We start from the raw sequence: 69,047 nt of genomic DNA on the forward strand, positions 1-69,047 counted from the left end.
CTCCTGAGGCAGCTGCCCCCCGCCAGGAACAAGAGGAAGAGGCAGGAGGAAGAGGCCCTGTGTGTCCAGCACCACCAGGCCCTGGCCCTGTTCTGTGAGGAGGACCTGGAGCTGCTGTGTGCCCAGTGCCGGGCCTCCTCCCCCCACCAGGGCCACTTCCTGGTACCCCTGGAGCAAGCTGCTGCTCAGTACAGGGAGAAGCTCAAGAGCTCCCTAGAGCCCCTCAGGAAGCAGGTGGAAGATGCTGAAAGGGGCTTAGCCACGCAGGTCTCCAAAACGCAGGAACTGAGAGAGAAGGTGGAAGCTCGAAGGAGTGAGTTGTACTTTGAATTCACACACTGTAAGAGTTACCTGGATAAGGAGAGGGATGCCACTGATACCCGGGTGCTGATGGAAATGTCTCATGTTTACATGAAAGTCACTGAAAGTGCAAACCAGATGTCAGACTATGGCGCCACACTCAAGAGTCTGCTCAGTGCAGTCACCGCCCAGTGTGTGCAGACAGACCTGGGGTTACTGACAGGGACTGCAAACATCCAGCATGAATGGAACAGGTGTTTTAAGCTAGAGGTCCCAGCAACCTATCATTATCAGTTCCTGGAGGAGACTTGCAATCTGTCCCTGCAATATGTTGGTCTGAAAACCATCCTGGACAAGTTTCAGGTGGATTTGACTCTAGACCCCGAGACCGCGCACCGCAACCTCATTATCTCGCCAGACAGGAAATCCGCCATCTTTACCCACGAAAGGGTGGCACCAAACAACACTCATCCCAGGGCGTTTACCTCCCACGAGGCTGTCCTGAGCGCTCAGGGGTTCGAGGCCGGCAGGCACTTTTGGCAGGTGGACATCCGAGGCGCGGGTGTGTGGTCCCTGGGTGTGTGCAAGGAATCTTTCCCCAGGGATGCCCTGGCACCTCCCTCCCCCTGCAATGGCTGCTGGCAGTTTCAGCGGTCCACTAGGACACACCTCAATCCCCGCATAGTGCGCATTCGAGTTGGCGTTTTCCTGGACTACGAGTTGGGAGAGATTTCCTTTTACAATTTGAGTACCAGATCCCATCTGTGTATCCTGAGGGACACGTTCACAGACAGGCTTGTGCCCTATTTCTCTGTTGAACCTTATTCTTTATCATTCTCCATGACTCTAGTCACTGAATGCTGAACCCCTAAAAACTTCTGTTTTTGTTCTATTTATTTAGGACCAATGTATTCCATAAATACGTTGTAGAAATACAATCTGAATACATTTTTTTTTTTTTTTTTTTTGTTTTTTTTTTTGTGGGACCCTCGCCAGCAGCCCGGGAACGAACTGGCGCTGCAGAGGCTGCGGGCAGCCTCGCAGCCCAGCGCTCAACCGCTGCACTACCAGGGGAGGCCCTGAATACATTTTTGATATCTGGTGTTTTTCCTTCACCCTGCCGGTCTCTATCTCCATCTGAGCAAATTGTTAGGCTCATCTGAACCTCCTTCACTGGGCTTAGGGGAAGGTCTCGCGGAAGGCCCTTTCTGTGGTTTTCGATCCCCTCCCCGGCACAGATATATAAGACCCTCTTCCTTGTAAGACCATTTTAGCCCAGGAGACCCCTGCCCTCCACAAAGCCTCAGAGTGAGGAATAAACCATTTCTCCTTCTGGTGTGTCCGTGATCAGTAGTCCCGACACAACTCAATGGTCAGGGGTGTGTTTTGCTTACCTGGGGTGACATCTCAAATGTCAAGTTCAAGCACTGAGCATTGTAGGGTAAGTAAAGTGTCAGGCTTTTCTGCCCTCCCGCCATTAGGAGTGGGGTGTGGGCATATGTAGATGGGATTCACCTGGGCTGTGAAGATTCGCCAGGGGCTAGGAGGCCTGCCAGCCTCCTGGCCTCCCCCCCCCGCCCCCCCAGCCTGTTGTGGACCTGGTTGTAGTGGTAGGAATGGCCACAGGGCAGGATCTCTATGACCAGAGCAGACAGGGTAAGGAGTCCTGGAGCCCTTGATGGCTTTTGCAGGCTTTTATTGGGATTTGCCAGGTACACAGCAGGCAGGGGTGCTGGGGAGGCGGGAGGCTGGCAGGCCTCCCAGCCCCCAGCAAGTCTTCACTCTGTCTGGGCTCTCCGGCCTTCTCTGGTGGTCTCTGCTTCTCCTGTGGTTCTTCTTTTGCTCTGCTCATGGTTCTCCTGGTATCCCTGTGACACCGCCCTTATAAGCCCAGCCTTAGCCCAGGTGTACCCACTTACGCATGCCCACAACCTACCCCAGGTGCCGCCATCAGGCATGCATTCAGGACCACAAGGATCCATCATCAATCCTAAAGGCGGGAGGGCAGAAAAGCCTGAAAATCAATTACCCTACACTGGTAAATCCCAATAAAAGACTGCAAAAGCCACTGAGGGCTCCAGGACTCCTTTGCCCCGCCCGCTCGGGTCACAGAGATCCTGCCCTGAGTCATCCAGCTGCTAGAGTTTGACGGAGACTAGGGCTCAGGAGCCAGGGAAAGAGCAGAGGAGAGAGATGGAAGCCAAAGACCAGGGACCCGCAGAACTGGAGAGTTGCATTCTTGCAAGGTCAGTGTGTGTTTTTTTTTAATTTATTTTTTCCCACAACACCTTCCCTTATCCTCCTCTGACCTTTGCCTTAGCATCCTCTGGTGTCTGTAAGTACCTTGTGGAATCGCCTGCTCCGCCCATCCTGAGCCTCCAGGCTGTGGCTGAGCACGAGATGCAGCAATGGCTGTTGAGGACTGGAGTTGAGGGAGGGCCGTGAGTCAGGAACTGTTGCTTGTACTCGGGCACTTGCTCCGGTTGACTAAGTTTCAGGCACGTAAGCACTGATAATTGAGCACATTCAGTTGCCTTGGTTTTGGCCCTGGGGTGAGGTAATGCAGGTGTTTGAAATATCACAGCTTCAGGTGATAGTTATCTCAGGTACTGCTGATTTTGTTGTGTTGTAGTTTAGCTGTGAAGATGTGGAGGAGGCAAGCTGGGCATTTTCACAGAGGCTACCCCACCCAACTTCGGTGATTGTTTCTTTTCAAAGAGCATGCTGTATTTTTTATAACCACAAAAACATAATTAACAAGAAAGTCAGCATTTAATTATATGAGAGTAGACAGTATTAATAAGTATTTTAATTGATCCATCACAAAAGCATTGAGCAAACAAAATAATGTTAATAAAAATTTTTAAATAAGATATTTAAAACAATGTTTAAGGAACAACAGTGCAGAAAATAGCATTAAAGTGTTTGCATAAACATATTTTAACACTTCCACACGTTCTTTTCAGAACTCAAGCCTTTAAATTTGGGAACAGTGTTAACCTACAGGCAAATAAAAGAACGCAGATGAACAGATTCTAGTTTCAGCCTGGAAAACTAATGAGTCTTAATGCCAGATATTAGTGAAATGGTTTACAATCACAACGTGCCTTTTAAAGTCGGCCTCCCTCCAAGAATCACACCAAACGAGAGCATGTATGTTGGTGTACTCACATGGCAATTTTTCTCTGGCTCACCAGCTTAGATGTATCTATTTACTAGTTTTGGTTCTGTTATTATACATTTTGACAGTACTTTTCCAGATGCCTCAGAATAAGACGTACTTTTAAATAGGGAGAAAAATTAAGCTATAATCAACTAGCCCTCATTTTGTTAATGACATCAATCACCAGCAATAAGTTCTCTATGTAGCACAATTAGCCTATCTAACACCAAAAATTAATGAGGGTAGTGCAATTAATTTTAATTAAATATGATGACAGGCAAAGCTTTTGATTAAAGTTTTTAGACAATTAAAACATGAAGTTATAGACTTCTGCTTCTACATAAAAGGATGTGGAAAGTTTACACATTCTTTACCATCTTTTCCTGTTATAAATTAGAATTTGAAAACACTTTCTAAAGATAATCAAATTAACTTGCTCAGCCAAGTACCTATGAGAATTTTGTGTTTAAAATTTAGGAATTATCTTTAAAATTTGGGCATAGAAATTTTGCCTGTCTGTTTCTCACTGCCTGTGCACGAGATAACCCTCACCCTAAAGTATACTTTACTAAAGAGGGGTGAGGCTGTTTCTGTGGAGAAGCACTTGGTTTATCATGTCTCAAGCAGGAGGCAAAGTCATTTTCCAGTCGTGGCTACAAAGCTTCACAATTAAGGTTTCAAAGTGCTAGTCAGTGTATATGATTCAAAGATTTTTCCTTTCTTCAAATGCCCAGTTAACAAACTTATCCCTGACTTTTCAATGCATAAGGAACAAAACCAGGCAGGTTTGTGTGTGGGTGTGTGTCCGCTTATCTTTTGTCTTTTATTTCATATGTGTTAGTTTGTATTATGTGCCACGGGGCTGTCAACTCCACACAGTAACTGTGTTAACAGTGAAATCGGCTTTAACTACTGAAATTGTACACAAGGAAATTAGGGGTGTTGCAGTACTTGGCTGCAAATAATTTGCCATCTGGTGTTGGGTCAGAAAATGCTATTTCATTCGTGCTGAGAAAACAGCCAAACATGAAGCAATTCCTAAAAAAAGAGGAAAAGATGGTTTAACAATGGAACCAAAATTCAGATTAAGCATTAGAATTTATTTTAAGATTTCAATCTCTTTAAATACACTTAAATCAACATTGTTTTAATTAAATGATAAAATGGCTCAATGCCTTAGATTTAGGGATGGAAGTCAAATGATGACATCATATATGAGAAAACCTAAGTCCAGAAAAAATCCTGCTGGAAGAAAAAAGGAACCGTACAGACCATCAGGCGACTCCCAGTGGTCCACAGTAAGAAGCAATGGATGTGAGCTCTAGTGTGGCTACTGAAGTCACTAATAACTGACACCAAGAATAACCATCAATTTTTTTCTTTCTTTTTCTTCTTTTTGTGGGGCCCTCGCCGGCGGACAGGGAACGAACTGGCGCTGCAGAGGCTGCGGGGTCCCACAGCCCAGTGCTCAACCGCTGTACCACCAGGGGAGGGCCACCATCAATTTTTTTCAATGGCAACACTTGTCTTAGCTTCACTTTGATTTAGAGAATTTATACAGAATTATCTTACCAACATTATTCCCTTTGGCTCATGAGCCAGGAGAGGGTCTGGAAATGCTATTCTGGGTGTAGATCCATTTTACTCTATTTTATATCTTACCTGAGGGTATCTACCAGTCGTCTTGCAATGCGCTTTCTTCTCTTCAGTCTGAACACCCAGATTCTACTTATCCCACAGACTGCAGGTTCTGGCACATTTGAACATTGCCAAGCCCTGTGACATTCTTTTGAGTTAGTGGATCGTGGGTCAGTTGGTTCAGACAGGACACGGAAGGCCTGCAATGATATACAAAAACTTAAGCATCTAAAAGTAATCGTACTGTATCTTCACAAAATTGTTAAAATTCTTTGATTTTTCTTGAATTTTTGCCCATTTATGGTCATAATATTTAAAAAAACAAAGGTGGTGCTGACATCCCCTTATTCCAGGGCCCTCCATATCATTATGAAGCTTCTTATATTGATTATAAAAAACTGGACAAATTAGACTGACTTTGAGTAAAGTACACAAACTTCCATTTTCTCCATCTAAAATGCACATGATAACCTACAAACTTGGTTATATTCAAGAAGATTTTTGCATATAAGCTATGAAATTTGGTTGGCATTTAAGTTCCTTTTTTAACTTTTGGCTGGAGGAAGTTGAAAACAGTACAGAGGACCATGTACCCTTCACTCCGCTTCCCCCAATGGTTAAACTTCCTCAGCAATAGTACATCACCCAAACCAAGTAATTCCTGGGCACCTGGGTGCAAGTTCCATGACGATTCATCACACATGTGCGTTCAACCCTGACCACAGCCAGAACAAAGCTACCAAGTCTCCTTCCTGTTGTTATCTCTTTATAACCATACCCACCTTTCCTTTCCCTCACCTCCAGGCAAACACAATTTGTTCCCTATCTCCATAATTCCCTTATTTTGAGGCTTTCTTGTATGATTAATTTATGAAGAAACTGCCAAATTTTTCCCTGGAGTGTCTTTAACATTTTACATTCCCCCAGGTCCCTGTGTCTTTGCCAGCATTTGCTGCGGTCACTGTTCTTCACTGTAGCTATTTTAACTATCATCAAGAAACCTTTGGTTCTGAGCTAAGAATAGAATAGGCATAAGTTGGTTTGGCTATATTTTGTTATTATTACTACATAAATGATCTACTTGAAGAACAAATAAAGGTAGGCCTCCTTGGTGGTGCAAGGAGTTAAGTCTCAGCATTGGAAGCTATCGCCACCCACCCAGGGAGCTGACCCACATGGCGCAGCAGACCTCTCCTGTATCCCCCACTGCTCCCCTCAGCAGTGGATTTCAGTAGATCTGCCTGTTCTGCTCCCCACTCTGTCTCTGGTGAATCCTTTCAGCACCCCCCTCATCTCTGGCATGCATAAATAAATCTTAAAAAAAAAAAAAGAACAAATAAAGGTCAAACTGGCCTCTTTTACTGACAATACAGTTTTTTTCCTCTCTGACATCTGATAACACAAGATAAAATATATGTATGTACATATATGATAAAAAAATCAGGAAAATAAAGAAATGGGGGGAGGCATTTTCAAAAAGGTATAAGATAAATTTATGCTATTAACATCATTTCCAGATGTATTAGGCAGATAAATACATATATTTTAAAGGAGACATAAACGTGGGATATTATAGGTTTGGTAAGAACATAATTGAACAGTAATTCTTTCTAGCTAAAGAAGCAATACTTAAAAGAGATTACCCTCTTAAGCATTTCAAAAGCAAAAAGTAGATTCTAATTAAGGGACAAGTAACAATTAATTTGCCAAATATATTAACCTGTGTTTAGCCATATGCTCAATAAAAGGGCTCTTAAATTTGCTTATTTAAAATCACCATACAGGGCCTCCCCGGTGGCGCAGCAGTTGAGCGCTGGGTTGTGAAACTGCGCGCGGCCTCTGCGGCGCCGGTTCGATCCCCGGCTGCTCCCCGGCCACCAGAGGAGGGTCCCACATGGCGTGCAGACCTCTCCTGCCGCCCGCTGCTCCCCTCAGCAGTGTACTTCGGTCCTTCTGCCTGCTCTGCTCCCCGCTCTGGCTCTGGTGAATTCTCTCACCCTCCCGCGCTTCTGACTGTACCCAGTGCATGTATAAACAAAACAAACAAACAAACCAGCAAACAAATAAATAAAGCATGCCTCTATAAAAAAAAAAAAAAAAAAATTAAAAAAAAAAAAATAAAATCACCATACAGTCTAGATATGGAGAATATGAATTAAACACTGACTTCTCCTGCATATACGATGCCAGGAAAACAAATATAAGAGAAATAAGTAATTTCACTTATCCAAAGTCAAGGATATTTTAATAGGAAAAAAAATTAACAGTAGTAATCTTAAATACTTACCGAGACTTTTCCCAACTACTTTTGCTTGTAAATATACCAATAACTAAAAAAAACATGGGCCATACCTGCTTGATGGGCTCTGCAATTAAACAGCCAACGACTTTCTTTTCATCAGATATAAAGAGAAAAGTCTTGGTTTTGTTTGGATATCTGGGAACAACTTGATGGAAACCCAATTCAGTATCAACAAGTTCTTGCACATCTTCTACCTAATGATGTTAAAAACCAAGAGGTGAACTTGTTATAAAAAGCATCATAAAAAAAAAATGAATCAATACACAAAAAATTTATTACTATCATTTAACTTCCTTTATCTCTTTCCTAAAATTATGCCCCTCCATTATTTCACCATGTTGCATATATCTGTCCTTTTGGAAAACAGGGTTTTAAGAACCCAATTTAAAGATCACTTTCAGCAGAAAGAAATTCAGGTTCTTGGGAGACATAAGGAGTAAGTGTCAAAACAGATTTTGTTTCTGCTTTCTTTATTGTTCACAGTGGCTACACATCCTGCCCAAGACACAAGTCACAACAGCATCAGAAACAGATTCTGATTCACCCACGTTAGCAATGGAAAGTCTAGTGATTTTTCCACAAGTGCGTGAAGGTAAAAGATAAGCAGAGCAGGCAGAAGGACCGAAATACACTGCTGAGGGGAGCAGCGGGCGGCAGGAGAGGTCTGCACGCCATGTGCGACCCTCCTCTAGTGGCTGGGGAGCAGCTGGGGATCAAACTGGTGCTGCAGAGGCTGCGGGCAGCTTCGCAACCCAGCGCTCAACCGCTGTGCCACCGGGGAGGCTCTAAAATGGGTTTTTCTATAGGCATTTTATACTTCCACACAAGTTGATTTCCTAGAGGGGATGAGTGGAGAGAGCAGGGGGAGAAAGACTAGAAAGCTACTGCTCCACACCTTCCTCAGGGTGTAACTTGGATCACGTGGGAGGACCAGCACGATTTTCCCATCCCAATACTCTGCTACGATACGTTCTTTTTTCCAGCCCTGCAAAGGAAATATAAATCACAAATTAATTTCTGAAGAGACAAAAAACAAGCCGTTAAATAATTTTTTCTGGAGAGGACAAAAGCTAAACAATGAATGGTATAAAAATGATGGGATGAAATCCAACTAAAGCAAAGATACCTAAAACCAGGTTGTCTGTCCCCATGGGGCTGACACCTCCCCAGGAGACCGGGCAAAGTCCAGCGCATTGTGAGGGATGGGGAGGTAGTGGGATAAGCAGGTCTGGGGGAGGCTTACTCAGAGCCTACTAGACTGGAAAGAGGGGTCCCGACGGCTATGTGCTTTCTTCCTTCAGCAGCTTAGCACAGTTTGACTTTAGCATCTCACCTTACTCAAAAGAGGGCACCAGTACTGAGCTCAAGAGACTTGTTTTACAGAGATTCCTCTGTCTATGCACCCCTATGACAATAGCTTATTCCCCAGTTCAGACAAGCGGAAAGGGAACATGTGGTCTATATCTGTAATGGAATACTATTCAGCCATCAAAAGATAAACGTGCCATTTGCAACAACATGGACGGAGCTGGAGAAGGTGCTAAGTGAAAGAGGTCAGAGGGGAAAGACACATACCAGATGGTGTCACTTATATGGAAACAGAAAAACAAAGGTCAGATAAAGCCAAACTAACAAGTTCTGGAGAGCTGACGAGAGAACAATGACAGCTACTAGAGGATTATGGCACGAGTGAAAACAAAGTGGGGAAGGAATGCGTGGCCTGTGGGAGCCTTGGTGGTGAGTGTGGTGGAGTAACAACACCTGGAGGGGGAGGTCCTATATCTCTAAACACAAACGATGATGTAAACCAATGTTACCTCAACTGAAAAAAGAGAGAGAGAAAAGGAAGCATCTGAGGAGCAGGTACATTCACAAAGGCCAATGACAAGATGTGCTTGAAGTGGAAAGGTGGAACCTCGCTGCTTGGAAACAAGAACATCTGGAGGAACAACAGGCTGGTGTTGGAAGGGCGTCTCTACAGGTGAGACCAAGTGAGAGGGGCATCTGCTCAAGCCGTGAGTTTTGTGTCTTGACTGCTCAGCTCAGAAAGCTAGAGGGGAGGATGCAAGGTGCCCCCTCAACCTAGGGCCGCCCTGCTTTTCTATCAGAAAGCTTGAAATAGCAGTAGCTTTTCAATACTGTCATTCTCAACTATTAAGGTCAAAGATATAACAGATGATGAAATATTTATGGATATATAGACTTTCAATATTTAAGCAAAAGAAATGACCTTGAAGGCAGTCTAACTCTGAGGACAGTGGAAAGACTCTGGACTTACTGTATACTTGATTCCTTCCAGAAACCTGTGGTGATGCTGGACATGCTGCAGCTCGTCCTCGGGGTTGGAAGCCGTATAGATCATGCCGCAGGACTTACACATAGTGGCACCAAAATACTTCTGACCGGCATCCTGTGATTTGGGGGAGGAAAAAAACCTTTCTAAACAGATCACAAATAGCTCTAGATTGAGTTCATGTACGCACTCGCTGAAATTTCTCATTTCTCTTTGATGCTGGCACAAGTGAGATACTAAGTGAAAGTCTGGTTACCACAACCTCCTTGGTATCCAAACAAAAGGGAGTGAGATTTAAAAAACGCAGTAATTGATAGATTGAATGGATGGTACTATCAAAATCAAGATTCCTTATCTAGACACATGGTTTTAAGCAGGAATAAAATTAAATCATAAAAATTATAGCTAAGACGAGCAGTTGAACTTCTTTACAAAGCTCTTGAATGTGTGATCTAAGTATTATTTCAAAAACACCCTTAAGAATTTTGTATTTCTTAATTGGTTAGGAATATTAAAATTCTGTCCCAAAAGTTGATCAAAATACAGAACAAAGATTCAATAAATCCACAGATGAATTCAGGAATCCATGGAACTCAGGAATATTCAATGTTATGGCTTGTAACTCTGCTCTCCCTTAGAGGCCATTGCTTAATGCCCCTGGAAAGACCAGGTTCTGAATTGTCCAACATACAGGTGGGCAAACATGTTCTGCAACGGACCAGACAGTAAATATTTTAGACTCTGCAGGTCACATTGTCTTTTGCAACTCTTTAAAAATGTAAAAACCATTTTCAGCTCAAGTTTGGTCTGTGGTTGTATTTTGGCAAATTCAGGTCTAATACAATATGGCTATTCTCATTAATCTTCAAATGATCATCAACAATTCATTTATGAGTATTCTACGAAGTTTTTACCATTGACCAGCACTGCTTGATTAGCTTTAAATGGTGCCACTACAACAAAGCTGGCTTCTGCAAAAGCCAGAATATAGCCACAACCCACTTTAACTATGCTCAGGTAAGGGGAATGACTTCACGGCCTACATGTGAGAACCGGGGAAGGGAGGCGGTTACTCACAATGACAAGCTGGTCTTTTGTTTCTTTACTTGTATCTCTGGCATTAGAACTTTTCTGGGTATTGATCTGTTTCAAGACGTTGGTGGGTACAATGGACCCCACAGAAGACTGTTCTTCGACTAGAGATCTTGAAATAGAAAGTTGTTTAACATCATTTAACAATTTTTAAATATTGGGGGAATCACAATACAAACAGAGATACATACAGAACATCCACAGAGCGCCTTGCAATTTTAGGGCTTTCTGTCCATAATGATTTGAAGTAACAGGTGGCAACAATGAAAAAGCTGAGGCTACTTCAAAGAGATCAGTATGTACTTAAGCAAAGTAAAGAGTACAGAACAGAGTGGTGAGGCTCAAATCCTGCCCTTCTGACTCCAAGTCTAAGGGACTGTCACTTCTATAACATACAAACACGCATGATTTCTCAAGTTGACTTCACCTTCACCCTTAAAAATTGAATTTTTTTCTTTATCAAACCTCAGGACAATAGTTACCATATGGTATGAAGAAATCCCTGCAGTGTCAGACAATGAGTAGATGCTAATAAAGAGTCCCAAAGGGCTCACATAATTAAGAAAACCTAGAACATTAAAGTAAGATCAACTCCTACCTTTTTGTATTGGTTGAAGACATGCTGAAGATGGGGTAGACAAGGGACTCAGCAGAAGCTGGTAGGGGAAATAATGATGATTTACATCATAAAATAAATTCCAGATTAAACTTAGATTTTAAAGGTCAGTAAGGCAAAAATACTAACATTATTTGATTTTAAGACTTACCAGTAATCAAGACAGTATGATATTGACAAAAGGATAGACAGGACAGAACAGGGCCCAGAAACAGATCCATGCAATACAGTCACCTGATTTTTCACAGAGGCAAAGGTGACTCAATGCAGAGAGGCAAAAGACACATAGTCAACATCTTACATAAAACTCTAAAACTTCCAGGAGAAAATTTAAGAGAAAAATCCACACAAGCTTGGGTTTGGTGATTAGCTTTTACACTTCACACCCAAAGCACAACACAGGAAAGAAAAATGTACTCAAATTAGACTTTATCAAGTTCAAACTTTCAGTTCTGCAAAAAGAGAAATAAAAGGACAAGCCATAGACTGGGAGCAAATATTTGCAATCACAGTTCAACAGTTTGCACCTAGATAATACAAAGAACCTTTAAGTCTAACAATTAAAGATGGGCAAAGAGCTGAACAGCACTTCACCAAAGACATACACATGGTAAATAAACACATGACAAGATGCTTGGCATTACCTGGCATTAGGGAAATGCCAAGTTGCAGGCATAGCTACCAGCTCACACCTAACAGAATGGCCAACACTAAAAAACTAACAGTAACAATGGTGCCGAGAATGTCGTGTGACAGGAACCCATTAGCCATAGGATTTCAGGATGAAGAGGAATCTAAAAGTTAAACTAACCCTTTCCTTTAGGGATCCCTTCCCCCAGATGACATGGCTAGTTAGTGGGAGACCTAGAGAAGAACCCCCAAGTTTCCTGATGCCCAAGTCAGTGTCCTTTCTATGGCTCAGCCAATTCTGCTCACTAGTAGGCTTTGATACAAAATAAATTGTGTCTACATCTTCCTATTATTTGGGGTAAAAGTACGGTAGGGATGATTTTATAGAACACCTAGTTCTAGGGAGCTTAAAGAACTCGGCCACTACCCAGGCCAGGAAGCGTCAGTATTTTGCTTCAATTCCAGCCTAAGGTCTCCCTTTCAAAATGCGCTGCAGTGCTTACCGCAGAAAAGTGCCACTGAGTGAAACACAGGTACAAACACAGGTACAAATACTGAATTTAAAAAAAAAAAAAGCCAAAATATCGTATATATAATTTCACATTGACACATGAATGAAGCCCTATAATAAATAAACTTGCTTTGAGAAATTTTCGATTACTTACCTGCCTTATTGCCACTGACGGAATCCTCTGAAGAAAAATGCTTACTTTCCTCAGGTTTGCATTCTTTTGAAGGAAGTACTCCAGCTAACGAGTTCTGAAAATAACAAGTAAAATGAAAGGAAATCACTTTCAAATTCAGTGAATGAGCCCCAACAGATCTTTTTTCTAAGGCAAAATACATTGTTCATTGTGGACTACATTTCATAATGTGATTGTAAATTCTCAAATTTCAGGCTATTTTTAGGAAATTTTCTCTATACCAAATACACATAACTGTTTGAGTGATGGTGTGCATATATTTAAGTCTGTAAAAGGTCACCCTTGTCAGGGCTTCCCTGGTGGCACAAGGGTTAAAATCAGTGCTACCAAGCTATTGCCAGCCACAGAGGCATGAGTTCGATCCTACTAGGGAGCTGACCCACATGGCACAGACCTCTCCTGTCTCCCAACTACTCCCCTCTCTGGCTCTGGTGAATTCTCTCATCGCCCACAACTCTGGCTCCAGTCCTTATATGAGTAAATAAAGCAAATTAAAAAAAAAAAAAAAAAAAAAGGTCACCCTGACCAAAAAAAAGCATATTTCCCAGTAAGGAAGAAGATCCCACAATATCCCTTTTATCATAATGAACTGAACTAACAAAATTAGTAAAAATGGCAAAGACTTCCGCAGCGACCACCAAAGTAGAAAGGAGCAGCCGTTTTGTCACATGTTTTTAGAAACAGGCAGCCAACGAGAGAAAAAGAACATTAAACAGAGGCTTCTAATTCCCACTTTTGGGGCATGTAGCAGGGGAGTGGGAAAAGCCAAGCAAAAGAAATCCCGGCACATTTCACTTCCACCATTAATGAGACAGACAACAGACAGCTTGGGAAAGAGGAGAAATCTTTCACTTAAGCAGAACCCCTATTCAAGACCATATCGTCTCATTGCACCTTGCAATTTGCCACTTCTCAGGGCTCCACCATGACTTGGGGAGAGCTTATGTGGCTCCCAATGAGAGCAGAATACTCTCAGCGAAGATGAATCTTAGCAGTGGGTATTTAACAAATTTATGGTGCACAGAAGCTGAGCTTCTCAGACTCCTAGCAACTGAGAACCCAACACCCAGGCCCTGGAAACTAAGCTCAGAGAAGGAAATAAGGTAGAAAAGAGTGATGCATGAGGGAATTTAATGACGTAGACACCATAATGGCAAGAAAATGTTGGTCGGTTTTCTGAAGCCAAACAAGGAAGAAAAGTCCCATCTTGACACCCTGCCTCTAAATTCTTTATAGGGATTAACTTACACCATTCAGCTTCATAAAAGCAATAACTTTGTTTGACTATGTTAGATAGTTTATGTATATGGATGATTTCTTTACCTTTATTAACTTCTCTTCTTTTTTACTGCTTGCACTCAGCAGTTCCAAGTTCAGCTCCTGTTCTAGTGACAAGCACTTGGGCACCTGCTTTGTCTCAAAAGTTTTTCTTTTGTTGACAGTCTCTACATCAGAATCTTCGGCTACATTCTTCTGGGTGAGTTCCAGTAACAGTTTATTTTCAAGAGACAAATTTCTAAGAGAGGATTTTTTTCTACTAACAAAAAACGCTGCCCCACCCTGGAGCGTAACTGGGGGTTTGACTTTTTGGCTTAGAACTCGAGGTGCATTTAGATTATTTTCAGTCGAGTAACAGTTATTCTCTTTCTCTACAACTGGCTTATAGGTCACCCGACTTTGCTTGGAATTTTTAGAATTCTTCAAGATAGGCTTGATGCATTTATAACCCTGTTGGTGCTTGGCAGTTAAACTCTTCTGTGTTTTTTTGTTCATCTTCTTGGAGCAGACTGGTTTTCTCTGCTTATTTTCTGTCCCACTGGGTAAAGGTGTATCTTCAGTAGTTTTTAGAGAAGCGGATCTAGTCTCTTTTATCAGCTTTCTCTCCAGTGGATTGAGGTACCACTTATCTCTGTTGTAAAAGGATACAGTAGACACAGCAGATTTAAATGGTGAGCCTTGGTTTGCAGATGGCAATCTGTTTTTCTCAGTTGTTTTGAGTGGACTTGAGATGAAATGACCTTGTTGAGAGCCATGCACCTTTTCCTCATTTTTATCACTGTTTAGGCTAGTGTACTCTTCAGTAGATAGAAATGTATTTTCACTCAAGTCCAAAAGTGATTTCTTCGATGGACTATCTGGTAACAGGCTATACAAAAAAAACAAAGTCCATTAATAAGTATCATTATTTGCTTCAATTTTCTGTCAACCTACTGCTAAGTAGTAACCAGACCTAAGTAGTAACTCATATCAAAAACAATACATCCTCTCAGCCAAATATCCATACATGTTATCTATTAACAGGATTCTCAAATTGTCTTTACCAAATGAAACATTCAAATATTGAAGTGAGAGTCCCAATGTCTATGTAAAAACAGTTTACAAAGAAGTTCTGATATATGTGTGTAGATGTTTTAAAACCTATTTGTCTTAGCCATACACAAATTATAACCCATATACTTTGTTTAACTTTGCTCACCTAAATGATTAATTTTATATAATAAACTGACCTCTGAGAGTCTTGTTCTGTGGGGAGTAATTTCTTTCTTCTATCACATGGACTAAGTACTTAGTGCACACTTTCTAGAATTGTTACTGTACGCAAAATACTGTTAAATACTGTGAGAGTGGAAAGGAGCAAGGTAATGAAAGATTTGACATACATTTCCAAGCCATAGAGAACACATAGCTTTATTTCTCTTTTCTGCCTCCAAAGGCTCTAAATAATTAGTAATGAAAGCTGACATTGTCACAGTCTAGAATTAGAATATAAAATATCACTATAACCATATGGAGTATGAGAATAGAAGAATGGGAAATTTAAGAGATAGAGGATAGACCAGAAAGCTAATTTTTTTTTGTAGTGTTTGCACCTCTAGGGTGAGACTCACTTGTCACGGTTCAAAGAACGTTGCTTCCTTTTCCTTGGGGTGAAAGCTGACATCTTCTTCACTGAGCTCCTAAAAGAGACAGGAAAATTATAATAACCAAACTCACCAAATGACTGTAAAAATCACTATATCAAAATTATACTTTAAAACTCTAAATAAAGAAGTTTCCAGATAGATGATGGCCCATAAAAGTTCAAGAAAAGCGTTGCTTTTAAGCACCCCTTTAATAGTTAAATCATTCAGGAAAAAAAGAAAAGAACACACTCCATCACAGCAGCAATTAAGAACAAGAAATTAAAAAAAGCGGGAATGGGACATGTTTTAAGCTGGAAAACGATTCTGCCGAGGAGGAAGAATTTTTCTTACCCCCAAGCCAGAGGAATTCCTCCCAAGTTTGAACACCACCTTCTGGGAAGCCTGCCTGGTCACTGCCCTTGCTCGTGAGTCCCTGTGCCGTCGCTGTCCCCGGACCTTTCTGTCTCTACCCCAGCTCTCATGTGGCCTCCCATCCCCCCCCACGTGATTCACACCCCATCCTGTGGTGGGTCTCACTGGTTCATCAACAGCCTGTCCAGCCCCCACGTCCTGTGAGGAAAGGGCAGAGCACAACCCTCTCCCGTCGCACGAGCCGGGCTCTGGGCGAGCCGCCCGCCCCCTGACCGCGGCGCGGGGCCGAGGAAGCGAACCCCACCCCGGGGCGCTGCTCGTGGCGAGCTCGTCCCCCCCTTGGGCGAGCAGTCCTCGTTCACAGCCTCACAGGCCTGACCTCAAAGCCGAAGGGTCCAACTGAGAGGCCAGGGCGGCAGGGAGCTCCTGTGGAGGCCGACCTGCCCGGGCTGGAGCTGGAAGCGGAGAGGGGGCACCCCCACCCCGACCCGGGCCGGGCAGAGACGGGGCATCTGGGGGTCGGCAGGAGGGAGCCCCCGGCCCGGAGGGGACCGTCCCAGCCGCCGACCAGAGCCCAGCGCTTCTCCCCTTTTTCCTGGACATGCAGCCTCCTGGCCCCCCCCAGACTCCCCACTTCCCTACCCCACGCCTCGACACCCCCAAAGGCAATTACCCGCGCCCCGGAGCCGGCAGCCTCCGCTCGCCGAGCCAAGCGCTCCTGCACTGTATTCAAACGTTCGCGCGCCAGGCCCGGCGGAAGCCGCTGCGACCTGATTCGCCGCGTCTCGGCACCTCCCCAAGGTCTGGCGCGGTGATTGGTCCCTCCCCGACCGCGGCCCCGCCCACCCGGGGCTAGGGCTCCAAGACTCTCCCGCCCTTGGAAGCCCAAAGGGTCTCTTCACGAGGAAACCACACTTCCCACAATCCCCTGAGGCAGCGCCGGGCTCCATTCTTGTGGTCTTGGTTAGGTGCATTCTGGGAAATGTAGTTTTCGGCAGAAAAAGTGGCTGTTGCCCTGGAGATGGTATACCTTGACCCTTGGTGTTACAAGTTTTTGTGAAGTGGTCTTTCCAAATAAGCAGTTATTTTTCATATTAGGAGATTGGTGATTAAAAAAAGAAAAACATATATAAAAAACAAAAAAAACAGCGACAACGAAAAAGAAGATTGGTGGTTAAACTTTCTCACTAGTAATATGTTGGGTTTCTAGCTCATTTTGTATTTTTCAAATTAAATTTAAAAATTAAAAAAAAATTAATTTAAAAAATTTAATTAGGGCACTAATATCTGCTATTACAGGGCACGGAATTTCACATCGGGGTTGCCCTGTAACACTATGTGCCAGGAATTCTTTCAGTTTTTGTTTTATTTCATTGCCTTCTCACCACAACCTTTGTGATAGGTCTTATCATTCGCATTTTACAGAGAATAAAATTGAGGGCTTGGCAACAATTCCAATTTATAGGATATAGCTAGGTTCTGGCTTTGGAAGTCTGCAGTTTCTAAAGCACTCACTCTTAGCTATCACTATGATCTCATCTCCACCTGCTGGTACAGCCTCTGGCATATTTTTAGTTCCAAATAAATTTACTTAACTGATGCAGTCAACTTCCTAGTGATGTCGTGTTGTATGCACAGAACGGGACCAATTGGGTTACCTCTGAGGGAAGTTTTACCCGTTTCTCTTTCAGTGGCACAGACAGGCATTTCCCCATGAGGCAGAGACATTTGCAGTTATATCCAAAAGGGGAGGTTTATTATATTAATGAAGGAAAGAAAAGGATGCTTGCACAGACACAAGTGGGCAGAAAGAGCTGCAAAGCAAAAAGTTTGTAAAAAAAAAAAAAAACCTTCATAGTTATAGTGTAACAGGGTGGTCCCCAGGAAAGGGGGAGGTTCCCTGCCCCACCCAAGGGAGGGTGGAGCTGAGCAGGAAGAAGAAAAGCTGAAGAAGACACTGAGGAAGGAAGCAGGATGGAGCCAGGAGACCTGGAGGAGGCGCATGGAGCCTAGAGACACGTGAAGAAACTGCGCTTGTCTTTTGGTCGTGGACTGGGTGACACAGATGTGGGTGAGACCCATGGGGAGGTGACCATGGCAGCTTTTATCTTGATGTTGATTTTGCTCTTTTCCTTCCGGGCTTGTTTGGTTGTTTCTGACTCTTTTCTGTGGGTCCCCACTGGAAGATGCTTTAGACTTGTGGTAGGCTTTGGGGCCTTGCTCTGGGCCAATCCCATATGGATGGACTTTTACCCACGAGGGGACGGGTAACTTTGGGTGCTTCATTTAGAAACTGGACTCTTTGCCTTACTTGTATTGTTTCCTAGTTTTATTAAAGATCCTTACCATTAAAGTTGTTATAGGACAGGGAGAGGGGCAGCCCAAACCCCGCAAACCTGCCTATTCTAAATGGGTTCTGCCATCCGCCGCATCAACACAAAACATATGACACTTTAATGGGAAGGAACTTTAATAAAAACTAGGAAACAATACAGGTAAGGCAAAGAGTCTAGTTTCTAAATGAAGCACCCAAAGTTACCCTTCCCCTCGTGGGTGAAACTCCATCCATATGGGATCGGCCCAGAGCAAGGCCCCAAAGCCTGCTACAAGTCTAAAGCATCTTCCAGTGGGGACCCACAGAAAAGGGTCAAAAACAACCAGACAAGCCTGGAAGGAAAAGAGCAAAATCAACATCAAGATAAAAGCTGCCATGGTCACCTCCCCATGGGTCTCACCCACATCTGTGTCACCCCATCCGCGACCAAAAGACAAGCGCAGCTTCTTCACGTGTCTCTAGGCTCCATGTGCCTCCTCCAGGTCTCCTGGCTCCATCCTGCTTCCTTCCTCAGTCTCTTCTTCTGCTTCTCCTCTTCCTGCTCAGCTCCACCCTCCCTTGGGTGGGGCAGGGAACCTCCCCCTTTCCTGGGGACCACCCTGTTACAAAGTCTCATATGTTTTGTGTTGATGTGGCGGATGGCAGAACCCATTTAGAATGGGCAGGTTTGCGGGGCTTGGGCTGCCCCTCTCCCTGTCCTATAACAATAGGTAGGCAGCCTGGGGAGGAGAGCGCATTTTGCTAGAGCAGAAATTGGTATACTTTTCTTCTCTTTGGGGAGGGGTTCATTCCATTGTAGAATTGTTATCTATTGTTAAATTAATTACTTGCAGGGTGTGACTAGGTTGGCATATAAAGACCAGAAAGTCTTCATAATAGCCCTTAATCTCCATACCCCCACCTCTGGATACTTTCTATAGCAGTCTGATACTGCACTGGCAGTTGGGGGCCTAAGGGTTTTTCATTTCTATTGCTGATTTAATGACTATGTTAATTATTTTTACCCCCATTTCCAGTTTCTAGTCTTATGAGGCCTCCATCCTAAATTTTTTACTTTTAGCTTCCATCAATATAACAGTTTCAAATGAAAAGAAACAAGGCTAAGAGCCATGGGAGTTTCACAACCATATGGTTAATTTTCACTTCACAGTGGTAACGGTTCTCATATTTGGAAGTTTGGAATTTGCCCAATCTCCTAGGTAAGGGATGGCAAACACTGGACTCGAAGACCGAGACCCCCCTCCAAACTGCTCGAGGCATACCTCTGGGGATTATCCCCAACAACTCACTTAAGTGCTGACTATTCTAAACCCTAGTAACTTCCTTGAGCCTAGCAAAACAACCTAATTAGCAGCTCTAATCACCCTCACTTTGCAGATGAAGAAAGTGAAGTCCAGAATGAGCCCAACAGGCGCCTTTCCGGCTCGGGACTAGAATGAGAATAGTGAAGGAATCTGGATTCTTTACAAATGAAATGAGCTCCTAACAAGTGCCAAGGACGAGGACCGCCTGGCTGCAAAAAGTCCAGAGCTTTCCGCTCCCAGGAGCATCACTGGGGGTGAAGCCTCAAGGCATGACCTGAGCGGGGCTCCTGACTCTAACCCGCCAGCATCTTCCCGGATCTAGAAAAGCGACATTTTTATTTCCTGAGGGAGTTTCCCCGCTGTTTTCCCACCACCAAGCGGCCTAGCTCCAAGCCATCTTTCCGTCTCCCCAAATCCTTGACCCCGCCCCCTCCGCCCCAGGATTAAAAATGGCGCCGACGGAGCCGGGTTATGACGTCCGCCGGAAGTGGGCGGGACTTCCGGTCGGGCCGGAAGTGCGGGAGGAGCCCCGGCCCGCGGCGGCCTCCGTGCGTGAGGAGTCCGGAGCCTGGGCGTGTGGAGCAGCCGCCGCGCGCCGCCGCCGGGATCATGGTGTTCTACTTCACCAGCAGCAGCGGTGAGTGGGCTCTGCGGCCCTCCGGGCTCCTGCGCGACTCCGAAGCCGGGACCCCCAGGCCGCCGCCGAGCCGGGACCCGTCCTAGAGCGCCTCGTCGGCGGCCGCTGCCCCCCGCGGCCCCCGCCGCAGGCCCGACCCTGCGCCCCGAGGCCCCCGCAGGCCCGGGCGGCGGGCAGGGGCCGTCTTCTGTCGGCTTTGCATCCGGAGCCGCGCTGTGCCCGCAGTCGGACAGACCTCCCGGCGCCACCTGGACCTGGGCACGGCTGGCGGCGGCTCCGCACCCGCCCCGCGGCTGTGCTGGGTGTTTCCTCTCCTGCCCGAGCTCTGGCTGCGCCCCGAGAGCCAGCCAGCCTGAGGAGGGAAGCACACCTGCCGGCAGCTCCGCCGTACGGAAGCGCACCTGGCCCGGCTCGAGAGGGCTGTAGGTCCAGGGGTGCAACGGAAGGCCGCTTAGAAAAGAAATCACCCTGGAATGGCGACACAGCCGCTCGCTGGGCAGAGTTGCTGTCCCGGATCTTGAAAAGCGACATGCGATGATGTTTCTCATCTCTCTTTGGCAGGCAAGGGAAGGGTGCTTCTAATTCCCAGAAAATGCTATCCCTGGACTTGCTTCGCTGCTTGTGATGTTCCCTTTGCCTCTGACGTGCTCCCACTTAACTTCTTGTTTATGCCAACTCTGGCCTGTCTTTTTTCAGTGCCTTCCTTTCTAGTGCCCGCCCAGAGATTGCTTAGATACACCTCTTCGGCCTCTCCACACCCCCCCCTTAACTTCCTAGTATACCTTTGGCATCGCTCTTATATGTTACTAAATGCTGTCTTCTTGAGCTAGTGTGTAAGCCCCTTGAGGGCAGGGACAGGGTCTATTTCCCAGAATAGTGCCGGGTCGTAATAGTTAATAAATAATTGTTGAAAAAATAATGGCATTTCTTGACTTCCTCATAGTACACTGCTGCTACTCTTGCTGCTTGCTTGTTTACGGTGAGACAAGTGGAACCAGCCCCATGTTGTGATCATGGTTTGAATAGGCAGTACTTGCACACTGCACCCAGGAAAGTGGTAACTCACAGGCCCAGGCTCTTCCTGCTCCATCACATTGTCACACCGCCAAGTTTTAGAGCCCCACCGTGTGCAGTAAGCTATTTCTCTGTAGATTCAGTTTGTCTTAACCACTTCATTACAATTACTAGAAACAATTCAAACTAGTCTGAAAGATCACTATAAGCTCCTTACATCATTTTCATCTTTGTCCTGCTCTCTTTGTTGAAAGCATCTCTTTGAGGCTTCTTCAGTCATGGGTCCTCCAAAACGTAGGTACCCACGCACCCAAGTCCAGCAATGGATAAGAAGTACAGGCTGAGCATAAAGGTACTAACGTGCTCTGCTGGCTGCTATGTTCTCCCCAAAGCCATTCTAAATGCTTTGGAGTACTAGTCATACCTAACACAGGTGCCCTTTGTGGAGCAGAGTACATGCGTGGTCCTATTTTTCTCACTGGCCTCCATTACAACATCAGAACTTAGTGCAGGAAAAATGTCTTCCATGTCTGACAGAACTGCATGTCAGTGAGCCTTTTAAAACCGAAAAGCTAATGGAAATAGTGAAACTGTACATACTGCAATACAGAAATCTTGAGGATATGACTAAATAGAACTTGCTAAACTGTTCAACCAACTCATGGCTTACTGCATACAAACTCCTTGTTTACTGCGTTAAACAGATGAGAAGAAAATCTTACAGAAAGTTTTTTCTTTTGTTTAATGATTAGTATCTCTGCTGAAAATCTGTTCAATTTTTATTTGTGCTTTCTCATAATGGAATAGTGAAACATTAGCCTTACTGTATTTCCAGCGTCAAGTTTAAGACCATCTGACTTACAAACCCAGAAAATACCTACACTTGGCTCATTAAGTCCATTTGTACTTTTAGTACCTTTTAATAACTCAATATCTTATTTAATATCATTGTGTTAATCACAGTTATTATTGTGCTTCTATATTGGGTTGGTTGTGACACCTGAATCCCTCTCCAGGTGCTCCTATACTAATCAATAATGTCATTTGGGTGAGAATAACAAAAGCACTAGACTAATTCAGCTTATTTTCCTTTATCCCTTTACCGAAGATAGGGGCTGAAGACTTCTCAGTCAGTAATCATACGTCTTTTGATTTTCTATTAAAATTAAAAATTTCTGTTAGTCTTTCAAAAAATTTACAAGAATAGTAAAAGATTTCCTTTGTATTCTTTCAGATTCCCCAAGTTCTAACATTTTACCACATTTGCCTTATCTCTTCCTTTTTCTCTCTGCCCTTTATCTTCATCTCTCCATATATTTCTTTCCTGAGCTCTTTGTAAAAAGCAAAAAGCATTTATCTTCTAAAGGCAAAGACATTCCCTTATCAAAAGACCTTTATCAAAATTGGGAAAGAAACCAACACTGCAACAATCCTATTAGGTTTTATTCCCCTTTCATCCTGACGTTGAAGAATTATTTTGTGAATGCCTCTCAGTTTGGCTTTATAGCAGTTAAATGTTCTTCGTCACCTCATTTTACAGATCTGCTGGCCAGTCATCTGCCATTTCCTGGGTTATAATTTAGACAACTTTTAAAAAGATATTTTGAAGATTACGTTTGTTCTGATTACAAAAGCCATCTTGTAAGTGAGCTAACCAAGTTAAATATTATTTACAGATACATGTCTTTCCATATGTATAAAGAAACTGGGTGTTTATATTAAAAAATATATGTAAACATGTATATGTACAATAATCATTTTTTTCCATATTGAGTCTTTGTATAGATATGTAAAAATGCTCTTCTATTTAATTTTTCCCTTGCCCTTTTTAGTGGATCCATGGCATTTTGTCTTTGGGTGTTCTCTAATGTATTTATCCAGTCTTAATGACTGTCTAGTCTGTAAAAAGAACATCAGTGCTTGGTGGACTCTTGCGGGATATACTCCTGAAGGTGACATTATAGGACCAAAAGGTAAACGCCTGAAGTATTGCCAGGTTGTGCAGAGAAGCTGAACACTTTTTGGTTTTACTCTGCACGTCTGGCCTGTATTCCTTGCTACGCTAAGACCTTACCAACTAATAAAGTGCTTGCTATAGACAGGTATGTCCGCCAGCAATCATCAATTCAAACATCCTCTCAAGTTAAATCTTTCAACAGCTACTTCTAAATAATTATGAACTGCAGTCACTGGGACTGCTCACTGAGGGGCTTTCCCCAGGAGAGGCGACTGCGATGGATAATCTGGGGAGCTTCTCATTATTGAAAGTGTGGGGAGGCCCAGGTTGAAGGATTTATATGTGAAAGAGTATGTTCCTGAACACTTAATCTTAGATCTGTGCTCAGAGAGAACCCTGCCTGCTCACCCTTGTCAGGCTGTGTAGACTGAGGGCCCCAGGAGTTGAGAGCCAGATGTAGTAAGTTTTGGTAGCTGAGCTTGGATAGCTGAGCTTTGGTAGCTGAGCCAGTTAGGAGACTGACTCCAGATGGAAGATGCCATGTTAAGACACACTGCCTCAGTAAGGCAAGTGTCCTTTGATAGGTAAGCCATACCCAGAATATTCCATTTGATTTAGGATTGTGCTGACTTCACATTAGAATCACTTGGAGAATATTTAAAAAAGGCAAGTCTCCTGCTCACACCATTAGCTTAGTGGGATGAGTCTAATGCTGTATAATCAGGGTCTGGAGCAGCTGATTTAGAAGTTTGTTTATGAGCTGTGTTTCTCCTTAATGGGGTTGGGAATCCATTATAATTTGTAGCTAAATAGCTGTTAATAAGATGGTAATAGAAAAATAATTTTGGCTAAGTAGGATTATGAAAAAAAAAATGGGCTTAGTAAAAGAATCTATTCTTAAATAGTTGAGGTAAATGTTCAGGCTTTTTGTTTTAAATTTCTTAAGAGGCAAGTACATAAACCTGAACTGCAATTCACTAAATTAAATCCCTGAGGAAGTAGGAAAGTCACTATTTATAAGGTCAGGCAACTTGCCGTTTGGGCCAGATAGTAAATATTTTAGATTTTGTGAACTGCCAACAGTTTTGGTAGCTTATTATTTGCTTCCCTCCCATTCCCCCCCCCCCCCCCACCGAACTCTTTAAAGATGTAAAAATATTTCTTAGCTTGAGGACTGCCTAAACCAGGGCTGGATTTGTTCCTATGGACCACTTTGTCAACCTCTAATCTAATCCCTTGTCACTTGTTTTTCTCATGAAACAGTTTGGTTGGTGATGAATTTTATCTAACTGGTTTTTATTTTTTTTTTTTGTCTTAGTTAATTCATCTGCTTACACTATTTACATGGGAAAGGATAAATATGAAAGTAAGTTTCCAAAAGCATTTGATTTTGAAATTTCTAGCAGGTAAGTGTTCATTGTCTTTCCCCTCGTATGGTTGAATTTGAGTTTTGAAGTAACCTGTTGATTCTAATAAATAACTCATTATAATAATATGACCCTTCAGCGGAGTTCTCCAGAATTGAGTCTTATCAGTATTTGAGCTGACAGGCCTACCTGTTGTTGATTAGAAACAAAGAATTTTGTGGTGTTACTTGATTTAGGGTAGTGTGAATCAGAAGTTAACCTGTGTTAATTTATTAGCTCAAATAAAAACAAGCTGTGGCTTTGACTTTGAAAAGATCATTTTCTACACAATCTTGCCACATTTAAGATTAGCATGGATTTTTGGGACTGAAGGTGACTTTTGGAATCATGACATGCTGGTTTTTCAGTTTGTTGACCACTCTCTTCAGAATGAAATACATTTTTGGGCCTCCCCAGTGGCGCAGCAGTTGAGTGCTGGGTTGCGAAGCTGCCCCCAGCCTCTGCAGTGCCGGTTCGATCCCCGGCTGCTCCCCGGCCACCGGAAGAGGGTCCCACATGGCGCGCAGACCTCTCCTGCCGCCCGCTGCTCCCCTCAGCAGTGTCCTTCGGTCCTTCTGCCTGCTCTGCTCCCCACTCTGGCTCTGGTGAATTCTCTCACCCTCCCACGCTTCTGACTGTACCCAGTGCTTGTATAAATAAAAAAAATAATTCTTAAAAAAAAAAAAAAAGAAATACATTTTTTTCATACTATAAATTATATAACTAAAACAAAAATTTATAAAAACCACTCATACTATTTGCTATGCCCTTTTCTGTTTTACTTCATTAAAAAACTATTCTTGACCTAAATTAATTTTTTGATCCAGCAATTAATTTGAACTAAAGTTTAAAACAAAGACACTGCTTTGGGGGAAAAGTAGCCTTTTTGACTAAATGAGGCGGGAGACAGAAGAGACTGTCCGCACTCTTGAGGCTTTACTGCACGGTCTCGGGTGTGAGGGGGAGAAGAGTTGGGGAGCGTGAGTCACACTCTTCTTCAAGACTGGAAACGCAGCTGCTCTTCTCACTGGGGTGGGTGATGATTTGGAAGGAGCTTTGGGTCAGGCCAACCTAGGTAAAGGCCCCAGCTCTTGGGCAGACTGGCTGTGTCACTCCATCTCTTTGAGCCTCAGGTTTCCTAGGTATGAGGAGGGGGTCACAGAATGAACCTGCACGGCAGTGGAAGTTAAATAAATAAAAGAGGCTGGGTGAAGTGCCTGGTTCTCGGGCACTCAGCAAATGCCAGTTTCCTTCACTGGAACTTCTTTCACTGCCCAGGGCCGCCTCCTCCCTCCCTGGGAACCCTCTAGGGTTTGAGGCCTCAGTAGCCGGCAGCTGTCCCATTCACCACAGCATCTGTGGTACAGCTTGAGATGGACAATAGTTTGAATGTAACCTTCGTATGCCTTTAAAAGAGACAAGTATAATATTCTTTTTCAGATTGAAATATTTCACATTCATGAAATCATTAGGCCAAGAGTGAAAAGTTGGCAGAGTAGTGATAGCAGTGACATACAATTATGTAATTACATATAACTATATGTAACTACAGCAATTGTGTTTGTGTATAGTGGCATATAAATGTTACCACTGTATATAGTATTCTGTGTACACATAGTTATTTATAGGTCAGACAGATGCTGGCACCTGGCAGTAACAGTGGTTGCCATAACACACTCAGTCTCAGCGAGAGACTATTACATTCTAGCAAGAGAAAATTAAAACAAGACAAAACAACTCCCATTTTTAAAGTTTTTCCTTTTAATGAACTTATGACTCTGACTCTGGGTGTGACTTCATGGGAAGCAGGCTGCATGCAGTGTGTGGGGACTGGGTTATACATGTCTCCCGGTAACCCGCGCATTGTCATAGCCAGTCTGTGTCTAATCTCATGGTGTCCTTCTGGTGCGTGCTGCAGAGGCAGGTGTGCGCTCTCCCTGTGTTGTGTTGAGCAGTAGGACACAGCCACGAGACTCAGGTATCTCTGGGAGATGAGACACCAGCCTGCCAGGTCTGCTTTGCCTCCTGTCATGTCAAGGATGGGAACCTGAGAGTTAGGTCACCTAGGGGCGCCTGAACAGAGCTGCACATATGGATATTTGTGTCCGCACTGCTGCTCGTGGGTGGGCCTTGTGTAGTCCCTACAGTGACGGTCCCACCCTGCCTCTCTTTCTCCCGCTGAGTTTACTTCTTGTGGGAGCTTGTTGGGGCCATATGGCGGGTGCCCAGAAGCCGCCGGTGAGCGTTTGCAGGTGGACACCCACGGAAACCAGCAGGGCCAGCTGTACTGTGAACCTAATACTGCTCTAAAAGTTTCTAAAAATGGATGGAGTAAAGGAAGATCAGTAGCAAATGCTGTTACGAGTGGAAGGACAAAGAGTCAGTGTGAGGAGGGAGCGCTCGGGAGGCTCCCTCAGGAGTGGGTGGGCATGGGTTGGCTTGTGGGATTCTTTAAATGTCCATTGTTGGTATTTATCAGTAGAATTTGGGTCTACAGATGTACATTGAGATTATTCCTAGCGTGCTGTGTGGTGGTGGTTTGCTGTCAAAAATGGGAAACCCACTTTCAGGAACTGTTGGGGTCAGTCAGACACAGCCTGGTTTGTAAGGACGGTGCCACACGCTCACCTCACAATTCTAAGGGCCTGGAAGATTTCAGATGAGGGTCAGCTGGGCTGACTTACTTGCCCTGTGAGGCTGTCAGCTCTGTGCTTTCCATCAGCCAGCAGGTGTCACCAGGGAGCCAACAATGCCTGACTGAGGAAAAGTGGTTTCCATATTTCCTTTTACTTTTTCTGATTTCCTGTTGACTGTTTGCTCAGCTTCCCACTTAAGCAAGTAGAAAGCCCTTCAGAATACATGCGGTGTCTGTGAAGAGACAATTACTAAGAAAACTTTTTGCAAAATTTTGCCCAGATTTATCATCTCTGACTTTGCTCAAGTTAAGTGTATTATGCTTTCTTGGATACACTTAAAATTACCCTGTATTTAGGGTTATTCTATACTTTGCCTTATAATCTTTAGCTTGATGCTGATATGTTAAGTAATGCTTTTGTGTTAAATACAATTAGTTACTAATTATTAATGTGCCTGGGCTTAGAGTATATTAATATAATCACCTATAGTGATATGTATTATTAGTCTTAAAAATGTACATACGTTTTGCACTAGTACTTCTTCACCTTTTAGAAATATACCTGAAGGAAATAATCAGGAATATATTTTTAAAAAAGATTTATTGAAACATAATTAGCACAAATGTCAGCAATAGGAAAGTTTATCCATACAACACCTAAGTAGTCATTGTTTCCAAAGAACTTTTTCAAATTTTATTTTTGTCTAACAGGTGTTTTAAGAATTCAGATAATAACCATGCTCACAACGAAAAACATCAACTTGCCCTCATCCTTTCTCAGTACTTGTGTTCTAATCCCCAGAGATAGATACTTTGGACTCTTGACTATTCGATTTTATTTTCATTTTTGTTTGAATTTTAGATGATTTTTATGTTCTTTTTATACTCATTTGTTTTGTTCCCTAATTTTCTAGAATTTTATGTTTGGGATTTTTTTTTAAACAACTAAAAATGCAGTCCATAGTTTTTTGCAAAACTATATTTTTTAAAAGATTTATTTATTTATGCATACAAGAACTGGGGTACAGGCCAGAGGTGTGTGTGTGGGGTAAGAGGAGTCACCAGACACAGAGTAGGGAACAGAACAGGCAGACTGTCTGAAATACACTGCTGAGGGGAGCAGCGGGCGAAACAGGAGAGGTCTGCTGCGCCATGTGGGTCACCTCCCTGGCCGGGGATCCAACTCTGTGCTGCAGTGGCTGTGGACAGCTTCCTAGGTTGTGTCTTCCAGGGAGACCCTTTTGCAAAACTATTTAAACATGGATCGTTACAGTGAATCAGTTTCCTAAGATATCATCTAGCTTCTCAGCTACTCTGAATTGTCAGTGTTTATTATTCTCAAAGAGAAATATAATTGAACTTTGATTGTAAGTATTTTTATTAAAAAATTATAAAGGTTATAATTATATTCGTGAAAGCTTTTTATGATTTTTTCTATGTTTTCAGACAGCCAAAGTGTCTCAGAATTATTTTTCTCCATTAAAGGAGAAAAAAACATGTGGAAAGGACTGGTATTTCTCCCCTCCCCAGCTGACTGTAAACTCTGGAATAGCTTCCTTTGACAGTCTTCCTTACCTGTTCTCTGTCCCTTGTATCTCACTGTAGATGAAGATCTAATAAAGCATGGCTGGCCGGAGGATATCTGGTAAGTAACAATGTTGGTTCTGCATTTTGTGAGTCATTATTTACTTTCTTATACTTGGCCACCCACCTGACTCTATGACTCTATGACTCGAACTTGGGGTGTGTATTTTTATGAGCCATCAACAGTGAACAGGTAACTGCCAGCTCCCTCCCTTTATAATTACCATGGAAACTGGTAATGTTACTTCTGGCTTAGATCTCAGGCCTAAGCGCAAAGAGCTCTGGAATATAGGCTTTTACCTCCTTTTTGTCTGCTCAGAATAAGTTACTGAGATCACAGCATTTACATGGGCTTCGTAAGAATCTGTGAAGAAAATAGACCCCAGTTCCCGGGTAGACACAGCTTCTGACCAGACCTGGCTGTTCGGAGACGGACTGGCGTCCTTTGTCTTCTTACCTCCTTCCTGGGTTTAGCTCTGGCTTCTCCTTGCCCTTTCTTTCTAACATAATTCATGGAAATTTAAAAAATAATGATATGTACTCTCAGCCTCCTCCTAAGGAGGCTGCTACAAAGCCATTCCAAAAACCAAAACAAATTAACAGAAAAAAGTTCTTTCACTTTACCTAAATTGTTTTGTTTTGTTTTATTGTCTTAGAAATCATCTTGCCATATGGGCTTGACCACTAAACCAGGCCCTCTTAGGAGTGGGTGGGCGCCCGGTCGGTCTTTCTCTCCTGCTTTCTTGTAGCGCTCTCCCACGCAGCGTGCTGGCTTTCTGTCCCAGCCCCCCCCCCATCCCCCCTGACCTGCGATGTCTCCTCTGGAGTCTCATTCCACCTGCTGAGCAGGATGTGGTCTCCTCACTACAAACACCCCTACCAAGTGCCACCTCTGAGGATCAGTGTCCAGACCTGTTGGCTTTGCTGACAGTCAGAGTGACCATGTATGCGGCACATGACCACCTGCCGAGTACCTTGAGCTGTTTTCCCTCATCGGTACATTTCACTGCAAAACAGCCCTGGGAGGTGGTTGCTCCCTCCACCCCCGTTGCTCTGATAGGTGACTAAGGCTAGGGGAAACAGAACACCTCTGCCCTGCAGTGGCTGCCCCCAACAACCTCTACCTCTGAGTCACTGCTCCCCCTTCCCATCTTGGCTCGGCCACTTGTGGGCCGCAAGTCACTTTTCTTTCCTTGGGCTGTTGTTGCGACTTTCTCTGGACCTCTTCTCTCTCTGGGTTGTGGGCCCAGACCCTTCACTTATTTCCCTGAAGTCACAGTTTGGCCGCTGCATTTTAGAAAAGGTATAAGCCTGAACATTTTGGGAAGGACTGCTCCACAGAGGGACTCGGGCTGCCCCTGTGTGGGCTCTGCCCAGACCCCGGGCCAGTCTGCAGGGACTCCTGAAGGCCTCCCCTGGTAAGAAGGGATTTTCAAGACTTTAAAATCTGCGCCCCTCCAATTACAAAGGCCCCTGTTCTGAATTCAAGTACGTCATCGGGGGGATACTCCTTGGGGTCCCTTAGTGTGGGTGGGCAGTTTGCTTGTGCTGAGGACTCTGGATTGGGTGCTACCTGCCTTCCTAGAGCTCTCAGCTAGAAGTGAGCCCCTGGGGACAGTGACTGCTTTGTGCTATTGGTAGGTCCCCGGTAGTCGTGCCCAAGAACCTGCAGTCAAGCTTGCTGACTTCCTAACTAAGTAGCTCTCTGCTGCCTCCAGGGCCTTTCTCACAGTCACTGCACTTGGGAGGCCTCTGTTTTGAGCACCTGTCACCCCGACTGGATTGTATCCTTTGTCTTTAAAACCCATAGCTTTCCATGCTGGTCAGGGAGATGTACCTGGAATGCAGTCACCTGCTGAGAACTTCCACCTGGTCAGGTGGGAGGCAGAAGTGTGTGCATGGAAAGGTAACATCTGCAGGTGTCCCATGAAATTCACTTTGCCACAGCCTTTTATCTGACATTAAGGGAAAAATGAAATGGAAGAGAAATTTTCTAGTTTACTACCATATCCCACCTGTAGGGTTAGGGTTTGCATTTCATCAAGGCCGACTGTCTCCTGGAATGTCAGTTACAAGTCCGTGTCTACAGATGACCTGGATGCCCATGTGGTCTCTCAAGTCGTCTTGAGGTTAACCACTGTTGTTGGAAGTGTTTGACCTTTCAAAGAAGCTATTTGAGGTTTGATGTAAGCTGGAATTACCCTAAATTTCAAGATCCATTCTGGCTTATAGACGGCAGATCCTGGAATCATTCCTGGGCCCACATCCCAGGGCAGATTTCACCGCCGCTTCTCTGAATACCACCATCTGCATTTTCTCCAGGAGACCTCCCGGGCTACCTCCAAGTGAAGGGTTTTTCTAGTATTAGTGAGAGTGGAACTAAATCCACTTTTAATTAAACAAAGAAAAATAGAAATTGTGTACCTCACTGCCTCAGCGAGGGAAGCAGAGGACCCAGCTTCTAGCATCCTGCGTCCCGTGTCCTCCTGCCACCCAGGTGCATCTGTGGAGTTTCTGGTCTGCACCCAGCAAGGGCACTGATTTTGGGGCGGGAGGAAGATGGAAGTTGCTCACGACACTTTTGTTCACAGACCTGGTTTTTCTTGGTTTGCATTTCAGCCACAGCCCCCAGCTGCCCTCCTCTGCCCTTTGCAGAGCCTAGCTAAAGTTGGTCCACTAGGCAGTGACAGGCCGCGTGCCAGCACTTCACGCGTGTGCGGCTCCATTAGCTATATGTTGCGTTTTTTTGATATTTCTTTGGACGGAATTCTACATCAGACACCATTAAGAAACATCCGCTACAGGGGAGGCCCTGTGCTTCTGCAGGAAAGGGTCGTAAATGGAGAACCAGTTTCAAACAAGTAGACGCTGGAGTGGAGAAGCTGCCGCTCAATTGAGCTCACTTACTAACGTGGTGTTTCCCTGACATCCTGAAAAAGGGTATTGAGATGTAATTTCTAGATGTACCAAAAACACATTTTTCTGGTGGAAAGTACCAAATTGGAAACAATAACCAGGAATCTCTTACATGGGAATGTAAATGAGTAAATAGATCTTTTTTTTTTTTAAAAAAAGATTTAGTTATTTATTTATACAAGCACTGGGTACAGTCAGAAGCGCGGGAGGGTGAGAGAACTCACCAGAGCCAGAGTGGGGAGCAGAACAGGCAGACTGACGAAATACACTGCTGAGGGGAGCAGCGGGCAAGACAGGAGAGGTCTGCCGCGCCATGTGGGATCCTCGCCTGGCAGCCAGGGATCGAACCAGTACTGCAGAGGCTGCGGGCAGCTTCGCAGACCAGCGCTCAGCCGCTGCGCCACTGGGGAGGCCCTAAATAAATCTCTTGGAGAAAAAAAATTCAAGCATGTTATGTCTACTTGTGGCTCTCAGTCAAGATCAGAATAAAACCTGAGTCATCATGGACTGTTTGCCAAAAATGCCTAGTATTTTTATCGATCCAGGGTGACATTGCAGAGTGCTCTAGAGAACAGCATGACTTCACCCTGTGCCCGTTTTCACTTCCAGAAAATACATCTGGGTTAAGAACATGTCTTGAGAAACAATGGGATGTAACGGTGCCTCCTTGGGGTCTTACCCAGCACTCTTCATACAGGATAGGGAGGGACTCAGGAGGAGGTGACTGAAGTTAGCGGAATCTCAGAGCGACAGTCTGTTCCTTTGTCCCCTGTGTGAGGCTGGGGCTTCTCTGGGTGCTGAAAGATGTCGGCTTTGCTGGGTGGATTGTAACTATGAAAAATCTAGTATCCCTAAATGTTGCGTTTGGTGGAAAAGGAAGTAAGTTGAAGAGATTTCATTAAGTTGGTGGGTGATTGGCGCCTCATGAAAGGTAAATTTCGGATGTGGGCCGGGCGGGCATTCTGAGTGTTTTGAGGACAGTGTCACAGACCAGTCTCATTCTCGCGTGGGTCACTGCTGTGGTCGGAGTATAGGGCTCATGGGTCATTGCTGTCCTTCTGTGGGCCCCGTCTGTGCTGGTCTGCCTTCTGTCCTGAGGCTTTCCTCTCCAGCACCCCCCCCCCCCAACTCTCTGCTTGACATTCTCTTTGGATTGTTTTGCCTTTGCTTGAACCTCAGGATGTTCCAGCCCCTTCTCTTTCTCTCCAAACTGGTGCTGCTCCAACTGTGAGGTCTTTTCCTGTTGGTCCTGCCGGGCTCTTAGCCTCTCAGTGGCTTCTTTCACTCCCTTCTCTTCTCACCTGGAATTTCTTTACCTGTGTTTTCTCTAAGTCCTTTGCTTCTGTAGGCCCCACCCAACCCCTGTTCTGTGCCTGGTTGCTGATAGCTGCATCTAGCTTGGAAACGCCCTCCTGGCCCTCACACTCACACAGCTGCAGTGCTCCCGGCGTTCCTAGGGGGCCTTTTGGAGGCCCGGCTGTGCCTGTGTGTTGTGCTCCATGGTGCCCAGCATGTGGGTGGCACTGAGTGAGGACGTGCGCATAGGAATGCCAGTAAGTGCCAGTGGCCTGAGCTGGTTGTCTCGTATCTCTTGCTAAAAGTGGTTTTCATTCCTTGTAGGTTTCATGTGGACAAACTCTCCTCGGCTCATGTATACCTCCGATTGCATAAGGTAACCGGATTCAAACGTGCTTTGGTGACTTCTTTAGTGATGGGCATCCTCTCGTGGCTCTACTTTTTTCTGCAATGGCGTTCCTTCAAGTAACAAATATGTATGGAAGTCTAAAACTCAGCCATGAAGAGACACCCTCCCCTGACCTGCAGACTCGCTAAGGGAAATTTGGGGGGATTTGGAGACTGGGCGGGGACAGAGCCTGTATTCTGGCCCGAAGCGCCACCGTGTCCTGCCGGGGCCTCCTGGCGCCTGTCTCCTTGGCTTTGCCTCCCTTCCGTTGGCCGCTGCGCTCGCGTCTTCCCCACAGAGAGCACGCCGTGGCCCCTGCTGCTGGGCTTGTGGGAGGCTTTAAAGTGGTTCAGGGGAAAGAGCGAATGTTCTCTAGCGACAGGATACCCGTGTTCTTTCCAGTCTGTCTTTACATTCATTTGTACAGTTGAATTACAGGCTGTTTATGCTTGTTGTGTGTATGGCTCCTTTTATTTTTAAAAATATTTTGCTTTGGGATGATTTTAGATTTATAGAAAAGTTAGAAAGATGGTGCCGAGTCCCCATGTTCCCCGGGCCCAATCCCCCATTGCTAACGGCTCACACGACCATGTAGATTTGTCAAAACTACGAAAACCAATGCAATAAATTGCTGCCAGCTAAGCGCTGGACTTGCTTCCCTCAGTGTCTCCTTGGCCCAGGGCCAGTCCAGGGCCCCACCTGCGTTTCATCGTCACGTGTGCCAGTCTGGTCTCCTCCGGTCTGTAGCAGCTTCTCACCTTCCCTTTGTGCGTGACCTTGGCTCTTTGAGAGGTATGGTCAGGTGTTGTGCAGAGTCTCGGCGTGAGTTCGTCTGATGTTTTCTCCTGATTGGAGTTCAGGGTTTGGGGGAAGAACAACACAGGGGTGCAGTGCCCCTGTGGGCCCTTCATGTCAGGGGGCACAGGCATTGACAGACCTGTCACTGATGCTCTAGACCTTGACGCCCGGCCAGGGCAGCGTTTGCCAGGTTTCCCCCATGGAGCTGCTTTTCTCCCACTTCCATACTCTGTTCCTGGGAAGCAAGTCCCGGAGCCCAGCCCACTCTCAGAGGAGGGGGTGGGGCGGGGCTCCGCTTCCAGGATTGGGGAGAATCTACGTTTATTTGCAGTTCTTGTGTCGGGAAGATTTATCTCCCCTCCCCCCCATTTATTGATTCAGCTATTTATTTGAGTCAATAAAGACTCACTTTACTGAACTCAGACAGTTCAGTAAAGCAGCTCTTCAAATAATGTTTTACTCAATGTTCCATCGTAACGTCGAGGGTGAGACATCCAGGCTCATGTGGCAATGACGTTATGTTACTTGAGGACCTGCTCTTGTTTGTCACTTAGCCTAGAGCTCCTTCTCAAGGACTGTCCCCGTTAATCGAGGACTTCCTGTGCTGTGCTGCTTTGTTGCTCGAGTTGGTCCAGCTTGTCTCCCGCCTGCCTTTGCCTTGCTCCATCCTTCTGTTTTTTGAGCACTTCCTCGCTTTCTGGTACCCCAAGAGGCTGCCCGGCCCAGACCCTAGAATCAGGTGGCTCCAGGTGACACTGGTTCCTTCAGTGGGGAATGGCATCTGGGAGCCAGTATCTGGGCATCATTGCAGCTGGGCCCTCAGTGGATGGTGCTGGGTATGCATGTGTGCCAGTTCGTGTACACGCAGATGTGAGTGTCTCCATCTGTGTCCACACTCAGCAAGACACAAGCTCGTGCTGCTGTGTCTGACTAACCTTCACTACAGAGGCCCTTTGAGCCTTGCTTCCTGTCACTCTCCTCAGATAGAAGCCTGGCTGCCACCGCCCACCACCCCTGCTCATTTCTCTCCAGAATGTGTGCACGCGGTGCTCGTCAGCCAGCACGCTGCAGTGACGTGCAGTTGTCATTGTGCTTTGCGTTTCCAGCGAGAATGCTACTTCCCAGAGCTCCTTGGGGCTGCTTCATGTCCCCCCCCCCACCCCGCCTTTCTTCCGCGTGTCAGACATTTGGGGGGCAGGTACCTGCGACCATCTACTGTCCACCATGGCATCCCCCATTTTGAAAGTGACTTTTTATAAACTTTATTATTCTCAGTTACTGTGTTGACTGGCGCTTTTGGGGTAGATGATAGGCCGCAGTGAGTAGACAGGCTCCCCGTCAGAATGTAGCTCCAGCATGACAGAATGTAGCTCCAGCATGACGCTCCCTCACAAGAGTTTGTCTTAAATTACTTTTCTTTTTTTTTTTTTTTTTTTAAGATTTATTTATGCACACAAGAACTGGGGTGTAGGCTAGAGGCGCAAGTGGTGAGAGGATTCACCAGAGACAGAGTGGGGAGCAGAACAGGCAGACTGACTGAAATACACTGCTGAGGGGAGCAGCAGGTGAGACAGGAGAGGTCTGCTGCGCCATGTGGGTAGCTCCCTGGCTGGCCGGGGGATTGAACTCATGTTGCAGTGGCTGTGGACATCTTCATAGGTTGCATCTTATCCCCTTGAGCCACCAGGGAGGCCCTGTCTTGAATTACTTTTCTAGGGTAATTCTCAGAAATGGAATTGCTAGATCAAATGATAGAAACATTTCTGTAATGCCTTTCATGATCGTGCTATGGTAGTTTAAAATGCTGTCTGATACAGATAGGTTTTTCATCAACTTTTTAGGATCTTATGGTAGTAGTCTTCAACCATTTTAATAAATATAAATTGCTACTTCATTGTGGTTCTGTTTTTTTTTCCTTTATTCTTTGTATTTTTAGTTTTTTTCTTTTTTTGTTGTGATACTTTTTTTCCTTTTTCTAGTTTTTGGTTTTTTTTTTTTTTTCAAAGATGTATTTATTTATGCATACAAGAACTGGGGTACAGGCCAGAGGAGCGGTCGGGTGGGGGTGTGTGAGGGGATTCACCAGAGACAGATTGAGGAACAGAACAAGACAGATTGACCAAAGTACACCGCTGAGGGGAGCAGAGGGCGAGTCAGGAGAGGTCTGCTGCGCCATGTGGGTAGCTCCCTGGCTGGCCAGGAATTGAACTCGTGCTGCGGTGGCTGCAGATAGCTTCATAAGTTGTGTCTTAACCCTTGCGCCACCAGGGAGGCCCATTACTTCTTTTTTTAATGTATTTTTATTCATTTTTTTTTCCCAATATTTTCTTTGTTCACTTAGCAAGGCTGGCCATTGTGGCCATCTTTACTCGTACTGTGCATATTATTGGGCTTTGTATCGTAAAGGGAAAGATGAAGACCATGAACTCTGCTGGAGCAATGATGATGACAAAACGTTGGCCTTCTCCTAGGCAGCTTCTTCATGTTTTGGAATAATTTAAGTTCAGAGAAAATAGCAAAAGATGCTACTCATTTTCCTTTTGCAGATTAAATTTTTTTTCTCTGGGTTCTGCTTTGTTGGAAAATGGAAATGGGTAGTCCATGTTCACAGTGCCTCGGGCTGAGCTGGTCTTCCAGGAGTGTGAGCTTGCTTTCTCTGGGAAGCACGTGGTGTGCTCAAGGTGACAGAGTGCTCCTAGGAGCGTGAGCTCATGGCCTGAAGCAGCTGCAAGGACCTTTGTGCTCAGTCGGTGCCAAGTACGCTGTGGAGTAGGACTAAGGAAAGTGGGTCAGTCTACAGCCAGACCCTGGCCTTGCCCTGGGCTCTCCCAGTGACCAGCTGTGTGGCAGTGACCAAACCACACCACCCCGTCCCATTGGCTTAAATGAACTGGCACGTGGGGCCCTTAGAATGATGCCTGGCACACATTGAGCACTAAATGCAGTGACTTTTTTGTTGAATTCAACCCAAACCATAGAAGATACAGGTATTCTACAGTCTTCTTATGCTTTCTTGAGTTTTGAAAACTTGTGAAAAATCCCACTTAACTAGAGGGTTCTGACATTAACAGACATGCCACAAAGCCCAAGTCAGAATTCTGGCTTCTACATACTGTGAGCTCCCAAGACACTGCACTCCAAATTTTACAGTAATTTTCTGCAAAATGCTAGACTGAATGATTTTTTTCTTGGCCTGCTCACCTTATATTAGAAGTAGCGAAAAAGGAGGAGATGGCTTTAGGAACATTGACAGCCACAGGGAGTAAGAAAGGGCTCCTTCGAAGGGCCTTGTAGCTGGACCAGGAGGCTCACAAGGTGCCGCAGCTGCAGCGGTTGTTGGAGCCTGACCTGCATCCTGGTCGTCTCTTGGCGAGGCTGCTTAGTCGTGATGGGTGCTGGGCTGCTTCTCTGCCTCCCTCAGCTTCAGGGCGGATAATGCTTGCATGTCACGTGGCTGTTTACCATGTGCCTGGCATGTGGGGTACTCCAGAATAGCTCCTGTTTTGTTTTTTGACTGTTCACTTTGATTTATTTAGTATAGAGCCCACCAGCTTCTGTGTGCTTCATGGTTGGTGTTCACACTGCTGACTTCCAGGGACTGATGTTGAATTCACAAACTTATAAATGGTCAGGAAATCGCACAGGCCGAGGTCGAGGCCTGGCAGAACTGCTATCGCTGCAGCCAGATCTCCTCAGCAGTGCCACATTCCATACGGCTTGTGTGTGGGTCAGAATGCATGTCAGAGATTCTCGTCATTTTAAATAAAAAGCCTTCAAAATAAAGCAAAATAAGCCAAAGTATAATAAAATAAATTCGATTATTGCAAGCATTAGTTAGGTCAAACATTTCATTCCCAGACGGAAGCTTCCGTAACCCATGCCTAGCAGCCGCAGTGCTGAATTGATTTCCTCTTGCTCTTGCCTCTGAACTACTTTTACCTTGGAATAGCTTTGCTTATTCAGCTTTGACCCTGACACAGTATCTGTTGAGAAAATGAGGCCGTATTAGTTCTCCCTTTCGGTGAATGGCTAGGTCTGGTGCACCAAAGAACTTTCTTCCTGAGTGAGCCTGGGGGTCGATGGTCTAGCAGAAATTTGAGACCCCAAACTCAGGTCATAGGACCCTCAGCTGAGAAGACCTTCCTTTGTCAAAGGTAGGCACTATTTCCCTCAAGATTTCTAGAGAAGGACGAGAGAAGAAAGAGAAGAAAAATCTCTCAGATATAATTCCAGTGACTGTTTTGCTATCAGTATTTTCCATATAACTGCCTTCACTTGCAAATAAACACCCCCCATGGCATCATTTTCAGTGTTCTGACTTACAATTGAAGAGCCCCTACCTGAAATAAAGTTGTGCCTATTAAGGAGCAAGGCCTGGGAGTGCTACCTATTGATCGGCAACAGATAGTGGCATGTGGTTTATTTTTGTTTCAGGGAGAGAAGATAGAGGACATTCCCAAGGACGTGCTGATGGACTGTGCCCACCTTGTGAAGGCCAACAGCATTCAAGGTCAGTTTTCCTAGAAGTGTCTTCACAGTTCACCCTGACTTCTGCGTCTGAAGTGCATTGCGGTTTAGAGGCCGTGCTACCAACTCTGACTTGTGCTCTGCCTCGCTGCTGTTTCTGTCTGTTGTCTGCCAAAGAACTGAGAGCTGATCCTCCCTCCCTCTGATGTCAGCTCCTGTGCCCTGTTTTCCTTGCCTTTGACAGAAGATTGTCTGAATCCACTTGCCCTAAACATTTGTAGAAAGACTTCTAGAAAATAGCTGATGTTAGTAACTTACCAAGGGATAAATCTCATGGCTTTATCTTTAATGTTGTTTGAGATCTTTATCACTTGTCAGTAGGTTCTAGAACTCAGAAGTCTCTATATCACTCTTTGCTACTTTTGCCTCTCGTCCCTCCTCTAATGTACTTTTTTCTCTCGCTGAGATTATGAAGATTTCAAAATCATTTGTTTTTGAGAGCCATCTCCCAGAGATTCTTGTTTAATTGAGGAAAGGTAACCTGTGAATTTCTCTGGGATATTCTCATGTGCCTGAGAGAGAGGGTTGAGAACAGCCAGACTGTTCTGTAGGGAGGTGTTCTAGGTAGAGCCTGTACAGCTCGGCGCGTACTTACTTCTACTGCACAAAACTTAATCTGTTAATAGTTACAGGTCAAGAAAGGACAATTATTGGGGTGTAGGTGGGAGTTAGGAGAGCCAGGAGATGGTGTTCTGTAAGAACAATTGAACTAATAATTGGATTTTAGGTATGGCACCGAGGTCTAGGTAGAATAATGGTTCGTGTGGTTTGATAGCAGTTAAGGATGCCCCAGAAGGGTAGAAGGAACGGGGTGAGCACGGATGAGATGCGTAGCTGACGGGTGCCGGGGGTTGGCGACTGTCGGATGGGAGCTGGGCAGCGTTGTCCCTTCCCCGCCACCAGCCAGTGCTTCCTGGTCCTAGCGGGGCAGCCTTAGTGGTGAGCCAGGCGCCGCGCCACCCCGCGGAGTCTTACCTTGTGCAGCCACTGGTTGTCAGCTCTGAGAGCCGTTAAACTTCAGTTTGTTCTAGGATGTTCTGTTTTTCCAAGCACAACAGTTTCTAAGATTTCCAGTGAAAATTTTCAGTTATTGGAGAAAAAAATAATCAAACTCAAAACAATCATTATCTTCTTTCCTTGTGTGTGGCACCTTCCTTCATTCATCTCCCCTCCCCATGTGCCTGGCTAGCGGATGCGACTTTGTTAGAAGACCTTTGCCCGCTCTGTTCTTGGTCCAGCCTCTTTCTTCTTAACCTCTCTGGAGTTTCCTGACCCTAGAGGATACAGAGACGAGGAGGGGCGAGTGACCAGAATGGCCCCTCTCTCCTGCTCAGCCTTCCCTGTGACCCTCACTCCCCAGGGGGAGGTGCTAGGCCCAGAGTCTCCCTCCTGTGAGGCAGCAGGAGGGGATGGAGTGAAGAAGAGTGTGCTGTGGCGTCTGTCCCGCGTGTTCCACAGGGGTCCCTGTGCAGTTAGGACACTTTGCTCCCTGGTGACCACTGTCAGGCCCTAGAACCAGGGAGTTGGGTTCACTGTGTTTGTACCCTGAGAATCTGGTCGGCCTGTCCATATTCACCTTAAAACCTCTTGCATGTTTCTGCCCCTTTTCCACCTTGGTGCAGTCGAGTGTTAACTTAAGGTGGCCTGGGCTGACGACGGACCTCTTAGCTTCACATGCTCCACTCTCCTGCCAATGGCGTTTGCTCTTCCCTCTCCTGTGGACTTGCCTGTTCCCTTCCCTCTGCCTTCTCTTTTGTGCGCCTTCCTGTTATCACCATCTGGACCCAGGCTAAGGGTCAGCTAGACCAGTCCATTCTCCTCATGTTCTGGCAGAAGCTCTAGAGCCAGGTCTCTGCGGTGACACAGCTGGTCAGGGCAGTGCCAGGGTCGCAGGTAGGCCTCTTGCGTCCCAGGCCTGGACTTTTTGCTTTGTCCCGCTGCTTAGCCTGTACCAGCTCCTTTGAGACGCTGGTCCACTAGTCCTTTTGTTTTTTTAAGAAATACATATAATAAATTTTGCACTCAATTTTTTTTTTTTAAAGATTTATTTATTTTTACAAGCACTGGGTACAGTCAGAAGCGCGGGAGGGTGAGCGAATTCACCAGAGCCAGAGCGGGGAGCAGAGCAGGCAGACTGACGAAGTACACTGCTGAGGGGAGCAGCAGGCGGCAGGAGAGGTCTGTGCGCCATGTGGTACCCTCGTTGGTGGCCGGGGATCGAACTGGCACTGCAGAGGCTGTGGGCAGCTTCGCAACCCAGCGCTCAACCGCTGCGCCACCGGGGAGGCCCTGTACTCAATTTTAGAGAGTCTCAGAAGTCCGTGAAGCTAGTTCATGGGCCCTGCTTTTCCACTGTAGTCCTTTGCTTGAATTATCTGTCACCTTTACCATTTTGTATGTGTATGTGTTTAAGAGGATTCTGTGGCTTGAAACACTTGCTGGCCTGGACCTACTGAGCCTTTGTCTTTGTTGGAGGGGGTCATTTGCCAGGGGGTAAGGGAGGGCGACTCGGGGTCCTGCCTGCGTCTGAGACGGTCTCTCTTGGCAGGCTGCAAGATGAACAACATCACTGTGGTCTATACGCCGTGGGCCAACCTGAAGAAAACAGCCGACATGGATGTGGGGCAGATAGGCTTTCACAGGCAGAAGGACGTGAGTGCTCTGTTGCGCGCTGGGCGGGGCCTCCTCTGCCCTGGTGCCTGTGGTGTGGCGGGCCCAGCACCACCCACCTTTTCTAAAGGGGAGTAAGCTGGGTTCCCAAGCCCCTGGAAAGCCTCTCTCCGGTTCTGGGCGGGAAAGCCAATGATAAATACAGACTTACTGTAACTAATAGAGGTTCAACGTTTTTAATGGTAATTTTCCCCACATTGTGGCAGCTCAAGTAAAATAAAAGTTGGGTGCTGAATGGGAGAGAAAAAATTCACTCTTACTTCACCCTCTCTCCCTCAAAGGTGAAAATGGTGACCGTGGAGAAGAAAGTGAATGAGATCCTGAACCGCTTAGAAAAGACCAAGACGGAGCGGTTCCCGGACCTGGCCGCGGAGAAGGAGTGCCGGGACCGGGAGGAGCGGAACGAGAAGAAGGCCCAGATTCAGGAAATGAAAAGGAGAGAAAAGGAGGAGATGAAGAAGAAGAGGGAGATGGACGAGCTCAGGTGTGTTGCTGCTCCGCCATCCGCGCGCACCTGCTGGAGGAGCGTCCTCTGCGTTTCCAATCGGGGGTCAGCCCTCAAAAGCCGTGTACGGTGGAGGGAGTGAGAGACACCAGCGCAGAACCTGACGGGGGCGAGAAAAGGGCCCCACGCGAGTTGGCTTGGTCTGTGCAGTGTCGTCATAAGTGCCACCTCTGTCTCTGCCATCCCGTTCCCTGGATCTACCCCGCCCCTCGCGCCTCCTACCCGCTTGTCGGGCTCGGTTTGAGCTCTCCCTCTGAGAGGGGTGCCCTGGTAACCCTGCCCACCTGGGTGCGTATGCTCCTTTGCTTCCTGTAATAGGTACAGCCGCAGTGTGCTTAGCTGCAAATCAGGTCTGCTCTTGGCTGTTGATCATTTCCCGCAGCAGAAAGATTGGAGTCGTGTCACCTGCTTCCCAGAGTGGTGGGGAGGTGCTATGGCGTGGCCGGGAATAAGCCCTTGGCCAGCTGTTAACGATGCGTCCTCTCCCATCGGCTGATCATAGGACCTTTTTATGTTGCAATTGCTTGTGCGCGGGGATGGATTGAATCCTCTTAAACACATATACACAGAATCCACAACTCTCGCCTTTCTGCTGACGACCCTCAGCAGTGCCAGATAAATTCCACAAAAGATTGGCTGACTGGATAATCTTATTTTAAATGTGTTTTTCCTCCAGGAGCTATTCGTCATTAATGAAAGTTGAGAATATGTCTTCAAATCAGGTATGCTTACATTCTTGCTCTCCTGTACCTTAAAATAATAAACCAGGAGTTTGTGGTGAGTGAGTTACTGTCCAGTTTTGAGCCAGTATTGATTTGCATGTTGGAAATAGCTTCACAGGATTTGGCAGCTGCCGCACATGTGGGCAACTTCTGTTGGGCATCACCCTCCTCCCCGTGGACTTTCTCCTGTGTTTGTTTTTAATCAGGTCACCTGGTGGAAGGAGACTGTCACGCCTCGTCTGCTGAGACGGCGGGGCCCTTAGTGCTCCAGGGCTTGCTTTGTTTCTCGCCCTCTTTTCTGGTAGTTACAGGCGTGCGCAGGTGCCTGTTAACAATGTTCTGTCTGACGTGGCTGTAGATTCTACATTATACATGTATGAAAACAAAATTAACACCTTCAGCTATAAAGAAAACCAAGTATTGACCTTTAGATCTTACCTGCGGGTTTAGTGCGCCTCGGAAACAGACATGATGAGAAGCAGTGGCCTGTGTTACGGTGCTAAGACCCTGGCCTTAGCACTTAATTATTTTGCGAGCGCTAGCTCAGGGCCTTACTGTTCACAAGATTGATGTCTCCCCAGATTGAGTTTGAAGTGTCTGGGAATGTCATGATTTACTTACTATCAAGTCTGATGAAAACTGAGGCTGGGTGGATAGATTTGGTGTAGTGCATGTTTTATGGTATAGCTTACCAACTGGATGCTTTAGATCGGTACTGTCCAGTGGACTAGTTACCAATCGCATGCAGCTATTTAAATTTAAAATAATGAAAATTTAAGTTAACGGTCGGTTTCTTGGTCACTAGTCACATATGGCTCGTTCGTGGCTGCTATATTGGACAGTGCTGAGATTGGACATGTCCATTATCACAGAAAGTACTGTGGAACAGCACTGCTTTAGATACTTGAAAACAACTAATAGAATTTCAGGTCCCTTAAAGATCTTTTAGTCAAATCCCATATTTAGTGAATCGCAATTGTTAATAGGGTTTTTGGTACTTTTTTGGTATATAGATCCTTCTCAAATGTGTAAGGCTCTATGAATAACTAAATTTGTGAAGCTCCTTTGTGAATCAGAGATGTTTATAATTTATTCCTGAAAAATTCCAGAGTGGCATTATGTAATTATAGAGCCTTAAATTAAAAATTTGAAATAGAGGCTTAAACTTTCATTTACTAATTGAGTAAGCCTCATCAGTTCTCTGACCTCTTTAAGGAGTATTCCTTGGCATTAAAAGGGAGACATAACTAATGGGGCTCTTCTAAAATTTAAATAAGCCCGTCCTTAGTTGCTGTTTTCCCACAGAGTACCAGTACCAAAAGATGAGTTGTATTTAAATCCTTTCTAGAAGTTGGTCTCAGAGTTCTTAAAATTGTTTAACCATTGAACAGAAGTTTTCACGTACCCCAAATCTAATTATCTGTGCTGTGGTTACAGTTGCTTGTTGAAGTTTTATGTTGTTTACTGGCTAGTTTCCATTAGAAATCTGGCACTTAATGCTGTGATGTTAGACATTTTCATTCCCATTGTTAGGGGTTTTAAGTTTGGATGTTTTGGAGTTTAGATGTATAAACATATAGTCACACACAGAGTTACATACATACGTACACTGTCACATACACACACCCCTATAAACTTGTATATATATATATATATATATATATATATATATATATATATGCAACCACTGTCTTACAGTGATAACTGTAAAAGTTCCCGGATTAAGAAATCATATTTGCAGACCAGAGGGTAATGAACCCCCCTGCTTTTTCTTTCCCTCTGGAATTTGCTGCCCTGTTCCTGAGCTTCACATTTGAGTCAGGTTCAAGTTTTGGAGGAAGGTTTACAATGGGTGTTTTATTTTCTCTCAGTGGAAGAATTCTTACAGCTTTCCCCATGCATAAGAAGAAAAGGCATTATTTTATTTTATGAAGTTGAGTGTCTCATTTAGCTGTTGCTTATTTTCCTGCAAGGCTGTTGCTTTACTGTACCAAAATAGTAGCTGCAAGTACAGCGTGTTGCAAAACTCACAGTCATATTGTTCTTCTGACTTTGTATAACAAACACTTTTCTCCATTGCCAGTCCTCTCCATTGGAAAGGTCATGCAGCATTTTGACCCAAATCCAGGGATGGATGTAAGCAAGGAACAGTAAAAAAGGCTTACGATAATATTATCCTTGAGTTAGATACTTTTTATAACTAATTTTTACCACAGATAGTTTCGGGAATCCTGAATGTTGTAACTGGAGCCCAGCCCACAGATAACAGGGTGTTGTGAACAGATGCTGCTTGTTTTGTTCACCTGTTACCTTAGACATTTTCTTCCAGCAGCATTATAAGTAATTTCTCTTTTCTTTGGTATGGTTAGAAGTTGCTGTTTGAAAACTCCCATTTACCAGTAAGTTAAGACAACTGTGCTAGGTGAATTGTCTCATACTGGTTCATTGAGAGGGTCCATTTTTACTCAGTAGCTTTTATGGCTGTCTCGTGTCTTCACTCTCACCTCACCTGGCTGTGGGGATGGGGGGCGGCCATCTGACCAGCAGCGGTCTCCCGGGCGTGGCAGCCCCAGGCGTTCTGCCTGAGCATCCCTGATTCAGTCTCTTCTGACAGAGGAGACGAGCTCACTAGCAGGTTCCGCGCTTTTCAAAGCACCACACTCGTCTGGGTTAATTTTGCCCCAGCTTCAGTCTTCCTGTGCAGCATTGCCGGGTCCCACCACTCCAAACTGTTTCTGTTGCTGCCTTCGCGTTTGAATGCGCCGGGAGCTGAGCAGCGCCCAGGCGGCCCTGCCCCTTCCCCGGCTCCCGAGGCCCTTGTGGTCCAGGCTCCCGGCGGGGCGGGGGTTGGCTCTCAGTTAGGGCTGGTGCTTACGTGAGGTGGGACGTGATGTTAACCTCGCATACACACATCCATCACGAAAATACCAGATTTTCACCCCCTACTTGGTTTTAATTTTGAATTTTTGCTTTCCCGTTGAATCATTGTCTTCAATCTGTAACACTTTGTCTAATCTGCCTCAATTTGGTATCAGGAACCACAGTTCCGTTTACCGTCCCTTCATTTCCTTATCGTTCCATAAGAGGGAGATGAGAGGCCTAATAGTGATGCTGACAAACGCCCTCTCACAAGGGAGCCTAAAGGGTATTTATTAGTTATCCCGAGAGTGTCTCGGGGCCCAGATCCATGTAGTTGAAAGTTACTGTCCTGCCAGAATACAGGTCCCTGCACCAAGAGCTCCCTGCAAACCCGCTCACGGCCTTTTTTGGACCCGAGAGCGCATTGTCACCAGTCCAGATTTGTCTTCCCCTCAGTGTTTTGGGGTTTAAAGTTCACCCTCAAAGGTATGGGTCGGCTCTTTCAAGCTTCTAAGCCTTCGGTTTAAAACACTAGGGCAGGGCCTCCCTGGTGGCGCAGCGGTTGAGTGCTGGGTTGCGAAGCTGCCCGCAGCCTCTGCAGCGCCGGTGCGATCCCCGGCCGCCGCTGCTGGGCAAGGGTCCCACATGGCGTGCAGAGCTCTCCTGCCGCCCGCTGCTCCCCTCAGCCGTGTACTTCGTCAGTCTGCCTGTTCTACTCCCCGCTCTGGCTCTGGTGAATCCTCTCACCCTCCCGCGCTTCTGACTATACCCAGTGCTTGTATAAATAAATAAATCTTTAAAAAAAAAAAAAAAGAACACTAGGGCAGTTACAGTTCTGAGTGGAAACCTGAGTTAACTCCCACAGTCATGTCAGTCCTCCGTGTCTTGTGCTCAGTGTGAAGAGAAGCATGGCAAAAGCTGCAGAGTGATACTGGAGATAACACCAGACTTCTCAGAAACCATTGTTTTCTACCTGTATCTCCTCTCCCCCTGCCCATCTTCATAAGAACTGTGAGGGAGGAGAGAAGCGGGCATGCCTCTGTGCCACAGTCACCCCCCACTCCTGAACAGCTCAGGTGTGGAGCAATGGGAACGAGAGAGAAGCTGAAACAAGTCACAAGGTCAAAGTTGTGACTTCCAAGCAAATGCACCAGAACTCTCACAGATGTGAATGCTGGCACTTGGAGTGTTTTTTTGGGATATACAGTAGCTCGGAAAGGAATCTGGGCTCTACGTTTGTCCTTGATCCTCAGGACTTGTTTCTGAGTCACACTGTAAAACCAGGCCCTTTAGACATGTACCATCATGTAAGATTTTGCCTTAAAAACTTGACAAATCAGCTGACTTGGCAACTCACCTGCGTGAAACCTTCTGATGACTTCCTGTCCAAAAAAACCATCTTGTGAAGTCACAAATAGGTGACCACCTTGAAGGCCAAAAATACTTGGGGTAGGAGCAGCGTTGTTGGTCAGACACGGAGGCAGCCTTCACTCGGCCTCATGCTGTGGTCTGCTCAAGGAGGCGTCCGGCCTCCAAGCACCCATGCTGGCCTCCTCTGCTGCCATCTGTGGGCTTCGCTCTGTGGTTTCGGAGTCGCCGTCACGTTTGCTGTGTCATCCAAGCTGCAGAATGACAGCTTAGTGAATTTTGCTGCTTCTCCAGCTCTTCTGAACCACCTACAACTGAAGGTGGAGATGCGATGAGGGAATTGTCTGTACTTTCTGACCTCTGGTGAGGCATGAGGGGGCTTGTTTGTTACGACTAATTCTGAATTGTTTTTTAATTGTTTGCTGTTCTAATTGAGTTTTTTTTAAGGCTCTTATGGTTCTCACTTTCTGTTTCCTCAGGATGGCAATGATTCAGACGAATTCATGTGAGTGGAGAGAAGGACCTTTGACAGATGTGAATTTAGGGACAGTTGCTGATATTTTGATGACACCTGTGGTCTGAGTTATAAACAACTGAAACTACCTTCCTTCTACACAAATATTAATCAGTTTTGGCATTTAAAAAATTGTTCCCCTTTTTTGCTGACAGAAAAGGATCAAAATATATGTATATATGTAATATTGTTGGACTTGAAGACAGCATTTAACTTTAGGAAAGTGAAAATATTTTTGCCAGAACATGTCTTGGTACCTCCTGGAAGTTGGCTGCCCTTGTTCTTGGAAAAGACTTTAGAACGAACCAGCTCTTTAGAGTATTTCTATTACCGTGGTTTGCCCCTGAAAATAGATGTCTTAAAAAGCGTTTCATATTCTTAAAATGTCTTTATTCTGTTAAGACTATATCGTGAGCATTACATGTGCGTGTCACCCCCACCCCGATTCCTGACTGGAAAGGCTCATGGACTTGGAAGATGACGGTGGTGTTTTCAGAAAACTGCTGCCCTCAAATTCCCTGTCCCTTGTGTTGTCTGCGTCTGTCAGGAGGGAGGTCCTGGGTCATCGGCTTGTCCTGGCTTCCAGCTCCCGCAAGCTTGCTGTCCCCGCGAGGCCGCCACCTGGGTATCAACACGTTTAAAGAAGTAGTCGGGGGCCTCCCCGGTGGCGCAGCGGTTGAGCGCTGGGTTGCGAAGCTGCCCGCAGCCTCTGAAATGCCAGTTCGATCCCCGGCTGCTCCCCGGCCACCTGAGGAGGATCCCACATGGCGCGCAGACCTCTCCTGCCGCCCGCTGCTCCCCTCAGCAGTGTGCCTCGCTCCTTCTGCCTGTTCTGCTCCCCGCTCTGGCTCTGGTGAATTCTCTCACCCTCCTGTGCTTCTGACTGTACCCAGTGCTTGTATAAATAAATAAATAAATCTTTAAAAACAAAAAACAAAGATAATTATAAAAAAAATAAAGAAGTAGTCGGTGTTAATCAGGGTTGGGCCTTGGGCAGCTTGAACTGAGCACCAAATTGCCCAGGCCATGTGTTTTCACCTCCTGGGCCCTGGAGTCAGTCTCGGTGCTGAGGAGGGGAGCAGGAAGGGAAGCGCATGCTCTCGGAGTGATAGTGAAGGTGCAGAGACCAGGCGTCTGTCTTGGGCTAATGGCAGAAAGCAGAAATCCACATGCGGTTATGGCTTTTGAAAGAATTGAGCGTTCTGCTGGCCAGCCAAGTAATGTGTTTGTTTACCCTGAAATAATATTTATCTTGAGTTGTAACCCCAGAGTTCAGATTTCTCAATTGTAGGCTCAGTGACGTAACATATAACGGCACTACTCATTCGAGCCGCCTGCCCTCCAGTGTGACTCTGAACAGAAGACACACTTTTATTGCAGCAGGTGAGGCAACCCCGTAGAAAGAGACAAAACCCAAAAGTGAAAGGAGAGAACCAGGCTGCAGGCCGGGGGCCCTCCGCGCACAGCCGGCCTCCCCGGGAGCCTGCGCCGAGCCGGTCCCATCTCACTGTGCTGACTCAGCAGACCGGCCTCCAGCCGACGGCCTTCCCGTCGCCACGCTTGGGGACTGTGGGTGAAGCCAGAAGACCTTCGTGTTTCCATTTATCCTGACTTGGTGGAGGCAGCTGAGCCGGAAAATTCCTGGAGCATAACTCAGAGGCCAAATTTTGAGAGGGAGCGTGGGAGATGATTCCAGAAATTAGTGATAAAGTGTGTGTGTCTGTGCGTGTGTGTGATGATTGTTAGCCCCTGGAGTCCTGTGATTTAAAAATATATAATAAAAGTATCATTTTTTTATTTAGAAGGAAGGACATTGTTATATAAATTCTTAGAACTTGCTGGTTATGAAACAGGTGGCCCTCATCCCTGTGCTGCTTTTGAGGGTGCTGCAGCTTTTTTTCTTTAAATCCTCATTCACCATAGGCTCAAGTCAGCGGGTCACAGGGCTGCGTCTGCCTCCAGGTCCCCTGGGTCAAAGTGGGTGACCCTTCCCTGACGCACACTTTGACAAAGCAGGGTCTGTGCTTCAGTGAGACAGCCCTGCCCCCTGGCTACCAGGGCTCGTGTTGGACTCCCAGCCACAAACATCTGAAATGGGGAGACTTGGCCTCTAGCAGTCACCTCTGACTTTGCACTGCTTCTGAAGGCCTGCTCCGGGCCCCGCGTTACAGGTAAATAGGAGGAATACTTCTGTCTTCGTCGTCGTGTGAGGGGCCCAGGAACCCTTAAATGTTTCATAATGGCGTACACCGGTTTAAAATGTCAAGGCCACGCTTCTAAATTCTCCAAGTCACATTCCCAGCTCTCCAACCCTCTCAGTGCGCATCTCCCCCACCTCGGGCTGCTTGTGGGGTAGTTTCCCCGCCTTCCTTGGAGAGAAGGACCTGTCTTCTGGGCAACGACTTCAGTGCGACAGGCCAGACTGAGGTCATCTCGTGCTTGTTGGCACATGTCCTAAGCTGCAGGAAAGTTCCAGGACGTGGGTGGGTGATTTTATAAGCCATGCCCTCGCTCAGATCCGTGCTTCCCGAGGAGCTCCCACGCTGCCTGCGGTGCCCCACTCGGCTCCATGTGCACCGGCCGGGGCAGCCAAGGCTGGAGGCCGGGACGTGAACCCAGACACCCGCTGGAGTTTGCTATTTCTCAGCTCCGGGGAGTGAGTGTCAGTATGTGCAGGCTGATAAAAGAAGGGGGAGGAAGGAACTCTCAAGTCTGCATTGCTTTTCATTCCCACGGCACCCACCCTGTAAGCACCGCGGTCATAAAGACGAGTGTCCTGATGCGCCCCTCCCCGGACGCGGCCACGCTCATGAGTGCTGGTTGCTGCTGCAGCTGCTCGCCTTGCAGAGAGAAGGCTAACATTTGCTATGGTTTCTGGGGTATGCATATGAGAAGTGGGGTCCTTCCGGCCTGAAGGGCTAGTCAGTTGGTTTTTGGCCTGGTGGTCAAATCCACCACCCACTGGTTAAAATTACTGAAAAGGGTAAAGAGGAAAATGTTCTTTGAGGCAGTGCTCGTCTCTAGCTCGGCCTCCCAGAGCGCCTCAGTGGTGAAGCCCTTAGCTGTGTTACATCATGACCCTCAGAACTGAAGAGTTGACCTTCCACTGAGGATCGTGAAGGCTCTGCCTGGCTTCAGAACTAGACTGGCTTTAAGGAGAGCGTTTGAAAGGGAAGTACGGTCGGAAGAGGACAGGGCTTCATTCCCCCTGGTTCCAAACAGCTTCCTCTTCAACAGGAAGGCAGGAGAGGGTCTGCATCCCTGTCCCCAAGCCCCAGAGGAGGCCTTTTCTGCTTCATCCATCTTCTGCCTTGGTGGGGAGCCTCCTGCCGCCATGTTTGAGAGCAGCTGTGACCAGGGCTTTGTAACAGCAAAGGCTTGGCGGACACGGCAGCCCCTTTGGGGACCTGCGCTTCCTTTCCCTCACGTCTGCCCAGACACGTTCACGGATCAGGGATTCAAGGGGGCAAGAGAACAAGCCTCCCCTCCGCTCGGTCACTCCTCCCTCCAAGTGGCTGTAACCCCCACTGCAGGCGTCACCCCCTGCAATGTCCTGGGCTTTCAAGGCGGGAAGAATTTTATTTTTTTTATGACCAGGTCCACGGGGTTCAGAATCAGAAGGTATTGCTAGGCCGAAGGGTAGACTGGGGGGAAGCACAGTATGTGGGAGACTGCCGCGGGAGATAGGTGTCAGTTACACGCCTGTCCAAGCCCACAGCTGAGGGACACCAAGCGTGGACCCTGAAGTCAGCCGTGACGGGTGACCGTGGGTCATCGAGTGTGACGGGGCTGCTCTGGGGCGGGCTCTTGACAGCACAGTCGGGGGCTGCGTGATGTGAGGCTGGGGGAAGGGACCTGTCCCTTCTCCACTTTGCAGTGAACCTGAAGCTAAAAAATAAAATCTACTTCAAAGAAGCAGCAGGTGTAAGGTGAAGTGTCCCCAGCTCCCCTTCTTGGGGCAACGTGTTGCTGTTTTTTATTGGAGGCTCTGGATCTGCACTGAGCTCTGCTGGTGGAACCTGCCGCCCCCTGCCTGGACGCACAGGCCAGGGGTCAACTGAGGAGGGCAGAGAGAGGCACTGGCCCCACGAGAAGATGCCCTGCGTCACCCCGACCGCTGGGGCTCAGGCAGTTGTGGAGAGAAACCGGAGCATGAGGAGTCGGCCCCTGCCGGTGCCGCGTCACAGGTTGGTCATCTCAGCAAACTGCCGTGTTCCCCTGAAGTCTGCGCTCAGTGCGAGAGACCCAGGGCAAGGCAGTGACTTCCTTTCATCTCACTTTGTACCCGGTGGGAAGGGGAGGAGGTGGGGACAGGACTGCCCTCGGGCGATGCAGATGTCCCTTTGATGCGCCCTCCCGCCCCCAGCCTGCTCCTTGCCAGCCTCGTGTCCTGGACCCGTCCACGCTTCAGAAAGGCCTGGGGGACGGGTCTCGTGGGCGAGAATGTGCAGTTTTTTATGGGAGAGATTTTACCTTTCGACGGTGGGTTTTCAGCTCTAACTGCCACTTTTTTTTTTATATATACAATAGCTGGGTTTCAGGCCAGAGGCGCGGGAGGGTGAGAGGATTCACCAGAGACAGAGCGGGGAGCAGAACAGGCAGAAGGACCAAAGACTGCTGAGGGGAGCAGCGGGCGAGGCAGGAGAGGTCTGCCGCGCCATGTGGGAATCTCCCTGGCCAGCCGGGAATCGAACCCGCACCGCAGAAGCTGCAGACAGCTTCACAGCCCTGCGCTCAACCCGCTGCGCCACCCGGGAGGCCCACTAACTGCTGCTTTTCTGCAAAGTGTCTCCTGTCCGCTCTGAACCTCCTTCCGTCCAGTGGGACTTGGGGACCAGCGCTGGAGCAGGGGTCACGTCCAGTGGCATAGGGGTCAGGCAGGAATGGAAATGAGGGCCTTTGGCGGCCTCTCCCCCAGGGGGCAGCCTCGTCTCAGCTCCAGGGACACTCGCCAGGGGAAATAAGGTTTTATAGAAGTCACTGAATAACTAACTGATTTGCTGGAAGTCCTGACCTTCTCGGGACGGGAGAAAAATCACCTTCAACAGGCTCCGATTGCTCCTCCCCATCCTTGGATAACATCTTGATGACCAGATGACATTCCGGGACTTCCTCATCCCTTTCGAACACAAGAACGGTTCCTACGAGAATTACAGGTTCCGTATGGGAATGAACAACCCCTCTCTTGGAAATCAAAACTTTAATCACAACATAATTTAAAACGTCAGCCCACCCTCTAGTTCACTCTGTCCCCTCCAACTCATCCCCTCGGCCCCCCACCTCCAGCAGCTGGATCCTCCAGAGGGGGCCACGGGAAAGCAAGCGAGGCAAGTTGTTGTTTTTTTTTTAAAGATTTATTTATTTTTTATCCAAGAGCTGGGGTACAGGCCGGAGGTGCGGGATGGTGAGAGGATTCACCAGAGACAGAGTGGGGAACAGAACAGGCAGACTGATGAAATACACTGCTGAGGGGAGCAGCGGGGAGACAGGAGAGGTCTGCGCGCACCATGTGGGCTTCTCGCCAGCCGGCGGGATGGAACCGGCGCTGCAGAGGCTGCGGGCAGCTTCACAGCGCTGCACTCAACCCGCTGCGGCACCGGGGAGGCCCGCGAGGCAAGTTGAAGGGGTTATCTCTTGACCCCAGCGCCGGAGAGCGGGGTCTCGCGCCAGACAATGACCCTGGGGACTAGAATGCGGATGGACTCAACTGCTTGCGCTCGGCCTCGGGACTGGGGAAGAGCCAGTGGGAAATGACATGAATCCGGTTTTTAAGTCAGATTTGTACCAGGCCCTTCTGTGGGCTGCATGTTGCCCACAGCGCCTCAGTTTGAGGGCTCTGGGCTAGAACCAGGACTGAGGTCTCCTCCGCCCTCACCGGCTGTGAATTTACGATTTCCTACTTGAGTCAGAGCCACTAAAGTCATCCCAGGTTTCCCCATAGCAGGGTCCTTCTCAGCTCCTCCCCCCGGGACTCCGGGTGACCGAGGCCTGCTGGAGTGGACACCAGGAGTGGCCTGGAGCGACAGGAGCTGAAGGATGGGCCAGCAGGTGGCAGGAGGGAGTAGCTGGGCTGAGGTTCCATCCAGCTGTGTTCCTCTGGCCGGGAGTCCAGTGCGGCGGGTGGTCAGAGAGGGTGAACGCGGGATTCAGGGGACCCCGGTGCTGAGAATCTTGAGGCGCTCTGGAAATCCGTGCTTTTCAGGGGGGTCTCAAAGCTCTTTGTAGTTGAAGTCTTAGAAGATGTGGCAGGACAGTGCCTGAGCTTTCACAAGCAAATGGCTGTCTGGACACAAGGCTGATGCTGAAAAGCAAGTCTCTTGGTTCAGAGTCAGCTTGTGGCTTTCGTGCTCCGGTTCCATCAAACTGTATGATTTCATGGTGTGGCAGACCCAGGCGGGGCCGGGGCAGGTGCACCACGGCCAGACCTGCTCTCCTAGCCCTCCACACCTACCCGATCTCCAGCCTCAGCATGCCGCGTCCAGAGCCGGGAGTCCATGGTCATCAAAGCTCTTTGGCGCCTGCAAAGTGACTGTGGAAGCGCAGCCAGCCTGACCTCTGCCCTTCACAGGCTTTGGAGCCACCCTGGCCATGAATTCCTGTTCCATGGAGCAGCCTTAGTGTTTGAAGACCGCTGTCACGTGGACCTAGGCCGCCCCCACGCACCCCATGAGCAGGAAAAGCAGGGCTGAGGACAGAGGGCGGCCCCTTTGCACCACTAGGTCACGCCCCAGCTCAACCCCCAGCAGAGCTGCTCCCCAGTCTGGTTGGGGTCCTGGTCGAGACCCTTCTCCAAATGCTGCCTGGACTCACTGGCTGTGGAATCCGAGTCTCCACCCATTATGTTGTCTAGACTGTTGGCACTTTGGGGATTTTTTTTAGGATTTTAGATTTATTTCCTTTATTTCCTTTTACTGTAAAATGTAACAAACACCCCAACGACTGCGTGGAAAGATGTGTTCCTTTTCAAGGATAGTAACACAAAGAACTGTGTCCTGTTGCCCAGACTAAGTAACACAGCCCCCGCCCGGGCCGCCCCGGTCCCCGGCCGTCTCCTGCCGCTGTGCGGCCTGCCCCTCGCTGCCTTCGGTTTCTCCCCTGTGTGTGTTTCCCAAAGCCACGCCACTGGGCCTGTGTCTTGGTCTAAATGCAACCTGATGGTGATGTTTTTCTCTGACTTGCTTCTTTCACTCAATGTTCTTTCTCAGTGAATTTCCCCTGTTAGTGCTTTCTTCTTGGTACGGACTGAGTGAATTCTGACTGTTCTCTCTCACATCATCCGCTTTACAAATATTACCTGCTTGTTTGTGAACATTTCTCCCATATTGCCATCCTAAAACTTTGGAAAAACATAGAAAGGGGTAGGCCTCAGGTAGGGGATTCTGCAGACTTCTAGAAGCATCCCTGCTGCATCGTGGATTACTCGGCACTCGGGGGCACACTTACCAGCTACTACCAGTCCCTGTTTTACTTTCCCTCGGCCTACTTCCCCACCTGCTCACCTGGGACCAGAAACACCTGGCTTGATACCTGGATAAACGATCACGTCCTCTCCTGAGGGACCAGGCCAGCCACCTTGTTAAAATGCGGCACAGAGGACTCGCGCTGGCTCCTGGAACTGTGGCCCTGGGCTAAGACGGGTGCGAGCTCACCGAGCCTGCCGATTTGGGAAATCATCTTCCCCTTTGGAAAATCAGAATCATGCTTTCTGATCTCCGGTCTTGCTTTCCCTGACTCCTCAGAGTTCCCAGCTAAGACTTGGGTGCCCCCTTCAGCAGCCTTCAGCACCTGGCGACCCTCAGCTGGGCATGTAGGGCAGCAGTGGGCGGGGAGGGGAAGCCATGGGCCCCCTGAGACACGGAGGCGAGTCCTGAGCAGACGGGAAGGGACGAAACTCCTAGTGACTGATTTCCAGAAAGTGGTAGATGAGGTCACTTTCGGCAGTTGGCAGCGGGAGAGGGGTTAGGAATTTGGGGGTGAAGGGGCAAGGTGAGTGAGTCACAGGAACAAAGAGCGCACTGTTCCGAGAAGCCAGCCCGGTGCCAAGAGGAAGTGGGAGTGAGGAGGATTTGGTGACTGGTCCGTTTAGCAGGGAATGATAACTCGGTCCACCTGCCAGCACAAGGCCCCGGGGGAGGAAGACGCGGGGCTGCAGGTGCAGCCGCTCTGCCCGCTGAGTGAGGCCCCGTGTGAGGGCAGCACCCGGGGCTGGCCCAAGCCCCAGGGAAGGCCTCAGATGGAAGGAGGGAGGTGTGGGAAACGGGTCTGGAGAGGCCAGTGGGTCCTGGTAGAAAGGCAGAGGGTGAGCGAGGGACGCGCAGAGCAGGGTGACGTGTGGCCTGGGGCTCGTGCTGCTGCTGAAGCTAGCAGGATGAGGCTGTGGGGTGCACTCAGGCTCCGGTGGGGCTCCCCTGCTGGGGAGCACTGGCAGTCGGGGTGCCAGATCCACGTTTAGTGCCAGATCACTAGAGATGAACGTGCCAGAACGGGATGGACGTCACAGGAGAAGCAGCGGACAGCAGCAGGTGAAGGGTCTGGAGCCGCAGCAGGAACAGGCAGAGTTTCCTGCATGGCCATAGAAGGCACTGGCAGCGGCGTATCCCCGGAGGACAGGGGAAAGCCAGTCTGGTGAAGGAGAGATGGTGGAGGTGGAGAGTGGGTGGAAATTGGCAGTGATCTGGCTGCAATGCAGCGGCTTTGGGGCAGCAGCTCTGGAAGTTCAGGGAGGGAACAACCGGTTGGGCAGTGCAGGGGAGCAGGGGCCTGCAGGTCAAGGGCGGGGGCTGTGGACAGCAGGGGGAGGGCGCCCTTGGGAGGCCTGTGTGGGGACAGATGCAGCCTCACTGAGCTCGAGCCACCCCCACCGGGAGGGGTGATGAAGGTGCTCTCCCTTTGTGGGTGCAGAAGCTGGGGAGAGCCGAGCATACCCCCAACTGGGGCCAGCAGGCCTGTGTCATGTTCAGCCCAGGGGCACCTGCCCCGAGGGGAGCTCGCAACAGCCCGGTCTCCTCCCACGCCATGCTCATGAGTTTTCCCAGAACAGACCAAGCGTGTGAGGCGAGGAAAACATGTTTGGCTTCCAAATCCAAGTAGCAACCAGCACAGCCCAAGGCATGTAACTAACGTCCACAGAGGTCAAGAGTGTTGAGACGCAGCGTTCGTGAACATTCTGCTCCCTGGGAAGCTCAGCCCACACGGGCTGCGGAGGAGTCACCCCTGCAAGTGGACCCCTGCCCGAGCGGAGGGGGCCCCCGAGGCCTGCATGACCTGGACAGCCCCCTCACCCGCCAGCCTCTCCCGCTCAGCCCGCCCAAGACCACCAGGCGCCCCTCAGCTGTTCCTCAGCGGCCACACAAAAGGCCGGGACCACCCAGTGCCTGTGCCCCGCCTGGGCTGCGGAGCCTTTGACCAGCCCTGCCCTGTTGCCTATTTGTGTTTCTTTCTGTTTTGTTTCTGGCTTTATTTTATTTCTTTGTGTTTCTGGCTCTCCCCCCGCAGCTCCCCCCTCCAGCCTTTGTTACCAACTGCCACACTATATGTATTTTTTATTTATGTGTTGGACTTGATCCCTGGGTCCCCCGGGGCTGGGGTTTTTGTTAACTCCCTACCTCGGTCCCAGAACCGTGCCCGGCTCCTAGTCGGCGCTCAAGAAATAGCTGATGAATGGATACAATTTTCAAAATCAACATTTTTTAAAAAAAGCTTCAAATTTTATAGCAAATCCCAATATAATCTAATGGGTGACATGAATACAGCTTACTGCATTTCTTGGAAGGTGACATGGGGCTCCCCAAAACAGAGCAGAGGGCTGGGGGGATCTTTAAATGGCCTTGCTCATGGAATGGTGGGCGGAGGGGAGGGCAGGGGCGGCGAGAGGCCTGGAGGAGCAGAGGCAGAGCAAAAAGAACCTAGAGCCTTGGGGATCAGTCAGGGCAGAGACAGGCCCTGATTTGATCATCCAGGAGCCACAGTCTAGAAGTGGGGTCAGGCCTCCCGGGCCGTTCTCTCTCTGCAGGCCCCACACCCCCTTCGTGGGGTACAGTGAGCGTCTTAGCAGAGACGGGTGGGGTCCCCTCATTGCATAGGCCCTTTCGGGGCTTCCATCCCAGCTTGCGTCTGTACTGTTCTCTTCCTTAAAGAGGACTCTTGCCCCATTGCTCAACTTCAGGTTCCTCCAAATGGGGATCCTCCCAATTTTAAGCAGCGCACGAGTGACCCTCCTCCTGGGCCCTCCAGGCCCCAAAGCGGGAGGCGCTGTTCCTGCCGCCTTGGCTCAGCGAGGCCCTGAAGCAGCCGGACTGGACAGGAAAGAAATGGAGCAGTTGGGGAAGGCAATCCTTGCCCTCCCCAGAGCTAGGGACTTTGCCCTTGGGCATTACTGGAAACCTAAAGGGAGAGGCAGGCCCTGACAAGGGCTGGGATGGTGGTCAGGGGAAGATAGGGGTCCTTCCCAGGATGCCTCTCTGGCCCCTCTGAGCTCCAAAATAAAAGGTGCTGCGAGGACCTGCGCCTGCTGCTCACGTGAAGAACCAAAGGGTTTCACCTGGGGGCCAGGCTCCTCCCAGCCTCTGCCGCCCGCTACGGTACGGGGCCATTCGCCTCAACTGGGCTCTTCCACCTGCCTGGGCAAGGCTGGAGACTTACGGGGGGGCCCCTCAGCACCTCTTGATTCTCATGGGCCAAAGGAGGTCCGTGTCCTCCTCACCCAGACCGCTAGCATCTCTTACCATGTCCACAGCGCCCCAGCGGGGCTCAGTCCTCTCTGGAGGGCAGCCTTGGTCCCCTCTCATCTTTTGACCGCCCCTGCTTATCCCTGAAGGCTTGCCTTGCGCACCCCACGGACGCCGTCCCCGCCAGCGGCGTGTGAGTTACCTGCTCCTTCCCATGTTCCGAGACTGTGACGATCTCTAGGTTGGCACTTCTCAGAGTACATCGCGATTGGTTCCAGGAGCGCAAGGCTGCGTCTTTACTCCCTAACCCGAGGGCCTTAACCCCCGTGGCAGGAGTCCTGAGTGAGTCAGGAGGCTGGGCTATTTAAAGGCCATTTGGAACGGAGACAATGAAGTTGCCAATGCAACATTTGCTTCTGCAGTGCACAAATACAGGAAGCTCAGGGGAATCAATAAACAAGAAATGTGCCCTGCAAGCACCTCCTGTGCGCCGGCGAGTGTTGTTGGGCCTTGAGGCCCCTTGCTGTTGGGCACATTGAATGAGGACTGACTGTGTGCTCAGCCTCGCACAGCCAGGCCTCACCTTCATCCTGAGAAATGGCCGTCCCCCGCTTCCCCCCTCTCCCTGCGTGGACAGAACCAAGCTTGCTTGTTCTTTGTCCCTGAAAACTTGTTAAATGTCAAAAGTCCAACTGAGTTCACTTGAGAGATGTAATTGGCTTTATTAAATGAGTCATGGGTGGGCAGCTCCCCTGAGGCACTTAGAGACTCTCCAAAAGGCTGAGCAAAGCGAACAGCTTCACTGGCACAAAGAGGGCAAGAGGGGAGAAGGAGTTATTTCAGGCTCTAGGTAAATTACCTGCGGGGCCCAGCACATGGTCTGGCGGCAGATGATCTCATTTTCCTCTGGGGATGGAGGAAGTTATTTCATCGCTGCTGACCAGAAAATTCCAAACTGACCAGTTAAGACCACATTGCCAGAGGAGCTGAAAACCAGTTCGTTTTGATGTTAAGTCTTGGTGGACTGAGCGTAAGCACCTCCATCTTGGGACTGTCTTTTTATAATTTTACTGTCTTTTTCTTTTTACATTTTTTCAATTTCTTTTTACAATTCTTTTTTGTGATTTCTTTGTATAGCCCCCTTCCGATCAAACGCTCACTCAGCTGAGAGAGATTATCGAAGTCAAGGTTGCCGGCACCACTGCCAGGACCGCGCTCAAGCGCCCGGGATCTGCTCCTCTGCGTGGTGTCCATGGGTTATGGCGTTTTTGCTCAGCCCCTGTGATTTTTACAGAGCACTCTTTCAGGTTTGAAATCTTTAAGCTGGTCATTCTTGTCACTTCTTTCCTTACGTCCCCATCTTAGGAAGATCATTTACTGGGTGGTTAGTGGCTGAAATATGCACAAAGGGCTCTGGAGGGTGTACAGCTCCCCAGGGGCTATTATGTTATAGTCAGCAGGATCAGTCCCCGTGTTTGCTGTGCACTTCAGAGCCACAGTCCCAAGACCCAAACCAACCGAAATCAAGTAAGTCGGAGAAAGACCCCACTAAAAGAATCACCATTTTAGCCGAGTGGTCTGTTCACTTGAGTTTCAGCTTCCCCAGAAGTGTTAATGCGGGGACGGCAGGTGGTATTGGCCACAGCACAGATAACCGAGGGCTCTCCTATTACCAAGAAACATTTTGGCCACAGTCTAAGGATCTTTGTTGGACAACTAAGACCTTAGCAACTGAATCTGCAGTATCTTCCGTGTCGAGGAGGGATTTCTGATACATACTCACTTGTGTTCAGTCTTAACCAGGGCGGTAGGGACTGGCCAACGAGGCAAATCCTGACTCCGGAATGGCCTCTGAGACTTGCTGGCGTCAATTCAGGGGAGGACCAGGAGTCATGGACGGATCTGAGCCTTTGACGATGCATGTAGCAGTTGGGACACTCACACCCCTTAGCAGGATACAGCCGGGAGATACAGCAGATGGCTTGATCTTCTCAGGCCAGCGCCAGAGTGGATGGGAGCAAAGAGAAGAAAGTTAATGTGCGAGGTGTAATCTGGTGTCCTGGGAGAGCTGAACACCTCAAGATGTCGTCTGCTTCCAGGGAGGAAGCTCCCTAGTGGTCATTTTAAATTTCAGTTGGCATAGAGTTCCCAGAGTCGGTGGGACCCAAAGTACAAGCCTCTGAAGCTTGGCTGCCATCCGGGTGCCAGCAGGGCCTGGTGGAGACCTTTCCAAGGAGATCAAGGGCAGTTCTGTGCTCTCAGTGACCCCAAGTCCAAAAGGTAGGAGAAAATTAGAAAAGTCACTCCTCCCTCTCTCAGTATTTGTACCTACATCTGCATCTCTTATTATTTTTTTGAGCAATTTCAATTAGAGAATTCAATTAGCGATTTCAATTTAGAGAAAAGATGCAAGAATACAAAGAACTTCCCTCCAGGCCTCCCATTTGTATTTCACCAGTCGCCCAGTGATATTCTAGCAAAGGATCCACACCCAGCTGGCACGACTCTCTAGTCTCCTTCAATCTGGAACAGTCCAGGACTTTTTTTTTTTTTTTTAAAGGTTAAATTAGTCTTTGTAAGACCTTCTGCAATTGGGTTTATGCAACATTTCCTTGCGATTTGACCCAGGTTATATACTTGGGGGCCAGGAATATCTCACTGCACCCCCATTGGGTTTCATAATGATGTGGCCTTGTTCCACTCCAGGTGCTGTTCATTTCAATCACTTAATTAAGATGGTGTCTTATGCTAAGCGAAATAAGTCAGACGGAGAAAGACAAGCACATCATGATTTCACTCTTACATGGAATTAAAGAAACAAAACAAATGAACAAACAACACAAAACAAATTCTTGGCGTCTGAGACGAGAGGGATGGTTACCGGAGGAGGGGGTCAGAGTGGGTCAAACCAATAAAGCTGCCAATTATGTGGTGGTGGATAAATCTGGACTTTTTGCGGTGATTATGATGTTGTGTAGACAGATGTTGGAATATAGTGCTGTCTACCTGAAGCTTACATGGTGTCGTAAGCCAATGTTATTTCAATAAATGTTTTCAAAGGTGGGCTCTGCCAGTTTGCTCCACTGTAACTATACATATTTGTAGCAATAATTGACATATTTGATCCACATTTACACTCTGTTCCAAGCATGGTGATCCTTGAAAATGTGTAATTATTCTATTTAATAACTCACTTCACCTACTAGTTTAGCATCCATTGTGGTTTGCAGCCTAAATAATTATTATGCTGCCTGTAAAGTGTTTTTTTCTAATTCCAGCTTTCTTTTGAATTTACTATCTGGCACCTTATTATCAGGAAACATTTTCTCTTTCCCCCAGGTGTTTGTTCTGCCAATGTGGATTCCATAGTTTATTCAGTAGTTCAAATTCCACTAATATCAGTAGTTTTGATGTTTAAATTGTTCCAGATTTGCCTAGCAGGAGACCCTTCAAGCTAGTTCCTAAGCCCTTTTGACATCAGCTATCATTCTTTGATCATTTTCCTGATTTCTGGATAAAAAAAAAAAGTTCCAACTCATCTTGCACTTTCCAGGCCCCAGCCCTTACCATTTAGAGCTTCTTATTTCTGGCTATTGTAACGTTTGTACCACTAATAACCAAATCATGCCATAAAGTAAATATGGCAGGTGTATCTTATTCCCAAAAACAATAGAAAACTCCCCAAATGAGGAAGTCGAAGGATATTAAGGACACAGGAAAGGTCAAACACAAATGGCCATGTGAAAAGATGATCTTTACTGAAAATAGAGGAAATGCAATTTTAAATCACACAGATCATAGCTCACCTGCTAAGCAGTAGAAGACTAGAAGTTTGACCACGTATTTTGATTCTGATAATTCTGGAAGATGGGGGGTGGGTTGCAAAAACACCCTGCTTCAACCCCCAGGTTAGACCTTTGGATCCCAGGAGATGTTCACTCCAGCACCCCCAGAACACGGTGGGTTTGGAGAGGGAATATTTCCTTTGTGGCCTGTGTGGTTTTTTTTGTGCCAGGTTTCGCTGTCAGCTCCATCCTTCTTCCCACCTTGCTCGTGTGTTCATTAACCAGCAAATGCAATCGTGTATCATTAAGACAACAACTCTTCCGTGATAGTGACGTATCCACTTTCATTTCCTGATCTAGATTGTTGTACTTTCTTATGGAAGAAAATGTTTTGTTCGTTGGAAAGAAGCTAAACATATTTAGGGATTATGGGACATTCATGCCAGCAATCAGCTCTCAGATGGTTTGGGAGGGAGGGAAAGTTCTTTGTATTTTAATTACAACTTTTACATAAATTTGAAAAATGTATTCCAAACAAAAACGTAACATTTAAAATATATGTCTTAGCTCTACCCATTAAATAGAGTTGGCGATAATGGTCAACCAGTCCAGTGGATGCCTAGTGATGAAATCCTAGATGATGAAATCCAAGTATCATTTCCCACCAAAAAAGATCAGAGTTTCTTAAAGAATGTTGGATTGCAGGTCCCTGACAAAATATACACGATAGGCCAGCAACATTCTGTTATGCATGAAAACAAGGAATTTATCAAAAGACAACTGAGGGGCCTCCCCGGTGAAGCAGCGGGTTGAGCGCAGCCTCTGCAGCGCGGTTTGATTCCTGGCCAGCCAAGGGAGATACCCACATGGCACCACAGACCTCTCCTGTCTGGTCCGCTGCTCCTCCCAGCAGTGTTTTCGGTCCGTCTGCCTGTTCTGCTCCCCGCACTGTCTCTGGTGAATTCCTTCACCCTCCTGCGCCTCTGGCATGTACCCGAGAGCTTGTACAAATAAGTAAATCTTTTAAAAAAAAAAAAAAAAACAACCGAGGCCAGGTCAGTAGAATGCAGGAAGTAACTGCAGGACCCCAGAGATGGAACTGTGACCGTAAATAAGACTGGACAGTGTAATAGGTTGAAACGCATCAAAATTGTTCACTCCTGTGGTTCATAATCACAATAAAAATAATAGAACTCAGGTTGTCTTTGGATGAGAGAGTGGGGAACCCAACTATAAAAAGAAAGGGGATCAAGAATTCAGTCTGCCTTTGCTATAGAGACTGGGCCTCGAGGTAAATATCACTTGGGAGGAAAAGGCTCTCTCTGGAGGAACTGCAGCCGCCAGGGGAAGAGGCAACCCTGGAGCTAGCATTCGGCCAACATTCGGCCAACCCCTCGGAACAAGTGGACCGAGAGAGTGATCATCAGTGTCCCCTAACACAAAGGGGAGACCAGCGACATTATGTGCCTCCCAGTGGTGCCTCCCCGATGGGGTGTTCTTGCTCAAAACCACAGCGCACAGCTAGAGGTTAACACTCAGCCCACAGGAAACACAGCCACGTGCTGTATAACAGCATTTCGGTCAAGGTCGGGCCGTGTATGCCATGGTGGCCCCCAAATCACCACGACTTAGTGATGCCGCAGCCGTCGGGATTCCTCTGCCAGCAGCAGCCTCCCGCACCGTGTTGCCCGCGTCTCTGGCGGCACCCCTGCCCTGGTGCTGGCGGGAGCCTCCCCATGTTATGCTCATCGTCGTCCCTCTGTGCACAAAATCTGGGCTAGCGCCGCCCACAGAGGCCAGGCGGAGGGGCCGACGGTGGGAGCCTGACGAGCAGTAACCAGCCCGATTTTCCACTTTCCCTCCCGCTTATTCCACCTTCACACACGGCTCCTGACGCGTGTCAGTCGCATCTTCTACGCCCAGGGGCCCACAGCTGCGCTTGGGGCAGGGAGGATGTTGAGAATATGACTGGCCTAATCCAGAAGGGGGAGGTGGGGGGCGCTACAGGAAAAGTGACCTGGTTTCTTGAACGTTTACAAGGAAAAAGAGGAAGCAGGAACCTGTAGATTCAGAAACGCAGGTCCCCTGACAACCGAATGCAGAGTGAGCATTTTGGGGGAGTTTGAACACTAGTGTCTGGTGATGGCGCGGGTTTCCTCCCAAACGCTCCATGTTGGAGGCCGGGATGGAGTGGACACTGATGAAGTTGGAAGGAGCGTGGCTGAAACTTGGATTTTTTAAAAAACCTGGGGGATTGCTACACAGTTGTTCATTGCTTTAAATTTCCAATAATAACTACATTTCTATGCGCCCCTAAATCCGATGTGCCTGATGATTTCTGCCTAGTCTGCTCTGGTGCCTCCCTTATTGGCTGGCCCCCACTTCTGAGGGGAGCCGGGGGTGGAGGGGGCTCGGAATTCACAGCCTCCAATAACAAACTTAAAAGGTGCTGGCGAGGCTCAAATAGCTGAGATACTACAGATGAAGGACCTGTGTGTGTAAAACGACACGCAGATGTAAAGAGAGATTTTTTTCAATTCCTTCCCTGAAGAGAATTTTTCTTGGCCCCGAGCTGTAAGATTATAGGAAGGAGCAGGGGAGGGAGAATTATTCATACCTCAGAGAAGTCTCTTTGATTTTCTGCAGCCACATACCAGTGAATTTGCTGAGCTGGGGCATCCTGACTGCTGCGCCCCAGAGGGAGCTGCATTGGCCCCCCACCCACCACCTGCAGGAAGGGAGGGGCTCAGGAGGGGGTGAGACCTTGCCAAGTGATGAGGCACATGACTCAGAGCTGGCTGCAGCCGGGCGTCAGCGCCTGCCATGCAAACGACCCAGCTGGACTTTCTGGCTGCCTTCCTGGGCCAGCACCCCATGCCTCTGGGCACACGAGGGCATTTGGGGGAAACCGGGCAGCTTTCCATGACACAGAGAGCCCCGCTGCTCCTTCAGGTCTGGGGTTCCCAGGGTGGGCGGTGGGAGGAGACTTTCCAGCTTCTTTGGACACCGCTCACCCCCGGAATTAATTGCTGAAGTTCTTTCCTTGGGGACTGTTGAATTTCTCCAAATTCCATCTTCCTACCTGAGCAGCGAGGCTGCACCCCTATGTTTATAGCAGCACTATTTACAATAGCTAAGCTTTGGAAACAGCCCAAATGCCCAAAAATAGATGACTGGATCAAGAAGATGTGGTCCATATACACCATGGAATATTACTCAGCATTCAAAAAAGATAAACACATGCAATTTGCAGCCACATGGATGGTGTTTGAAGGGATCATGCTCAGCGAAATAAGCCAAAAAAGAAAAAGAAAAATACCGGATGGTCTCACTCATAGCAGGAATCTAGAAAACTTAAATAAGGGACCAGGAAAATGAATATAAGAAAGTGAAAATCAAAATCAACAAAAAACTATGAACCAGAGACACTTTTTGGGGGGTGGGGGGCGGGAGGGGAGGGATTGGGGTCAGAATGGGGCGTTTGCAATTGTATGGGGGAATATAAAAATAAAATTTATTATTTAAATAAAAAAAAAAAAGAAAGCTGCTTGAAAAAAAAAAAAAAAGAGGGAAGGGCTGGAGGCCGCCTGCAGGATGGCCCTATGCGCTTACACACATCCTGGGGGGCGCTGGTGGCTCCCACTAAGCTGCAAGCTCCATTGGCACAGGAACAAAATTGTATTGGATTTTCAGTGCCCAGCACGTAGTAGGTGCTTGATGAACCTTGTGGAACAAATGCATATATGAATAAATGATTGGAGTGTCATGTTCAGATGCAGAAAGTAAGACTCAGAGAAGCCAAGCAAGGGACGCCGGTGACCGCAGCTGGGACACACACCAGGCCCTCGTGCTCCAGAGCTGGTGTGCCCGGCTATGAGCCTTGTCCTGGCCTCTGGCTCAGAGACGCTGCCCCCAAGGTGACTAATATCCAGGGCCCCGAATGACTTGGTCCTCAGCATGATCTCTAGTTGCTTCCCAGATGGGGTCTGCCAGCCCCTGCAGGGACTTCCTGTCAGTCAAGAGCCTGAAAATAAGACAGGGCCTCAGAGGGAGGCAGGTTGGGCTGGGGAGGGTCATCCCCAGCCCATCCCTGTTCTTGGAGAGCCCCTCCCTCCCTTCCCTCTTCAGCTCCCTCCGGAGCCCACACTCTCTCTGCCCTGAGAGATCACACTGCGAGGACTTTTGGGGGAGGCGGGTGGTAGGCCCCTTGCTGAGTGCTGCCTTAATGAGCTGGGGTGTGAGTTCCACTTTGGCCAGGTTCAGAGCGCCCTGCCCTCTCCGGAGAAGCCAGGCCTGAGAGCTCAGATTCGTTTTTGGCTTTTGAAGCAAAAATCCACTCAGAAAACATGATGTCACCAAGGATGGTTGACCGCCCTGTGGGGCTCCTGGCAGCAGAGACCCGTCTCCCATCTTCAGCTTGGCTGTCCTCCCTCAGGAGGGTGTGTGTGTGTGTGTGTGTGTGTGTGTGTGTGTGTGTGAGAGAGAGAGAGAGAGAGAGACAAAGAGAGAGACAGAGAGAGAGCGACAGAGAGAACCCCTCAAACTAGAAACAAACCCCATGCAGGGATTCTGTAAATGGTTTTTAAATTTAAAATTTTTTGTTATATACTCCAAAAGTTTATTTTTGTTGTGTTGAGCTCATGTGTTCCTTTTCCCTCCACGTGCCACATTAGCGTGAACGGTCCTGTAAATGCTCGTGTTAACTCCCTCGCGCCCCACAGCTGACCCCACCCGGGGACTTGGGGCTGCTGGAAGGGACAGCAGGGAGCGAGGAGAAGGGCAGGTGGCTGCTGCTTCCATGCTGCCCCCGCCGGCGTCTTGGGGGCCCCGGGCAGCCCCAGGGACTGTGAGGCCAGCACACACTTCGGGCCCCTCCTCCCTCCTGCTCCTTCTGCTTTGACCCCCACCCCCGCACTTGAGGTGCCCCCTCACCTCCTCTTTCCTTCCTCTGCTGCCCTTCTCCTTGCCTGTAGCTAATAACATCCGACCTTTACCCACTGGTAGACGTCAACCCCTTGTTTGGCTAAGTACCTTACATGATGGATCGTTTCATCTAAACTCTTGTCTTCCTTTATGGTTTTGCACAAGTAACTTTTGTTCCCTGTAAAAAAAATTAAAAGTATAGGTGAGCAAAACCCAAGCAAAAAAATGGAAGTCACCCCATAAGTGCACTGACATTCGGTGTATGTTTCCCCAGATTCCACTCGAAGAACAGAGTCTCCAGCAGGGAGTAGAGGTTCTTTAGAAGACAGGAGTCCTGGGAGGGAGCTGAAGGCCCCCCTCCAGCTCCCCACCCCCTCGCCTGGGCCTCAGTTTCCCCCAGGCTGCACCTGCCTGCAGACCCGCCCTGGGTCACACCCAGCGGGACCCCCGGCGGCTGCAGCGGCCTCGCCACCATGTGTCCAGCAGCCCCCACCCCTCCACCCTGGGCCTCACCCCTCCTTCTCAGCTTTCTCTTTTTCTGCTAACGCTCTGGAAACGCGCAGTAACAACACACCTGCATAACCACACAAAGTGCTGCCCCAGCACTTTGCCACGTTCAGGCGCTCCCCGCCAGGCGCAGGTGCCGCCCGCTGCAGGCCGAGGCCGGGGCCGGGCCGGGCTCCTTCTCCGTGGCGGCGCCGGCGGCTCCTCCTGCCCCAGCGCGTCGTGCGGCCAAGTTTCCGCGGCCCCGTGTCCAGGGACGCCAGGCCAGGCTGCGGGTGCGGGTCCTGGGCAGGAAGGACTTTCATGTGGGTGCCAGCTGGACTCCGGGGCCTGGCAGGGCTGCGAGGGAGAGCTGCAGCGGGAAAAACACTCTGTTTGGGAACCGGTTGGTAGGAAGGCCGGGAGGGAGGGAGAGGAGCAGGTCAGCGTGTTTGTCCAGGCGGGGAGCAGAGAGGCCGGCGCAGCCCTGTGGAAATGAGACCAGGAGGCCTTTTTCCGCCCAAGAAGGGACCTTGGCAGAGACACCAGGGAGAGAAGTCTGGGGGTGGGGATGGAAACAGTTTCTCAAGCCTGCCTTTGCTGCCTCTGGCTCCCCAGGCCCCTGGACCTGGTCTGGACAGCAGCCAGGGGGCCGGGGGCATGTCCAGGCGCCCCCCACCCGCGCCCTCTCCCCCTGAGTTCTGGCGAGGGAGGCCGGGCGAGGAGGAGGCCAGGTCTGGGAGGCAGGGTCTCTCCCCGGCTCTCTCTCCTCTCCCCTTCCTCCCACCCACCGGTTATTTTTCTATCCTGGATCTGAGGGGAAAACAAGCTGCCTCTGGAGAACCCAAAGGCTGTTTTGTTTGCACAAAGGCCCTTTCCCAGCAACTTGCTCCTCAGAGGTCAGGACGAATCCCTGGCAGCAGCAGGTTTGTGAGGCCTCGGGGCAGAACTGGGGCTGCTGGGCGTCAGAGGACTCAGGGAGCAGCAGGGAAGTAGCAGGCCAGGCCTTGGGGGGTTGGTGGGGGGTGTCCTGGGATGGGACTTGGGAGGACTCTGCTCCATAAAACTCAAGTAGGGCTTGAAGTAAGCTGTTTCCCTGCCTTCCAGAGCACTCAGCAGCGTGGAAGAGGCTGGAGCCAAAGGCAGGACACCAGTGAGCTCGGCCTCTGGGCTGGGATCTGCCACCGTCCCTGGCTTCAAGTCTCTGGCCTCCAAAGTAGAAGAGCCTGGAAATCCCCACTAACCCGTATATTCTAAGCTTTCCACAAACCCTGACTGTGCATACTCAGCCCCGGGTGGGATGCTCAGCCCGACCTCTCGGGAACCTTAACACTTTAGCAGTAACCATGGTCTCGGGCCAATAGCACATCTGCCGGGGACTCTCGGTTTTGGTACCAAAAGCCTGCACGGCTGCTTCCACCAGCCCCAGTCCTTCAAGAAGCTCATGATCCGTAGACACAGTCGTGCCACAGCCCGTGATGAGAAGTCTCCTGGGGCGTCCCAAGGCAGGGGAGCTTGGCGCAGGGGGAGACGAGTTCCTGGCAGGAGAGCTGGTTTTGCATGGGTGATGGGGCTAGAAATGGATTTTTTTCTAACCCACTGCATGGAGGTCTAAATCATACACAATACCAGGTACACGTGGCCTGATGGGTTTTGACAAATGTACACACATCCACGGGACACCCTCTCCGTCATCCCAGAAACTTCCCTAGTGTTCTTTTGTGGTCAGGGGAGCCTGACC

At 48.0% G+C, this 69,047-nt stretch overlaps 3 protein-coding genes across 3 annotated transcripts in view; 2 read left to right on the forward strand and 1 right to left on the reverse strand.

Moving 5' to 3' along the window:
- LOC311169811 (tripartite motif-containing protein 75-like) overlaps nt 1-1,164 on the forward strand; it is a gene marked incomplete at both ends in the record, with an annotated part of 1,392 nt that extends 228 nt beyond the window's left edge. Inside the window, 2 exons of the mRNA XM_084232070.1 lie at nt 1-78; nt 151-1,164. The exon at nt 1-78 is cut by the window's left edge and continues 228 nt beyond it. Of these exons, the coding sequence (XP_084088196.1) occupies nt 1-78; nt 151-1,164 (1,092 nt within the window). The remainder of the gene's footprint in view (nt 79-150) is intronic.
- A 3,132-nt stretch (nt 1,165-4,296) lies between these two features.
- Nucleotides 4,297-15,878, reverse strand: ESCO2 (establishment of sister chromatid cohesion N-acetyltransferase 2). The gene is made up of 10 exons (XM_084231531.1): nt 15,627-15,878; nt 14,062-14,884; nt 12,700-12,793; nt 11,387-11,444; nt 10,774-10,900; nt 9,682-9,813; nt 8,299-8,388; nt 7,454-7,597; nt 5,126-5,301; nt 4,297-4,501 (listed from the first exon to the last, which is right to left on the reverse strand). The coding sequence occupies exons 1-10, from the start codon at nt 15,677-15,679 to the stop codon at nt 4,369-4,371; spliced, it is 1,830 nt and encodes a 609-aa protein (XP_084087657.1). The 5' UTR covers nt 15,680-15,878; the 3' UTR covers nt 4,297-4,368.
- A 4,383-nt stretch (nt 15,879-20,261) lies between these two features.
- CCDC25 (coiled-coil domain containing 25) lies at nt 20,262-47,503 on the forward strand (the record flags this gene model as incomplete). Its single annotated transcript, XM_084231594.1, has 9 exons — nt 20,262-20,289; nt 24,579-24,626; nt 28,907-28,946; nt 33,422-33,473; nt 38,718-38,793; nt 41,359-41,462; nt 41,762-41,964; nt 42,662-42,707; nt 47,414-47,503. The coding sequence occupies 9 exons, from the start codon at nt 20,262-20,264 to the stop codon at nt 47,441-47,443; spliced, it is 627 nt and encodes a 208-aa protein (XP_084087720.1). The 3' UTR covers nt 47,444-47,503.
- Between the last annotated feature and the right edge of the window lie 21,544 nt (nt 47,504-69,047).

This window comes from Talpa europaea (genome assembly GCF_964194135.1).
Source record: "Talpa europaea genome assembly, chromosome: 4".
NCBI lineage: Eukaryota > Metazoa > Chordata > Mammalia > Eulipotyphla > Talpidae > Talpa > Talpa europaea.

Bases quoted from the DNA above. Each gene is read 5' to 3' on its own strand.
- ESCO2 (XM_084231531.1), bottom strand. From the start codon at position 15,679: ATGTCAGCTTTCACCCCAAGGAAAAGGAAGCAACGTTCTTTGAACCGT. The intron at 14,885-15,626 runs GTGAGTCTCACC...TTTTTTGTATAG, and splicing joins CGTTCTTTGAACCGTGACAA to CCTGTTACCAGATAGTCCAT. The intron at 5,302-7,453 runs GTATGGCCCATG...ATATCATTGCAG, and splicing joins TTGCAGAGCCCATCAAGCAG to GCCTTCCGTGTCCTGTCTGA.